Source organism: Loxodonta africana, chromosome 1 (genome assembly GCF_030014295.1).
Source record: "Loxodonta africana isolate mLoxAfr1 chromosome 1, mLoxAfr1.hap2, whole genome shotgun sequence".
NCBI classification, from domain to species: domain Eukaryota; kingdom Metazoa; phylum Chordata; class Mammalia; order Proboscidea; family Elephantidae; genus Loxodonta; species Loxodonta africana.
The window spans coordinates 208,646,987-208,719,075 of record NC_087342.1 but is presented as its reverse complement, the minus strand read 5'-3'; positions in this window follow the sequence as shown (position 1 = coordinate 208,719,075).

Genomic DNA, 72,089 nt, shown 5'->3' with positions numbered 1-72,089 from the left:
CCTTGTGGGCAGACTCTAACTGTTTCAGCTGTGTGGTGGAGAGGTCAGTGTTTGCTGTTTGACATTGCTTTGCCTATTAAACAAGGTCCTCACCTTCCCACATCAGGGACCTAAGAACTGGTAGCTCCACTCAGGTCACCCAGCCACCTGCAATAGGGGCCCAAAGATACCTGGTACCTCCCAGTCCTTACAACCAAAAGCTTTGGGTGCCCATGGTCGGTCTGCACACTCTAGGGAACAGGGATGTACTTTCCTCAGAGACACTCAGGCATTGGTTCTCAGCCCCCTACCTTGTTCAGAGTGTGACCCCCTGTTACAACCAGATACCAGTACCTACACCAGTCACCCCTGCCCCTCTAAGACTATAAGACAGAGCCTGTACCACATACTTGACGATCAGCTACCTGGAAACCTGAGCTGAATTCATACAAGAAAACTGAATGGACTCCTAGACTGATATACATGATAACAGCTCTAGCCACCTTGGGACAGGAAGTCAGAGCTCCAAAGGTGAAAATAATCAAGCTAGCTCACTCAAGCAACCCATAGGGGTATATCAAAACAAAATAAACCGAGTAGCTAAGGCACAGTAAGCAAGCATAAACTGATACAATAACTTATAGATGGCTCAAAGACGAGAGTCAATATCAAGTCACATAAAGAAACAGACCATGATCTCCTCAAAAAGCTCTCAAAACAAAGAATCCAGGGATCTTCTAGATGAAAGTGCCTTCCTGGAATTACCAGAGCCAGAATACAAAAGTTTAATATACGGAGCCCTTCAAGACATCAGGAAGGAAATGAGACAATATGCAGAACAAGCAAAGGAACACACGGATAAAGCAACAGATAAAACACAGATAAAGAAATTAGAAAGATTATTCAGGAACATAACGAAAAGTTTAATAAGCTGGAAAAATCCATAGACAGACAGCAATCAGAAATTCAGAAGATCAACAATAAAATTACAGAAGTAGACAACTCAATAGAAAGCCAGAGCAGCAGAACTGAGCAAGTAGAAGCTAGAATTTCTGAACACAAAGAAATCACTTGGCACTAATATATATGAAGAAAAATCAGATAAAAGAATTAAAAAAAAATGAAGAAACCTAAAGAATCATGTTGGACTCTATCAAGAGAAAGAACCTACGAGTGATTGGAGTACCAAAACAGGGAGGGATAACAGAAAATACAGAGAGAATTGTTGAGGATTTGTTGGCAGAAAACTTCCCTGATATCGTGAAAGATCAGAAGATACTTATCCAGGATGCTCACTGAACTCCACATAGGGTAGATCTTAAAAGAAAGTCAGCAAGACATATTATAATCAAACTTGCCAAAACCAAAGATAAAGAGGGAATTATAAGACAGTCAGGGATAAATGAAAAGTCACCTACAAAGGAGAGCCAATAAGAATAAGCTCAGACCACTTGGCAGAAACCATGCAGGCAAGAAGGCAATGGGATGACATATTTAAAAAATTGAAGGAAAAGAATTGCCAGCCAAGAAACATATATCCAGCAAAACTGTCTCTTAAATGTGAAATTGAGATATTTCCAGATAAACGCAAGTTTACGGAACTCATAAAAACCAAGCCAAAACTACAAGAAATACTAAAGGGAGTTCTTTGGTTAGAAAATCAATAATATCAGGTATCAACCCAAGACTAGAATACTGGGCAGAGCAACCAGAACTCAACCCAGACCGGGAAATAAAAAAAAAAAAAGCAAGATTATAAGGGGGGAAAAAAAAGGCTCAAAACAGGGTCCCAGCAATGTTACTGTAAAAAAGAAGACAATATTAGAATAATAAACAGGGACTAAGAAATGTAATCATACACCTTCCATATGGAGAGGAAGATACAGCAATACAAAGAAATAAAAGTTGGGTTAAAATTTAAAATAATAGGGGTAAATAATAAAGTAACCACAAAGGAGACAAACTGTCCTATTCATCAAAATAAAATACAAGAAAAAAATAGAGACTCAGCAGAAACAAAATCAACAACAACAAATATGATGAAAGGACAATATATAATCTACTCAGCACATAAAATTAAGTAGAAAAAAGAAACTTTCAGCAACACACACAAAAACGGCATCAAAATGATAGCACTAAATCCATAAAAAAAAAATTTACCCTGAATGTAAATGGACTAAATACACCAATAAAGACAGAGTGGCAGAATGGATTAAAAAATAAGGTCGATCTATATGCTGCCTACAAAAGACACACCTTAGACTTAGAGATACAAACAAACTAAAACTCAAAGGATGGAAAAAATATATCAAGCAAACAACAATCAAAAAAGACCAGAAGTGGCAATATTAATGTCTGACAAAATAGACTGTAAAGTTAAATCCACTATGAAGGATAAGGAAGGACATTATATAATGATTAAAGGGACAATACACCAAGAAGATATAACCATATTAAATATTTATGCACCCAATGACAGGGCTGCAAGATACATAAAACAAACTCTATCAGCATTGAAAAGTGAGATTGACAGCTCCACAATAACAGTAGGAGTCTTCAACACACCACTTCGGGTGAAGGACAGGACATCCAGAAAGAAGCTCAATAAAGACAAGGAAGATCTAAATGCCACAATCAACCAACTTGACCTCGTAGACATATACAGAACACCCCACCCAACAGCAACCAAGTATATTTTCTTTTCTAGTGCACATGGAACATTCTCTAAAATAGACCACATATTAGGTCATAAAGCAAGCCTTCGCAGAATCCAAAACATTGAAATATTACAAAGCATCTTCTCTGACCATAAGGCCATAAAAGTGGAAATCAATAACAGGAAAATAAATCATACATTTGGAAACGGAACAATACCCCACTCAAAAAAGACTATATCATAGAAGACATTAAGGATGGCATAAAGAAATTCATAGAATCCAATGAGAATAAAAACACTTCCTATGAGAACCTTTGAGACACAGCAAAAGCAGTGCTCAGCGGCCAATTTATATCAATAAATGCACACGTACAAAAAGAAGAAAGGGCCAAAATCAAAGAATTATCCCTACAACTTGAACAAATAGAAAAACCACAACAAAAGAAACCCACAGACACCAGAAGAAAACAAATAATAAAAATCAGAGCTGAACTAAATGAAATAGAAAACAGAAAAACAATTAACAAAGCCAAAAGCTGGTTTTTTGAAAACATCAACAAAGTTGATAAACCACTGGCCAAAATGACAAAAGAAAAACAGGAGAGAAAGCAAATTACCCACATAAGAAATGAAGTGGGTGATATTACAACAGACTCAACTGAAATTAAAAGAATCATATCAGGTTACTATGAAAAATTGTACTGTAACAAATTTGAAAACCCAGAAGAAACGGATGAATCCCTAGAAACACACTACCTACCTAAACTAACACAAACAGAGGTAGAGCAACTAAATAGACCCATAACAAAAGAAGAGATTGAAAAGGTAAACAAAATATTCCAACAAAAAAATGCCCTGGCCTGGACGGCTTCACTGTAGAGTTCTACAAAACTTTTAGAGAAGAGTTAACACTACTACTACTAAAGGTATTTCAGAGCATAGAAAAGGATGGAATACTACCAAACTCATTCTATGAAGCCATCATATCCCTGATACCAAAACCAGGAAAAGACACCACAAGAGAAGAAAATTATAGACCTATATCCCTCATGAACGTAGATGCAAAAATCCTCAACAAAATTCTAGCCAATAGAATTCAACAACACATCAAAAAAATAATTCACCAGGACCAAGTGGGATTCATACCAGGTATGCAAGGATGATTCAACATTATGAAAACAATTAATGTAATCCATCATATAAATAAAACAAAAGACAAACCCACATGATCTTATCAATTGATGCAGAAAAGGCATTTGACAAAGTTCAACACCCATTCATGATAAAAACTTTCAGCAAAATAAGAATACAAGGAAAATTCCTCAACACAATAGAGGGCATTTGTACAAAGCCAACAGCCAACATCATCCTAAATGGAGAGAGCCTGAAAGCATTCTCCTTGAGATTGGGAATCAGACAAGGATGCCCTTTATCACCACTCTTATTCAAAATTGTGTTGGAGGTCCTAGCCCAAGCCATTAGGCTAGATAAGGAAATAAAGTGCATCCAGATTGACAAGGAAGAAGTCAAAGTATCTTTGTTTGCAGATGACGTGATCTTATACACAGAAAAAACTAAGGAATCCTCAAGAAAACTACTGAAACTAATAGAAGAGTTCAGCAGAGTATTGGGATACAAGATAAACATACAAAAATCAATTGGATTCCTCTACACCAACAAAAAGAACGTTGAAAAGGAAATCACCAAATCAATGCCATTTTCAGTGGCCCCCAAGAAGATAAAATACTTTGGAATAAATCTTACCAGAGTTATAAAAGACTTATACAATGAAAACTACAGTACACTTCTGCAAGAAACCAAAAGAGACTTACATAAGTGGAAAAACATACCTTGCTCATGGATAGGAAGACTTAACATTATAAAAATGTCTATTCTACCAAAAGTGATCTACACATTTAATGCAATTCCGATCCAAATCCCAATGACATTTTTTAATGAGATGGAGAAACAAATCACCAACTTCATATGGAAGGGAAAGAGGCCCAGGATAAATAAGGCATTACTGAAAAAGAAGAACAAAGTGGGAGGCCTTTCTTTACGTGATTTTAGAACCTATTATCCCGCCACAGTAGTCAAAACAGCCTGGTACTGGAACAGAATTGAGAATCCAGACATAATTTCATCCACATATTAGCAGTTGATATTTGACAAAGGCCCCAAAACAGTTAAAATGGGAAAAGACAGTATTTTTACAAATGGTGCTGGCATAACTGGATATCCATTTGCAAAAAAATGAAACAAGACCCATACCTCAATCCATGCACAAAAATGAGGTCAAAAATGGATCAAAGACCTAAATATAAAATCTAAAAGGATAAAGATCATAGAAGAAAAAATAGGGACAACCTTAGGAGCCCTAATACGTGGTATAATCAGTATACAATACATCATTAACAATGCAGAAGAAAAACTAGATAACTGGGAGCTCCTAAAAATCAAACACCTATGGTCATCCAAAGACTTCACCAAAAGAATGAAAAGACTACCTACAGACTGGGAAAAAGTTTTTAGCTATGACGTTTCCAATCAGCGCCTGATCTCTAAAATCTATATGATACTGCAAAAACTCAACTGCAAAAGACAAATAATCCAATCAAAAAGTAGGCAAATGATATGAATACACACTTCACTAAAGAAGACAACCAGGTAGCTAACAGATATATGAGGAAATGTTCACGATCACTAGCCATTAGAGAAATGCAGATCAAAACTACAATGAGATTTCATCTCACTCCAGCAAGGCTGGCATTAATCCAAAAAACACAAAATAATAAATGTTGGAGAGGCTGTGGAGAGATTGGAACACTTATACACTGCTGGTGGGAATGTCAAATGGTACAACCACTTTGGAAATCGATTTGGCAGTTCCTTAAAAAGCCGGAAATAGAACTAGCATACGATCCAGCAATCCCACTCCTCAGAATATATCCTAGAGAAATAAGAGCCTTTACACAAACAGATATATGCACACCCATGTTTATTGAAGCACTGTTTACAATAGCAAAATGTTAGAGGCAACCAAGGTGCCCGTTAACGAATGAATGGATAAATAAATTATGGTATATTCACACAATGGAATACTACACATCGATAAAGAACAGTGAGGAATCTGTGAAACATTTCATAATATGAAGGAACCTGGAAGACATTATGCTGAGTGAAATCAGTCAGTTGCAAAAGGTCAAATATTGTATAAGACCACTATTATAAGAACTTGAGAAATAGTTTAACCTGGGAAGAAAATATTCTTTTGTGGTTAAGAGAGCGGGGAGGGGGGGTGGGCGGGAGAGGGGTATTCACTAATTAGATAGTAGGTAAGAACAACTTTAGGTGAAGGGAAAGACAACACACAATACAGGGGAGGTCAGCACAACAGGACTAAACCAAAAGCCAAGAAGTTTCCTGAATAAACTGAATGTTTCAAAGGCAGTGTAGCAGGGACTGGGGTTTGGGGACCATGGTTTCAGGGGACATCTAAGTCAATTGGCATAATGAAACCTATTAAGAAAACATTCTGCATTCCGCTTTGAAGGGTGGCATCTTGGGTCTTAAATGGTAGCAAGCAGCCATCTACGGTGCATCAATTGGTCTCAACCCACCTGGTTCAATGGAGAATGAAGAACACCAAGGACATAAGGTAATTACGAGCCCAAGAGAAAGAAAGGGCCACATGAACCAGAGACTACATCATCCCATGACCAGGATAACTACATGGTGCCCGTCTAAAACCGATGACTGCCCTGACAGGGAACACAACAGAGAACCCCTGAGGAAGCAGGAGAGCAGTCGGATGCAGACCCCAAATTCTCATAAAAAGACCAGACTTAATGGTCTGACTGAGACTAGAAGTACCACGGTGGTCATGGCCCCCAGACCTTCTATTGGCCCAGGACAGGAACCATTCCCGAAGCCAACTCTTCAGACATGGTTTGGACTGGACAATGGGTTGGAGAAGGATGCTGGTGAGGAGTGAGCTTCTTGGATCAGGTGGACACTTGAGACTATGTTGGCATCTCCTGCATGTAGGGGAGATGAGAGGGTAGAGTGGGTTAGAAGCTGGCGAAATGGACACGAAAAGAAAGAGTGGAGGGAGAGAGCGGGCTGTCTCATTAGGGGGAGAGTAATTGGGAGTGTGTAGCAAGGTGTACTTGCTACATAGATGGCACTGGGCTGCTTGGACTAGCAAGGTGTACATAAGTTCTTGTGTGAGAGACTGACTTGATTTGTAAACTGCCACTTAAAGGACAATAAAAATTATTTAAAAAATTTATAATGCTTCCGTCCCTGTGATCCGGAAAAAAAAAGAGAAGGCTCAAATTATTAATGACAAACGTGAGAGAGGTTTTACCACTTTAGATTTTGTATGCATTGAAAAGCTAATAAAGGAATATTTTGAACAATTTAAGCAAATAATATGACAACTTAGATGAAATGGATGAATTCCTTAAAAGAAACAAACCACCAAAACACACTCAAGAAGAAATAATAATAATAAAATAAAAACCCAGTGCAGATATTCTAAATTACCCTGTATCTATTAAGTAATCAATTTTGTAGTTAAAGTGCTTCCAAAAAGAAAGATGGAGGCCCAAGTCATTTTACTGGTGAATTTAACCAAGCATCAAAGGATAAATAATACCTATTCTCAACAAACTCTTCCAGAAGTTTGAAGAGTAGTAAATACTACCTAACTCATTCTATGAGGGTCTCAATATCCTATTAGTAAAAGTAGGCAAATATATTGAAAGAAAAGAAAACTACAGACCAATATCACTCATGAGCATAGATGCAAAAATTCTACACTTAATATTAGCAAATCAAATCCAATGATAATCAAAATGAAAAAATGCAGGGCTGGTCTAATTTCAAAAAGCAATAAAAAATTCTTCATATTGACAACCTATAAAAGAAAAAATGGGATGTAATTATTTTGATGGAAGCAGAAAACGAATTTTACAAAATCCTACATCTGCTCCTGATAAAACTCTAAGGATATTAGGGACGGTATAGAAATTCCTCATCCTGATAAAGAGCACTCAGGAGAGACATAATTGTAGAGAAGACTGAGTGCTTCCTCGGTAATATCAGAAGCAAGAAAATCATGTCTGATTTTCACTTTTTCTTTTTAATGTTGTACTGGAAGTTGTGACCAGTCCAATCGGCAGGACAGAGAAATAAAATTCATCCAGATTTTAAAGAAAGAAGCAAATTATCTTTAGTCGCAGACTACATGATCATATATGTAAAAAATGCAGTAGAATCGATACATAATTAAAAGTAGATTGTTATTTACTGACAATGAAAATCATAAACTGAAATTTTAAAATAATACTCTTTATAATAGTATAAAATATGAAATATTTAGGTATAAAAAAGACGTGTGAGACCTGTATACTAAAAACTACAAATCATTGCTGAGAGAATTTAAAGAAGACCTAAATCAATAGAAATATGCCATAGATCTTGGTCAGAAAATTCAGTACTGTTAAGATGTCAATTCTCTCAAAGTTGACCTATATAAAAAAAAAAAAAAAAAGAAGGTAATACTAATCAAAATCTATCAAAATCTCAGCAGACAAAGAATGAACTATTAACTATTGATATAACATGGCAGAGCTCAAATGAATTATCCAAAAATTTAGAATCTGGATAAAAATGAATCTACTTGTATGATTTCATTTTTACAAATTTCTAGAAAATATGAACTAATCTGTAGTGACAGAAAGCATATCAGCGATAAATTTGGAATGGGAGTAGTTGGAAAGAAACCAGAGGGAGGGACTATAAAGAGGTAGGAAGAATCTTTTCGCGGTGATATTTTTATTATCTTGCTTTTGGTGATGGTTTGGTGGGTGTATACATATCTCAAAACTTTTCAAAATGTACAGCTTAAATATGTTCAGTATATTGTATCTCAATTACATGACAAGTTGTTTTAAAAAGGATAAAAGCACTTGTTCCCTTTTACTGTTTCGTCAGTCATACAAAATCTCTCTCCCTTCCCAGAGACAACTATGGTTAATTGTTTCAGTCATATTCTTTCACATATTTAAATGAATTTATATACATATTTTCACCACTAGTTTGTCAGATTGGAGTACTGTAGTGGCTTGTGTATTGTTGTGATACTGGAAGCTATGCCACTGGTATTTCAAATATCAGCAGGGTCACCCACGGTGGACAGGTTACAGCAGAGCTTCTAGACTAAGGCAGACTAGGAAGAAATGCCCGATAATCCACTTCCAAAAATTAGCCAATAAAAACCATACAGATCATAAGAAAACATAGTCTGACCAGCTAGCTTGGGACAAGTCATCAGGAGTGATCAACTACTGGTGGAGGACATCATGTTTGGTGAAGTAGAGGGCCAGTGAGGGCAAGAGAGACACTGGGTAAGACAGATTGGAACAGTAGCTGTACTAATGGATTTCTACATGCGGGTGATCACGTGGATGATGCAGGATGAGGCAATGTTTCATTCTGTTGCAAATATACAAGGTCTGAGTCTGAGCAGCAGCTATCACTATACATGTTTGTTGTGTATGTACATATATAAAACTTTACATAAATTATACCACACTGCATATTATTTCACAACTCTAAAAAGAAATGATTAGTAGAAAATAGAAATAAATTTCCAAGATCCAGAGATTCTTATAAATAATTGTAAGAACTTATCAAGTGCAAAGTAGAGGTATATATCTAACCCACTGAGATCATCCTCCCTGAATTTCAGAACTGCAAACATGTAACATATACATATATAGAAGAGTTTAAATCTTGAGAGAGATTTTTGAGTGAGCAGGAAACAGGTTACTTACCAAGCAATGTGTTATCAGGTGGCTGTCTGACGCATTAGAAGTACTGGATGCTAAATGACGCAGAAGCAATACCTCTGAAACCCTGTGGGACAGGTATTTTGAATGTAAAATTACAAATTCAACCCAACAAGTTTTCAAGTGTATCCTCTCTCTTAACACCTATCAAAGATTCTCTGATCCTGATGAGAGCAGTCTCAGTGCTTAGTGAAAATACCAATAAGTTTTCAGTCAGGGCCACATTTATGGTGAAGCCACCAAAGCTTAAACTTTATTCGCAGCCCCTCTCTTGCATATAGGTTTCAAGCCCTGAAAAACCGGATTCAAGCCTTCAGCATGAAGTTAGCCTTCAGCAAGTTAATCAGAAGGTATCAAAACAAACAAACAAAAAACATTGCCATCAAGTTGACTCTGACCCATAGCGACACCGTAAGACAGAGTAGAACTGCCCCATAGGGTTTCCAAGGAGCAGCTGCTGGATTCGAACTGCTGATCTTTAGGTTAACAGCTGTAGCTCTTAACCACTGTGTCACCAGGGTTCCAGAAGGTATCAACTTGGGAAAAAGAAATAATGGAAGATTCAAAAAAAAAACAAGAACAATATATGGAGTGAAGTATTAGAGAAGACAGAAAAGGACTGGTTAAGACTCAAATTGAGAAATCTCTTTTAATTGAACAGGGTTATTCTTATCATTATTTTCCTCTCCTTGTTAGCCTGGAGGGGACATAGAAAAGCTTGCTGATATTCACTGTCTTGAGGGAGCAGAGTTGAGGCTGGGCATGCCTGATGGCTTCATTTTTCCTCATGAAAATAGGAAGAATGCCATCTGCTAATATAGAGGCATTTTTCTGAAGGCAGTTTCCCCTGGTGTATAATTTATTTGAAACATCTTCAGGAAAAAACAATTACGTTGCAGAATCAATATGGCACACATATTGTGATCTGTCCAGAAACACAAAATTCTCTAGACATCCTATTTTAATGTCCGTTGATTTTACAGATAAACCAGATTGAGGTTTTTTAACATGGTCTGTCAATCAGCTCCTCATGTACAACCTTAAGAGGAGCAGCTGCCAGAGTCAGAATACTCAGGCTTTCTTCCTAATGTGTGTTCCTCTGAACCACAGCCTCGTCCTCTATAGTCTCTACATAAAGTCTCTCTTGGTTCTAAAATTTCATTATCTTATTTGTAATTTATTTATTACCTAAACAGAAAAATTGGAAGAAACAATTGTAAACCAAAATAATCAGAACATCTTCAGGAAAAATGAAAAAATTTAAACATAATCTTAAAGCATGAGCAGAATCGACATAATAAAATCTAACACTATTTGTATGGTTTTATAGGTTACAATGCTTTTTCATTTATGTAATAGTTTATTTATTCCTATTATAGCTATATAATGCATTATAATTGTTATTTCCACTCTACAGAAAGGCAATGAGGCTCAGAAAAAAAACCAAGTTATACTTATTGTCTATCTGCTGTGTTCCAGGCACTGTAACAGATGCTGGAAAGGCATGTGTTGTGTCCCATGTTTTAGAGGAGCTCACTAATTAACGGAGTGTGATAGAGAGATGGAAAAATAAAGATTGAACAATAGGGTACCTTGAAAACATATCAGAAACCTGCAGGTACTTTCTCTTTTAATACCCAAGTATTTTATTACAACCAAGGTAATGAAAAAAAAAATCTCTAATATGTCCTTCACATCACTATTCTGCTACAGTATCTCAGTAGGGTTCCTATGAGTCAGAATCCACTTGATGGCAGTGGGTTTGGTTTTTGGTTTTATCTCAGCAGGAAAAAAAGAAAAAAAAAAAAAAAACTACAATCCCAAGAAAGAGATAACCCAAAAAAAGGAAATTGAATATGTTTCTATCCCTGGCCAATTTGTATTATACATCTTTAATTAACTAGATATGTATAATATATCTTAAGTTATTAAGTGCATTTCATGAATAGTCAATGAAAGCTAGCCACATGCACTAACATGAAAGAAAAACTGAAAGAAAATCATTCTTCTCATTATGAGGAATAATATCACAATAAGAAACCTAACGGTGACCTATTTCTTGAATAATTAAACTGAATTTCCTGTAACAAAGAAGTCATTTTGTAATTTAAATGACCGCCTCCGAGTAACTCAAATTCTCATTCCTATTTCTTCTCTGGAGTCTACTTCTGCATTTAAGTATATATAATGTGTTGCCTTTCATTAATTATGAATACTTATCAGTGTGTCTGCATTTGTTCACACCTTATATGTCAATGTTAGAAAATAAGTTATTTTGTTACACAAATATGATATACATGAAATAATTATTTTAAAATGACTTTAAATTCTGAATGATGGAAATACAATCTATTAAAATATTTATAAATGTATGCAAGAAATGCATGTACCATTTTGCCTTAATGCCAGTGTGTTCTGCAGGAAAAGAGATATATTGGTAACAGTGCATAGATAAAATTCAACTTATTCTCAGATGTAAAAGAGCTTATTCAACAGTAAGTCACCTATACGTCAAGCTCATTATTCCCAAGTGTGCAGTTTTATAGTATGTGACTCTAAGTACATCTTTTGAGAGACATCGTTATGAAAAACAGCAGTGTCTCCAAATAATCTCGGTCTAAAAAAAAAAAAAAATCAAGTGCATATTAAACATAACTTTAATATTCTATAACCCAACTTAATTATTTTATGCACTTCATTCCTCTGAGGGTTGGAAACTTTTCATCAGTCAATTAAGAGTTTCTCTATCTTTACTGAGGATTTTCTAAGGGTGGAAAGGGAGATACCTGATACAAGGTCATCATCTGTCAACATTGACATCGGCTGTGGTACACACTCTATCACCGGATCCCTGGTGGCCAGTTTATGGAGCAATCTTATTTTTTGTTGCAAAATACCTTTCCAATGTGTTTAAATCTTTACTCCTCTTGGGTGTTTAGAAAACATTTACTACTCCCACAAATTGCTGATCAATGGGAAACACTGTTTAGATCTTTAAACCAGCACGCTTTTTTGAGCAGTCCAGAGGGGAGTAACGCTCGTCAGCATCTGCCATGTCCTCACCCTCCAGCTTTCTCCTGCCTGAATAAGCAAAGCAAAAGGAATGTATTAGAAAAGACAGAAGTAAAAGTGGGCCAAATGTTTTAAACTATTACTCTTAAAAGCTCAATTATTGTTGTGATTGAACCAAATACATATAGTCTGAGCTATGATCTTATAATATCTATAAAATTTTGAGTTGTACGTGTTTTCCAGGCTCCTTTGGAGCCCCATTGGAAGCTTTGCAGAAGTTTGAGGTTGAACATTTAAGCTCACAAGGCATTTAGGAGGACATGAAATGATGTGCCAAGTCCCCTCCACTCTGTGAGACTAGGAGTGCATCAGGAAGTAAGGGGCAGAGAGGCCTTCTCTGGAGCCTAATTCCACCAGCATCAAAGCTTTCTCTGCTCCAGATCTGATCAGAGCAGACGGAGGAGCTCATTGATGTTTCTGCTACTCTTAGCACTGCTCCTGCTCGGGATAACCGATGAGCAAATAAAGCAAAATTATCACACATCTAAGGGGGTCAGCAACAAGGCTCACTTGATATCAGAGAGAAAATCAAAACTGAAATTACAAACAAGTGGACAAGTGCCCAAGGAAGTGGACCTAGACACCAGAGCAGAGGAGATTTGTCAAAGACTCTACATGACCAAAAAACTCTTTGCTCTCAAGTCAATTCTGAGTCATAGCGACCCTATGGGACAGAGCAGAACTGCCCCATAGGGTTTCCAAGGAGAGGCTGGTGGATTCAAACTGCTGACCTTTCGGTTGGGGGCCAAGAGCTTCATGACTGCACCACCAGGGCTTCAAAGACTCTATAAACCCTGACGACACTTGAGGCTGTAGCTATAGCCAGTTGGAGACAACGGGCCAGAGTAGAACTCCAACCTTTCCTCTCACATGGAAGCAACAGACAAAAAAAAAAAGTAGAACAAGGAAGGGGTGAGGTGGAGAACCAAACTCCCCACTATAAACACCTTTCAAAAAGCAGTGTATGACTGACAGAGGTTGTTAGGAATTAGCTATGAAAGGAATGTGGGGTCTGGAGAGAGAAAGTTAGGCTCAAAAATTTCCAGAGTTCAGGGCCTTTCATCCTCGTTGAAAAATCTGTCCAGAAATGCCCCTGAAAGGCCCCTCCTTACCTATGTCTGAAACATATGCAGAAGAACTCCCTATGGTGGCCAGCACTGCCCTGTGGGACTTACACCTGTCTGGGGTGCTAGAGGGAAGCCTGAGTAGGATGTGAATTAGAGGTCTTGTGCTCCTGTTACGCTTCTGGTGAGATCAGGCCTGCATAAGTGACACCGGCATTTGCCAATTTTGTAGCATATCAGTTCCCCACATTGATGTTTGTTCTCAATCACAGCATGCATCCAAATCACTTGGGAGGTTTTTATAACATACATGGCTGCCACATCAATGACATGGTCTGGAAATTCTCATCCTTGAATTTTGAGAAAAATCCCTAGGAAGTTCTGATATGATGCCCCTAACCCTCACTGCAAAACACACTCCGATTGAGAACAGCCTTGCAAGTCAGCATAATGGCAGATTCTGAATTCAGGCAGGTCTGCAACTGACTCCCTTCCAGTTACAAGCGTGTGTCTTCCGGAGTTTTATTTAATCTTTAGGACTCAGTTTACTTCTCTTTAAAAGAAAAAAAAATAAGAATAATAGTATCTGCCTCAGAATATTGTAATGTTTAATGAGATAATTGAAGGCAATTGGCCTACCACTTGAAGTAGCAAATGCTGAATAAATTCTGATTGCTATTATTGGATACCATCAATTGACCAGCCTTTCCTTGAAGAAGTTCCAACATAACTTGTGTAACTCCCACAAATATTTCTCCAAACCTGCAATTGTATCTCCACATGGCAAAACTGAAATAGCCCTGTACTAATTTCTCATGTGAACTGGCAGAAGGGGTTGAGGGGAAACGGAACAAGGCATACTGGTTGAGTGGGTAAAAGAATAAGCCCAAGGAAACCAGACAAAGCATGAGAGCCCTAGTTATTTAGAAGAGAAGGGTTTGAACAAAGAAGGAAGACATAAGGCATTATCAAAGCTGTATTTGTGACTATATAGTTCAGACTAGAATTAACCCTTAGACGAGCTGGAGGCTTAGACAATTAACAGCATTATCAAGCTTCAAAAAGTAGCCCTGGCGGCACAGTGGTTAAGTACTCTGCTGCTAACTGAAAAGCGGGTGGTTCAAATCCTCCAGCTGCTCCACAGGAGAAAGATGTGGCAGTCTGCTTCTGTGAAGATACAGCCATAGAAACTCTATGGGCAGTTCTACTCTGTCCTATAGGGTCACTATGAGTCAAAGTCAACTCCAAGGCAAAGGGTTTATCAAACTTCAACTCTTTCCTCTTATTCAAACTTTGAACTTCCCTAAATAAGTAGAGTTTTGTGACAAGATGAGTTCACAGGAAAATGTGACTCAGAAAAGTGGTTAAGGTTGACTTTCTCGTTGCTGTTTCCTGTTTTTCTTCCAACTGATGTATTTTTGGCAGGGAGTCTTGTTATAAACCGTCTGGGGCAGTTGTTTCATGATATGTATTAAGTTGCTAAAAAGGGAGAATTCTGAGTTAGTGAATGACTAAACTGTGTTTTTATCCTGAATAATGATAGACCTACTAGACAATTGTAACTGGATTTTCCATTTCTTTCCTGACAACAGCATAGTGCTATGGGGATGGATGTCCTTTAAATAGATAAATGTATAAACTATAAATGCTTGAGTCTTACTTATTTTCTTCCCACTACTAATCTCTAGACAATGGTACCATCTTTGGTCAGCCAGTTGTTTGCGTAGGAAACCTCAACTACAGAATTTTTTAGCCTGGGAGTTAAGTTTAAGTTTCCTTTCCTTTTATTCCTTTTTCAAAAATTAAAGTTTTTTTGTGATGAAAAATAAGGGATAAATGTACCTTACTGTTTTAAAACTTTGTTCTATTTAAGATGTGGAAATATGTGTGTGTGTGCACGCGTGGCACCCTCAAAAGGAAAATACGTTCTGTCTTAGTTTGAAACAAAATGATTATACTGCTGACAAGACAGAGACTTCAAAATGAGTTCATATGACATCACAAAATGAATTTTAAGACAATAGAGAATCTCTCTGCTTCTTTCTATGCTAAATAGTTCTTTCTGTTTACTGATCTGATATCTAAAGTGCTTACTGTCATCTTGCCAAAAACCAAGATACTGCATTTCCAGTAAATCTAAGGAATTGATACTAATATCCAATTATTGCAGTGAACAATTACTTTGATATGTATTTCTACATAGCTTATGTGGATATATCTGATTATCAATTCATATTTGCTAATAAAACGAAATCCCCCATGTGTCTGTCAGTTTGTCGTACTATGGGGGCTTGCGTGTTGCTGTGATGCTGGAAGCTATGCCACCGGTATTCAGATACCACCAGGGTCACCCACGGAGGACAGGTTTCAGCTGAGCTTCCAGACTAAGACAGACTAGGAAGAAGGACCTGACAGTCTACTTCTGAAAAGCATTAGCCAGTGAAAACTTTATGAATAGCAGCAGAACATTGTCTGATATAGTGCTGGAAGATGAGTCCCCCAGGTTGGAAAGCACTCAAAAGATGACTGGGGAATAGCTGCCTCCTCAAAGTTGAGTCGACCTTAATGATGTGGATGGCGTAAAGCTTTCGGGACCTTCATTTGCTGATGTGGCATGACTCAAAATAAGAAGAAACAGCTGCAAACATCCATTGATAATCGGAACCTGGAATGTATGAAGTATGAATCTAGGAAAACTGGAAATAGTCAAAAATGAAATGGAACACATAAACATCTATATCCTAGGCATTAGTGAGCTGAAATGGACTGGTATTGGCCATTTTGAATCCGACAGTCATATAGTCTACTATCCTGGAAATCACAACTTGAAGGGGAATCGTGTTGCATTCATTGTCAAAAAGAACGTTTCAAGATCTATCCTGAAGTACAATGCTGTCAGTGATAGGAAAATATCCCTATGCCTACAAGGAAGACCAGTTAATACGACTATGATTCAAATTTACGCACCAAACACTAAGGCCAAAGATGAAGAAATAGAAGATTTTTATCAGCTGCTGCAGTCTGAAATTGATTGAACATGCAATCAAGATGCATCGATAATTACTGGTGATTGGAATGAGAAAGTTGGAAATAAGAAGGATCAGTAGTTGGAAAGTATGGCCTCAGTAATAGAAAAAATGCCAGAGATTGAATGGTAGAATTTTACAAGACCAATGACTTCTTCATTGCAAATACCTTCTTTCACCAACATAAACGGTGACTACACATGGACCTTGCCAGATGGAACACACAGAAATCAAATTGACTACATCTGTGGCAAGAGACGATGGAAAAGCTCAATATCATCAGTCAGAAAAAGGCCAGGGGCTGACTGTGGAACAGACCATCAATTGCTCACACGCAAGTTCAAGCTGAAACTGAAGAAAACCAGAGCAAGTCCATGAGGGCCAAAATATGACCTCGAGTATATCTCACCTGAATTTAGAGGCAATCTGAAGAATAAATTTGAGGCATTGAACACTAGTGACCGAAGACCAGACGAGTTGTGGAATGACATCAAGGACATCATCCATGAAGAAAGCAAGAGGTCATTGAAAAGACAGGAAAGAAAGAAAAGACCAATATGGATATTAGAGAAGACTCTGAAACTTCCTCTCAAACGTCGAGCAGCTAAAGCAAAAGGAAGAATTGATGAAGGAAAAGAACTGAACAGAAGATTCCAAAGGGCCTCTTGAGAAGACAGAGTAAAGTATTATAGTGACATGTGCAAAGAGCTGGAGATGGAAAACTAAAAGGGAAGAACACGCTCGGCATTTCTCAAGCTGAAAGAACTGAAGAAAAAATTGAAGCCTCGAGTTGCAATAGCGAAGGTTTCTATGGGGAAAATATTAAACGACGAAGGGAGCATCAAAAGAAGATGGAAGGAAAACACAGAGTCATTATACTAAAAAAGAATTAGTCAATGTTCAACCATTTCAAGAGCTGGCATATGATCAGGAACCAATGGTACCGGAGAAGGTAGTCCAAGCTGCTCTGAAGGCATCAGCGAAAAACAAGGCTTCAGGAATTGATGGAATATCAATTGAGTTGTTCCAACAAATGGATGCAGCACTGGAGTTGCCCATTTGTCTATGCCAAGAAATATGGAAGACAGCTTCCTGGCCAACTGACTGGAAGGGATCAATATTTATGCTTATTCCCAAGAAAGGTGATCCATCTGAATGTGGAAATTATAGAACAATATCATTAATATCACACACAAGCAAAATTTTGCTGAAGATCATTCAAAAACGGCTGCAGCAGTATATCCACAGGGAAATTCAGGCCAGTTTCAGATGAGGATGTGGAACCAGGGACATCATTGCTGATGTCAGACGGATCCTGGCTGAAAGCAGAGAATGCCAGAAGGATGTTTACCTGTGTTTTACTGAATATGCAAAGGCATTCAACTGTGTGGATCATAACAAATTATGGATAATATTGCAAAGAATGGGAATTCCAGGACACTTAATTGTGCTCATGAGGATCAAGAGGCAGTTGTTCGGACAGAACAAGGGGATACTGATTGGTTTAAAGTCAGGAAAGGTGTGTGTCAGGGTTGAATTCTTTCACCATACCTATTTAATCTGTATGCTGAACAAATAACACGAGAAGCTGGACTATATGAAGAAGAACGGGGCATCAGATAGGAGGAAGACTCATTAACAACCTGTGTTATCCAGATGACACAACCTTGCTTGCTGAAAGTGAAGAGGACTTGAAGCACTTACTAATGAAGATCAAAGACCACAGCCTTCAGTAAGGATTGCACCTCAACATAAAGGGGACAAAAATCCTCACAACTGGACCAATGACCAACATCATGATAGAAGGAGAAAAGATTGAAGTTGTCAAAGATTTCATTTTACTTGGATCCATGATCAACAGCCATAGAAGCAGCAATCAGGAAATCAAAAGACACATTACATTGGGTAAATCTGCTGCAAAGGACCTCTTGAAAATGTTGAAGAGCAAAGATATCAGCTTGAAGACTAAGGTGCGCCTGACCCAAGCCATGGTCCTTTCAATTGCATCATATGCATGTGAAAGCTGGACAATGAATAAGGAAGACCGCAGAAGAATTGATGCCTTTGAATTGTGGTGTTGGCGAAGAATATTGAATGTACCATGGACTGCCAAAGAATGAACAAATCTGTCTTAGAAGAAGTACAGCCAGAATGCTCCTTAGAGACAAGGACTGCGAGACTGCGTCTTACATACTTTGTACATGTCAGGAGGGATCAGTCCCTGGAGAAGGACATCATGCTTGGCAGAGTACAGGGTAGGCGGAAAAGAGGAAGACCCTCAACAAGGTGGATTGACACAGTGGCTGCAATGATGAGCTCAAGCATAACAACGATTGTAAGGATGGCTCAGGATCGGGCAGTGTTTTATTCTGTTGTGCATAGGGTCGCTATGAGTCGGAATCGACTCTACAGCACCTAGCAACAACAACAACAATAAAACTAAATAGATAAATAAAATAGGTCTGTCCACAATATTCTTAAACATTTCTATATAATGCTTCAAGAGTCTTAAAGCTATTTCTTCAAGTTCTGCATACTTAAGGAAAGTATTTGAGGAATTTGTCACAAAGGACTGAATGACAACACAAAGACAAATGGAGTTTTACCATTAGGCTTTAATCTAATTAGTGGATTTCAGATGGATATGGACTTTGGGTCATTTGAAATACGAGCTTAAAAATCTGTAATTATTTAACCTGCTTTTCAACCTATATTTTATTAGTTTCTAAAGATAAAAGAATGAGATTTCAATTACCTCTTTGAACCATAATAAAATATTTATTCTGTATTCCTCTTCAAGTTTTATGACCTCAACTGTAGGGGCATTATTTTATGTCTTATTTGTATATATTTAGAAAATATGATGTCATACTTAGAAAAATATTTTTATATAGAGTTTATCTCTGAGATTTTATAAAAAATATTTTCTATGATCTATATAAAATTCCCAAATTAGGAAATAAAGAGTAGGGCACATTTTCTTATGTGATTTGGCCTTAGGTACCTGGTAATATAGTTAATTCTGATGGTTGGGGATTTTGTTTTCTTGGGAAGAAAATTGATTGAAACCATTTAAGTTATCTTTTCCTAAAAAAAAAAATAAAAGCAAAAACAACAGAAGAAAAGCTCTATATATCAATTTTCATCTAATAAAATCATCACCTAGTTTCATACCCCAGCTCTGACAGAAACTAAGAATGTTAAGTTTCGTAAGTCATTTCATCTTTCTGAGCTTCAGTTTCATCATCTGTAAAATAGATGCAATAATTTTATCTGTATATAGAATTGTGAGCATTGAGTAATTAAATATGTGGCATAGATGACAGTTTCAACAAAACTCATTTAACTTTCCTCTGAGCACATAGGTGGGCTGCCTTACCAGCTTCGTTGCAGTTGGATCAGCAGAATGTGAGTGGAGATGAAATGTACCTCTTCTAAAACTGGACCTTATAATCATCTTTCATGATCCATCAGTGTTTTTCCATCTGCTGAATGGAAAGGACTCCTAAGCCTAGACTATGGCAGAGTCCTGAGTTGAGTATCACCTGGCTTTCTGAAGGACCTCTGCTGAAGAGGAACACCCACATTAAAATTTGTGTGAGTAAGATGTGAACTTTTCTTTGAAAGCCAATGAGTTTTGGAGGCTTGTTTGACCTTGCTGCTAGTGTACAGAATATAAGCTTCTCAAGTAGACTGAAAGCACTGTGAAAGCTGTGATCGCTCTTTTCATGCTCTTCATTGTGTGAAGGAGCAGAGGGCCAAGCATTTAGTAAGATGCTCAAAAAGTATGAATGAAAGTATAAACAACTGAATACATATTTACAAAGTGGCCTGCACATGTGTATGCCATAAATCATAGATTATTTTCATGATTTTGTTGAATAGGCATTGTTTGTAAGTACAGAACTTCTTTTCCTTCTGTGCTCATCATTTTTCTTATTAAAGCCTTTAGTCTTCTTGGAAAGGATTACAGCTTCTTGTTTTGTGGATCTGGGCACTAGCTAGCTTCTACACATAGCAAAATCAGTTTTATTCTTTTGTAGGCTGTGGCTATTTCTATCAAAGTATGATTATATCCCAAGACTATTCATTTTAAATAGTTACTTTTTCAAATGAGTTATTATTCAAAGCATTTAGTAATTTTGCAGTTCTTAGAACCATGCCTGGCACACAGCAATGTCTGTTAAAAAGCAAACACACACACACATAAAACTCCGTCATCTTAACAGTTAAGCTTGCTTTTCTCCTTTCAGTCCCAAACAAATTCTTTTTACATTTACTTTTAATTTCCATCTGAGATAGTTTTAACTTATATCTGATGTCATTGCTTTTCCTGTTAATGGTATATTTCACTTCTGGCACAAAGACACTTCTGTTCTTATTCAAGTCTTATCATGAACATAAAAATTGCTCTCTTTTCAAACTGCCAAATTGCATCACTCACAAGCTTTACACTCAGTGGTGTACTGGAGCCATCTTATACTGGCTAATGAGAGCCAATTGTTAGCATTTCTTCCCAACACTGTGTTCAGTGACCTCATGTTGGATGCTTGATAGCAGCCACAGTGGGAATATTTACACCATGGAAACTGGCAGATGCTACAAATCAGAACACTTGCACTCTCTCTCTCTCCCTTTCTTATAGGAGAGCCAGTTACTAAAAACTTAGGAAACCACTGTTAACTGTCATTTGTAAATCCAAAAAAAAAGTTATTCTGTAAGAAAGTTAAGATAAACACATAATGGGGAACTAGTTGATAAGCGACAACTAATGCCAAAGATGGCTCCAGGTCTCTTCTGTTCATCCAGAAACTTGCTTGGTACCTGACAAATAATATGCACAAAATACTTGTTGAATACATGATACAATTCGAAAACAATAAATGCTTTAGTTAGAATAAAAACTCCTTACTCTTACTGAGCACTTTTACGTGGCAGACATTATTTCAGCCAATTTATTAAAAAAAAAAAAAAAAACTTAAAAAAAAAAAAATTTATGGAGTCCTCAGAAAAACTCCATGAGCTAAACATCATCTTCATTTTCCATATGAAAAAAAATCATTAACAAAACCTTCAATTAAGCCTATGAATGAGCTGTCATTTACATTGCTTACTAAATGCTTAATTCATATTTCAGTATACTTCAGGTACAATTTAAGCATTTGACCTTGAAAAATTGCAATATCTGGCTATAGCCCACATTCTAGCCTGGGAAATCAGCTGAAGCTTGGATGATTTACAATGTGTGCCCCTATTTGGTTAGAGTATCAAACCTCTAGTTTACCATTCTTCTCCACCTCTGATTCTAATTTTACGCCTGGTTAAGCTACCTCGTTTTTTGTACTTTCTGGACTCTAGAAACAGTTGTAGTTGTGATTCCTGAGGTACAAATTGCATCAGTAGTATTTGAACCCAGCACCAAAGTTTGTGCTCTGAACCAGTATGATATAATGACAAAAAAAAGGTATAATACAAATTTGGGGATATTTCAATTTGTCTTCATTGCCAATATTATTTTTAAAGCTAGGATATCATTAGATATGATTATGTGAGATAAAAAAGATATATACTTGTCCCTGTTTATGTCTGTTGATCTTTATTGGTACACACACACACACACATACAAAACTCACAATTCTATAACTAATACAAAACGTAAGCAATAGTGCTTTCAAAATAATTCGGAAGGCATTGATTTGGTTGAACATATTTCCACCCTAGAACCTGCCTTCTGATTCTATCCTGTTTCATTAGGATTCAGATTCCCAATCCATTCACTTGGTCCAGATTTCTTATATATGCTTTTACATTTCCAGAATGTACCTAATGGCTCTGGCATGAAGCAAACCCAATCCAGATAGCAATTAAACACATGCGTATCAGAGAGTAAATTCTGCTATAACGATATTACTGTAGACGAAGTTTTCTGACTATTTGATTGTTATGAAGGGAATAGGGAGAGAGCAGTCTTCATCCTCATTCCTAGTCAATGCAGAAGGGAAAGTAGAATGACATTCAGGATGGAAATCTTTACAAGTATTTCCACAGGGTGGGGGTAGTGTCCCAAAAGCAAGATAGGACTCCTACACAATAGACATCACATCTCTGAGCTGAAACGCCTTATATAGCTTACTGTTAGAATTTTGGTTTCCTATCACCCACAAGGATATATTGTGGGCTGGATATTTTGGAGAAGAAAAACCTTATCATGCTTTCCACCCATGATTATTTTCCAAGGCTGACTCATCAACTTCATTTCATTGTGGGAGGAAAGTAGAATCAGAAAATGAGTGAAAACAAGGAGTTTTGTGTATTTTAAGTTCACATCCCAAAACTCTGCTGTGTAGCCAGGCATAGGGAAGTCTTCTGTATATTTAACCTTATGCCTAAAATAACCAAAGATGAAAGAATTTGGTTTTTTTTTTTTTTACTTTCGGGTATATCAGTTTAAAATATAGCACCTAGACTTATCAATGCCAACTATCACTAAACTAGAGTGCTTTCACTACCAAGGCCAGTCAATTGTGTGTCCTGAAGAGCTGTTACTTACACTACAACAGTGCTGACACAAACAGGGCCAGGAGGCAAAGGTAGAATTTGCTGTCATGTATGAATGCCTTGAATAGCTCAGGTTTGCTGTGAGTTAAGGGACAAAAGACCTCATCCTTAAAGACACAGTGACTCATGATCATTAAAGTTAAATCCTAAACTTGGTTAATAGGATTTTCTAAACCTAGACTCCTCTCTTAGTTCAAAATCTCGACTTGGATTCCGTGTGAGGTTTATTTATACGCATGAGTCAACAGTGCCCTGAAATGGTTAACATGCAAGCAAGTAATTTACCTAAAAGTGAGGAAGGCACCAGGGAGAATCTGGCTTTCTGAGAAGCATGACTCACTCTAATACTCCCTTTGATAAATATATTAGCAAATAACGTGTTATAACAAACGTTCTCTTCTCTTTTCCCTCCCCTCCCCACACGTGCACATCAGCTAGTGATAAAAAAATAGGAAGGTCATTTTTATCCTCTTATTGCCTTAACATTTGCCAGAACATCCCAATGTCATAAATTTCCAGAGCACATGCGTATCTATTTACTTATGAGGCTACATTAAAGGCGACTGTGAGAAATACAAGCGAGGTCATAGAATTCAGCAATATTAGCTTTCAGCAGAAGAGAAGTAGATGATTGAAGGACATGGTCTGTTTTGCTTATAAAGTAATATGATACACTGTACTCCCACCTGCTTCTCTACGCTCTGAATTATGGGCTCCCTTTATGCCTTTTTTTTTTTTTTATGCCTACCACATGACTCCCTAGTTAATCACTGTTCTTAAACGAACCTCCCTTTATTCTATAAAATGACATTTGATAACATTTAGGGTAATTGTTTTGATCCTATGCGGTAAACTGATTAGTTACTTAAAGCCACTGGAAAATAAAAGTATAAACATTAAGATAATATTAATTATTAAAAAGGATCAGTCCTAACGAAATTCATGTTTGAATCAGATTCTTATTTGACCGTAGAATTACAAAATGGAGTATGAACAATTATTTTAAACCCACTAAAGTATGTACATTATTGAGTAGTGCTTACTGTTATTTCTTGTGCATTTAAAGGAGCAGAAGAGGCGAGTGCCTTGTTTTGTAGCACTTCACTACTATTAATGACAGACTTATACGGCACAGAAAGCTTGTTCTTTCCTCATTTCCAACACTAACAGGACAGATGATAAAAAAAGAAGCTGATATCCTAGAGGAGTGTTTCCAAGAAGGTCAAGAACAAAATGTAATTGAAAAGATGGCTCAATATATTTTTTGTGAAGCCACAAGAGATAAGTACTTACAGAAAACAATGTAATTCAGTGAGTTTCACTCTATGCATTTGCTGTCAGGTAGCTCAGAACTAAAAAGGGGTTTTAATTACAATCTCATTACATTTGCCCTCTGAGCCTCATTCAAAGTGCTCTTTGCTCTTTTTTTAGCTTTATAATTTCTTCTCTTGCATGTCATTTTAATCCTTATGCTAACATAACAATTTTTAAAAGTAGGATACAAATTTAAAAAATGCTTTATTCACTAATATGAACATCAATAAATGTACTATTATATATTAAATGTATTAATGCCAAAAAAATAGCAAACATTAATTGAGTACATATTATATACCAGGCATTGTCTGATAAAATTTATATACATTAAATAATTAAATTCTTATGAAAACCATATACAATATACACTGTTGCAACCCCTGTTTTACAAGTGCAGTAAGAAAGCGATTCACACAGCTAGTAGGTATTGAGACCGGGATATATACATAGACAGTCTGACTCCAGAGTCTGCTCTCTTAGCCACTCTACTATGCTGCCCTTACTAGCAAAGGGAGTTTGTAAACTTATTGTATAACTATATAAAAAAAAAAGGGTGCAATAAATTAGCTAAGTAAATAAATGTTAAATCTATTTTCCTTGAGCTGGATAGTTTTAAATTTGGTAAATATTTTAAACAGTCCCATATAAAACCCTATTTGGTTTTAAACGAGTGACCATGAAGATAAATAACCTGGAAATAAATTGTTCTGACTTGTGGGAAAATTGACAAATGACTTTCATTTTTGTAAATTTCTTGAGTACTAATATAGTGTTTGGTCATAATGGATACTCATCTTTTTTTTTTTTTTAATTCAAAAATTAACAAAAGAATGACCAAATTACCAACTAAATAATGAGATTACAGATGCCACCTTTAAATACTTGGGTCAACCACAGAATATGTCTACTCATCCACTTCTTAGAACAGAAAATTTTCATGCCCTCTAGAACTTTCCAAAATTGTCCTTGAAATTGTCATAACCTAGAGTCCTTATTGCATTATCAGTGAATCAGGTAACAGCCACTAAGACCAGTAGAATTAGTTAGATGATAGAATTAAGGATGATAATTAAAGGACATACAAAATCAATACTGTATGTACAGTGTTATATGGAACAGGTCAGCACTAAACTACAGCTAAGAACCAATGGAACAGATCATTGAAAACGAACAGGGAGGGTGGGAAACCAACAAAGGAAAGAACCTAGGAGGGGAGGAGGAAGGGGAAAAGATTGTAATATAAACATTCTATTTCTGATTATAAAAAATATACTTCAAAATGTCATAGTTTTCCAATAGCAAAAAAAAAAAAAAAAATCATTTCAGAGAGCAAAAAGCAAAAATAAAACATTGCAAAATATTGCTTAACCTTATTGTGACATTCATCCTTTAACTATGAGGTCATAATACTTTTTTTTCATTTGTTTTATATTATTGTTGTTATTTATTTGGATTTGCAGTTCTCATTGGGACATTCAGATAAGTGAGCCATGCATATTCTGCCATATAGATTTCCAGCAGTTCTTTATTTTTTCTCCATCTAGAAGGCAAACATTAGTATCTAAAGAGACCATGCGGAACAATATGACAATTAAAAAGTTCTTGTTACAGGTTATTAATAATTCCCCTTTTAACTCTAGCTAAGGGCATAAATACGATATCAATGACAAGAAAACCATAATGTGATATGATCTATCACTAATAAGATGGAAAATTATATTGTAAGATTTTTATATATCACTAATAGGATTTATTATAATGGGATTTTCATGCAAGATCAAGCATTATCTGTAAAGCCTCTGGATAAGAAAGCAGACTTATATTTCATGCTCATAAATAGCACTGTGTACACATTACATTTAATCCCTGCACATGAACATCTATAGCCTAAAAAGAAAGTTTGCTACTGTTCATTACCATGATCAGAATACGTTATCCTGTCATGAGAGAGTTTTTATAGTTTTCCATCAGGAACTTTATTGATTAAAATGGTCTTCATATTTAAAATGTCTTAGAGTTTGGAAACCCTGGTGGCGTAGTGGTTAAGTGCTACGGCTGCTAACCAAAGGGTCTGCAGTTTGAATTTACCAGGCGCTCCTTGGAAACCCTGTGGGGCAGTTCTACTCTGTCCTATAGGGTCGCTACGAGTTGGAATTGACTCCACGGCACTGGGTTTGGGTTTTATAATTAGCTTAGGAGTAGAAGCTCATGTTTATTATTACCCCATATTTACCTATGTACGGTTTATTAATACCTTTGTGTGTGTTTTATTAGTGAAGCTTTTTTAAGATTTTGGATATTTAAGACACAACAAAAAGTGAATTTCAAACATGATAATGAACAGTTTTGACATTAAAAGTAAAGTTGGAATTTTTAATTAATGTTACAAAAGTGACTTAAAAAGGCACTAGAGATTTTATACAAAGAAACAATTAAGGCATTAACTTATTTCTGAGATCAACTGGCAGAATTTTTGAATGGAGATTGATAATGTTACTCTGTCAAAGATTACTTTATTTCTCTTAAGTCTAATGATAGTTCTTTATTTTTCTCTCTGTCAAAGCACAGAATTTTCTGAGTTACAGATTTGTCTTATTTTCAGGCTTTCAGTGTCTTTGAAGAGAGCAATGCACACAATGAGAGCAAAATTCATTAATTCCCAGGGCAGGCAAGTGCCCTCTGCTCTCTTCTGCCCACCTAGCAGCTCCGGATACTAAAAAGCTCACAGGGGTCCACTCCAAACCTATGATTTGCAAAGCAGTAGTTTATGCAAATCTGATGTTTATGGACCCTGAGAGACCTCTGAAAACTTTTTGCAATCATCCAGGGCTAATTATCGCACCCAACTAGACATCCATAGGAGCACAAATAAATAACTTGTTGGGCTCTTGAGGTTCCTTCTGTTTTGTGCATACCGTACGGATTGCTAGGTTTAGCCGGTTAAGAGTGCATGTGGTTTTATATGGAAAAATAGCATAGGTTTTATGGAGTCAATGAGGCTTCATAGGAAACCCTGGTGGTGTAGTGGTTAAGTGCTACAGCTGCTAACCAAAAGGTCAGCAGTTCAGATCCACCAGGCACTCCTTGGAAACCATATGGGGCAGTTCTACTCTGTCCTATAGGGTCACTATGAGTCAGAATCAACTCAATGACAAGTTTTTTTTTTTTTTTTTAATGAGCCTTCATACTACTTTCTGTCATTAGCACAAATATTGACTAACAGAAGAATCAATGTCATATCTTATCTGGACTGCTCTGAATGTACAGTTCAACTCTTTCAGAGGTTGTTCCATACCAGTTGTATACGATTAGTGTTGAAGTTGTCACTATGCACTTCACAAGATTTCATATCCTTATGCAGGAAATATGACTGGAATGGTGAGGGTGGGAAGAAAAGTGAAAGATATGAACATGTTATTCTATTTGGCAAGTAAATGCAGAAGCTTCCAGTATTTAAAATACAGCAGATCCTTTTATCAACCTTCCTCTGCATTCTCCCCCACTCCTACACTGTATGATGTCCACAGACCACTGAGGTTGGTGAGCTTTAAGAAAGAAGGTGTGTATACTCAGAGATTGAGATTATATCTTACTGTTTTTCAACCATCATGAGAATTAGGGATCCCTGCTCCAGACCCACTTCCTGCCTTCAGAGGTCACGTGGTGTGCCTACAAAACATTGTATTTAAATACGCCTTAACTCTAACCTCGAAACACCCAGGTGGAGCAAACAGTTAAGCACTTGGCTGCTAACCAAAAAGCTGGTTATTCGAGCCTGCCCAGAGGTGCCTCTGGAGAGAGGCTTAACAATCTACTTCAAAAAAATCAACCAGTGAAAATCATGTGGAGCACAGTTTTACTCTGACACACATGGGGTCACCATGAGTTGGAATTGAATATATAGGAATTATTTTTTAACTCTAATCTTGAGATGCTAAACAGTAAGTGTTCTCAAAAGAAGGAACATGTTACAGGGCAATAGTTGTACAGTAAATGATATAGATACATGCCAGGGATCAATATAGTAAGTAACCACTTCAACTCAATTCACATTGAAATACAAAAGGTATTTCAATTTCTGTTTCTGCATCAGCTAATAATAATATGAATAATAGGTTTTTTTTTAATGATGATGATAAATACTAACACTTATTGAACAATTACTATATGGCAGGCACAGTACTAAGCACTTCACATGTATTGTCACATCCTATTCTCATTACAACTGTTATATACCATTTCCGTCTCAGAGGTGAGAAGATCTATGCTTAGAACTACATGTGGGTGGTGACTAAGGTGGAATTTGAAGGCAGGTGATCTGATTGCAAATCCTCAACTCTTAACCATTATATTACACTGTTCTCAGCTCTGTTTTCTTATACGTATAATTGATTCAGTTGTATACATTTAAGCTTTCTTTTTTCATTTCACTCCTTTCCTTCCTTTCTCCCTCCCTCCTTCCTCTCCTTCCTTCCTGATTTCCTCGCTTTCTCCCTCCCTCCCTTCTTCCTTTCCTTTCTTTCATCTTTTCTTACTAACAAGACTGAATGGCAACTCTTCAGTGGTTTATCAATCCCTCTATACAACAGAACTGTTTACAGTCTCAAAATGGATGGCTTCTCCAGAATTTCTTCCTAGACAAGGGAGTAATTGACAAAGCTCTTATAAATCTTTCATCCACTGTAACTCATGACCGTTTCTCTTCTTTGATATCTGTAACTTCCTTCAAAAGTTATGAGACCTCAGAAGCCTGCTTGCTTCTATCTATAATGTTGCAAACATTCATTTGAAATTTCCCTTAAGATTTAGTATTTTAAAAAATATTTGAGTTTAAAATAATAAAATTGTTTTACTCACTATTCAATGCCAAGGCAAAGGGCAGATTATCCTTCTATTTTTCTGTTGGAAGATTGTTTTTAAACGTATATTTTGTTTCTCCAAAGCTTTCGGCTTTATAAATTGACTCAGTGATTTTAGTACATAACAGACCTCATTTTTATTGTGTTTCTCAGGTTCTAAATATCAACAGTATTTATGAGAAAAGAGATAAGATTCTAGGGAAACAAGGTTCAAAAAAATCAACCAGTGAAAATCATGTGGAGCACAGTTTTACTGTGACACACATGGGGTCACCATGAGTTGACCATTTTAGTACATAACAGATCTCATTTTTATTGTAGATTGTTAAGCCTCTCTCCAGAGGCACCTCTGGGCAGGCTCGAATAACCAGTGGAAAATATTTGAATTTTCCTTCTCTGATAGGTTTATGCTTTACTCAGGTTCCAGATTGTGCAAGATTATCTATAGGAATTCTCCAGATGGCAAGATATATCACATTCCATTACACTTTAATATGTATCCATTTATGCTGGTTCCTAAGAAAATAAAGCAATGCTTTTGATAATCTGAAAATAATAAAAAATAGTTTACTCTTTATATTTGTCTACTATGGGCTTACCAGGTAGTAGCAGAATCTAAGAAGTCAATGTCCTTTTCTAGTTCTACATATTTCATACTTTGTCCTTGAAACTGAGTTTGGCACTGGCCTCTTCCGTCTCTCGTAACATTCACTTTTTTCTTTTTTTTTGAGCTATTGCTTTCTCCATGGTTCTTAAATTCACAATAATCAGATTCCTAGTAACTAACACATATTCAATTCTTTTTGTTGTTGTTTTTGTGTGCCTTCTAGCTGATTTCGACTTGTAGCAGATCTATAGGACAGAGTAGAAATGCCCCATAAAGTTATCTAGGTTGTTATATTTATGAGAGCAAACCTCCAAGTCTTTTCTGTCATGGAGCCACTGGTGAGTGTGAACCAAACAACCTTTTGGTTAGCAACCAAGTGCTTAATCATTGTGCAACCAGGGTTTTTTCTCACTTCTTTACTTCTGCAAAACTTACTCTTTCATATAATTTTTAGTCAGTTTTATTTTTCTCCATTCTATTTTTTAGTTTTAAATCATTTTTGCGAAAGAATCGCTTCACTTATCTAAAGAATACTCAGATGTCATAAGTTGTTAATGAGCATTCCATATACATAGATGTCAGTATTGCTTTCTGGTAAATCAAGTCACAAAAAACCACATATTAAAAATATCAATTGACCTGAATTAAAATGAAAAAGTGCAGGTTGTGGCACTAAAAAGATCACCTCAAGACTTAGTAATCTATTTAGAGGTATTGAAGAATGGATTTTGAAACTTGAATCTGCAGTTTATACAAAGGAATGGCTTAGTTTTTGCTTTTTTCATAAAATCAAGAAAGCAACACCTAATTCTGTTATGATATGAATTTAATATAACATCATCAGTAAAATTATGACTTTTATACCATAAAACATTATACACAGTGTTATATCTACCTGTATTATATATATGTTGTCAGTGGTGGTGGTTGCCTTTGAGTGGATTTCAACCTATGGCAACCCCCCGTGTGCACAGCAGACCCATTCCATAGGGTTTTCAAGTGTGTCACCTTTCAGAAGCAGTTAACCAGGTCTGTCTTTTGAGTCACCTCTTGGTGGGCTCAGACCACCGACCTTTCAGCCTATAGTGGAGAGCTTAATGATTTGTGCCAACTAGTGGTGTATGCACACATATTCCTTTTTTAGATAAAGAAAATGGTTTTTTATAAAGACCTACAGATTCAATATCTACACACTGAGGGTTTTTTTTTTCCCCCAGTGATTTTCTATGTTTATTATGAAAATTCTAAGTATACACAAACTTAAAAAAAATACTATGATAAAATTCTGTGTGGTCGTTATTCTCTATCTGCAATACAAGCTCATGGTCAATTTTCTGCATCTATAACTCCCTACCTAAGGCTATTATGAAGCAAATTCCAGCCATTATACCATACCTTCTGTAAATATTCCAATATGTATTTCTAAGAGATACTTTTTAAAAAAAATAACCTTGGCCTTTATCATATCTAGAACAAACTCACAATATTTACTTTAATATTACTAAATATTTAATTAATATTCAAATTTACTCAATTGTATCATAATTTTCTTTACAGTTTGATCAGGATTCAACAGAAATAGTTTGATAAATCTCTTTGTCTCATTTAATAGATACGTTCTCACTCCATCTCTATTTTTTTTTCAAGATTTTTGTTTTTATTGTTCTTGGGGAAAAAAAAAAAAAAAGGTCATTTGCCCTGTTTCTATACTTTTGATTTTATTTATTTCAGATATATTTATAATATTCTACAGAAGTTAATTTATTTTTGCAACTGTTAGGTAGATAAAGAATAATTCTTGATGCGAGCTAAGTACATTGTCTGCCCTGTTATAATCACTTTGTGATTGTTAATTACTATACATCTCCGAAGATCATGACAAATTAATCCAGCTACTCCCAGTCCAATCCAAAGGCAGATTCATAGTTGACCAACCGTTTCTGGCATAGTAACCGCAGAGAGAATGAAAACAGTGACATGCCTGCACACAGGGAAAAGACAGGAGACTATGCTAGGTGATGGCATAAGTCTCATGGTCCTGACAGTGGTGGCAAGGTGAGTGGCAAGTAGGAAGGCACACACACACACACACACACAGAGCAGTTATCAAACATGCTACAGTTTCATTTTTCACTGGCAGTTTGAATTGTGAGAGTTAGGTCAAATATTTAAGGAAATAAAAGGAAGGCCAATTTTAGAAGGCAGCATGTGTAATGACTAAGACAAGAGTAGGAGGGAAGAAGGATGGCAGGAACAAACAGACAACAATAAAAAGATAAGTGCCAAGGGAAGATTTTGTATCAATGCTCTGGGTAGAGTAAAAGGTTTATTAAATATTAAATTTGGGGAAAGGAGAAATCTTAAGACTCCTGTCTCTTCATTGTTACTGCTGTATCAAGGTGTTGACTCAGCCACTTAAATGAAATGGATTCTGAACTTTCTATAAATCAATAAAGTTGAAAATTAGTTGGAAAGATTTTCTTCTGGCTCAGGAAAGAAAAAAGAATAATAGTTTGATGAAGTTTTAGAAAATTCCTTTATTTTACTAGCCTGAGTAATGAGTTAAGAACATGAGTGTCCTAAAAAAAAATTTGAAAACTTTCTGGTTTTATCATGGAAAAGAAGTCTGAAGAAAAGTAGATCAGGACTGGTAAGGGGAATCCACAGTCATCAGATAGCCAGGTGCTTCTTTCTTTCTTGTTCACTTTTCTAGATATGGTTACATCTTCAAATCACCCCCCACAGACCATGAAGGATGGCACATCTGTCATACTTTACCAATCCATGCGAAAAGGAGAAGGGGAAGTGGAAAGGTCAAAAAGAAGAGCTTATCATTTTAGTTACCAATTGTAAGCAGTTTTCCCAGAAAGCTTCCACTTTCAATTACATCTTATTTACCAGAAATAGTGATTTGGTTACATCTAGCTAAATACCTGCGAGTCCTGGGGGTGTAGTGGTTAAGAGCTCGGCTGCTAACAAAAAGGTCAGCACTTCAGATTCACCAGCCACTCCTTAGAAATCCTATCTGGCAGTTATACTCTGTTCTGTAGGGTTGCTGTGAGTTGGAACCAACTCGACAGCACCTAACAATGACAGCCAAGCACCTATAAAACTCATAGAAAATCACCTAGTACTTTTTTTGCTGATTTAGTATCTATCAGACAGAACAAATGTACTTATGAAGAAGAATGTGCATAACTAAATTTAATTACTCCAACCACTGCTTATAACCCAGCAATTAAGAGAATGTTTGAGGCTCCCCTATGAACAACTGGATGAATTTGTACTACGTCAATTTGTTTTTCAACTATCCGAAGTGTCCTCAACTGTCTTTTGTGTTACCTTGAATATGACTCATTTAGCACTTTTACAAATCTCTCTCTCTCATTCTCTTGATAGGGAGTGCTTTGAAGATTTATTATCTTTTACCTAGCATATCCTGATTTATGATGGAAATTCAGTAAATAATTCTTTGTCTGATAAATCAATCACTTTTAAGGAAATCTAAATACTGTCACATTCAAACAGGCTCATATATTATAATTTTTGCTTTCAAAATGTTTGATTTTATAAATACAATAATAACTCTTTATGATGACATACTTAATTGATGTATTTAGTATCAAATTTTCTCAAATGAAGCCTTCTTTTCTCATTTGACTATGAAACAAAAATGGACGTGATTGCTCCACTCTCAGTGTAGCACTATAAATCTTACCTAGGTTGTCCCTGAAGGAATATACACCATTTTTTCCTGACAATAAAAATGTCTTAAAATTAAGTGGAAATATTCTTCATTATGGCTTAAGGTAATTGTAAAAATGAGTGTAAAATATAAAAGTGAATAGTACTTTATGAAACTCAGATATGAAGTGAAAATGGGGACAGAGTTCTCTTTACTTTCTCATAAACCTTGTCTTAGAAGCATGAGCTCCTGTATTTTTATGCAAATAATGTGTGCCTTCTATGTTTGTTTGCCAGCTGTGCCCTCCACCCAGAGGCATTTTGTAAGTCTGCAATGGTAGTTTTTTTTTTTTTTAAATAACAACATGTGGAAGAGGATTGGCATGGTGGCACTTGTGAGGGCTCCTCACTGGGGGAGGGCATGGGCAGCAAATAAACACAGGAGGTGGGTGTTATTCATGCAAAAAAACAATAACTAATTCAATAAATCAACAAGTATTCATCAATCCATTATGCTATTTTTTTCATGGGACTAGAAAGTGTGAATGGAAACCCTGGTGGTGTAGTGGTTAAAAGCTATGGCTGCTAACCAAAAGGCTGGCAGTTTGAATCCAGCAGACAGTCCTTGGGAACCATATGGGGTGGTTCTACTCTGTCCTGTAGGGTCACTATGAGTTGGAATCCACTCAAAGGCAATGAGTTTGGTTTTCATTTTAGAAAGTGTGAATCGGTCAGAAAAAGAATACCATTCTTGACTTTTACAATAGCTATAATATTTCTAAAAATGACTTATTACAGGCAACATAATATTATACATATACCAAGTAGCTTAGTCTTTAAGTCTAATCATAGTCAGTTTCCCAAAGAGAGATTCAATACTCAAGCATGGACAACTAATACTGTAGCAGAAACAGGTTTTATTGATAGACTATTGGGTCCATTAACTAAATTATGAATTCTAGAAATGAGTTCTCACCCAAAATTAAAGATACTTAAGATACATGGATTGGAGAACATTTTCTCAAGGCATTACTCAAATTGACATTAATAACGTGCAAATTAACAATTCATTCAGCCTAGATTTTTTTTACTTTAGGGATGGTGGCCAAAGCTTTATCGTTGAATTGTCTAAACATGTTGCTGGAGGATTTGGGGTTGCTTTACGTTAAGGGAGGGGTCCCTGGGTGACACAAATGGGTAAACACTTGGCTGCTAAAGAATAGGTTGGCGGCTTTGAGTCCTCCCAGAGATACCTCAGAAGAAGAGCTTGGTGATCTACTTCCAAGAAATCAGCCATTGAAAACCCTACAGAGTATAGTTCTATTCTGACACACATGGAGTCACCATGAATTGGAACTGACTCAATGGCAACTGCTAAGTATAAGGGTAATTTAATCCTCCCTCTAGGAGATTCCCACATCCGACTAACCCGAACCTTTTAGCCAACGTGTTGTCTGAGCACATAAGATATGAAGTACTGACTTCATCAAGATTAAAGAACAGGTTGTATAGATTCTTTGTAATTTTGTTTTAAATATATGATTAGCAAATGAGGATATGTGATAGAATTGAGTCTGAAATTTGCTTTTAGTGGTTATGAGATGGGTCCTCACCCCACCTGAGTGACTATTATAGCCTGCTTAAAAAAAAAAAGCTAAGAGAATTGTGCATTACCAAACTGCCTTCAGTCTGTTTGCAGCATTTTCTCTAAAATATTTTTCCTCTAAAATGTATCTTTTATATTTTTTGACATGCGATTCCAGGAACCTTGGCTTTAACTTATCACAAATTCATAAGTGCTTCAAGAACAAACTTACACTTGTTTATAGTTAGTATCATAAAAAACTTTTTTTTGTAACACACACGATTTTCACTGAAGTGCAGTGTTCTCATTCGAAAAATGTATCAGCCAATATTTTATTTGAACATGATAAACCAAACCACAGATTAGACTTCATTCCTAACTGGTGTACCCTATGGCTGAAGAATAACTTTGGACAGAATGACTGAACAACATTGAAAGTTGTGGTGTAAGGACACGTGCACATACACATGAGCATATGAGCAAAGAAACAGTGACTAAGCCATTAGAAACGAGGTTCTCACTGTGTTCAAGTGTTTTCAATATAAAGCACAACTTGTTCATTTTTATTTCTATAGCACAATCTGATGGAAATGAGTCACTCCATTCACTCTGTTATGATGCAAATTTAAAAGAGGCTCAGCAGTTTTGATGTTGCCTTTCATTTATGTCCTAGTTTTCATTTATGTGCTTCCTGCTCACTAACATTGCTCCCCAAAGCTTAGAGTATGAGAATGAGTTAATTTTCAGAGAAAAGCTAGTAGTGGATTTTGGAAGAGAAGGATTCCATCTGAAAAGTAACAGGTGAATTTACCCAGTATTGCATAGTTTCTTTTCTTTTCTTTTCTTTTTTTTAAGGACAGTGATTATGCCAGCATGTAAGAAGAATGTTCATGCACCCACATTCAACAAGTACTTACTGTGTGCCTGGGAATGTGCTTAGAGGCTGGAAAAGTGAAGAGTACCCTGGATAGAAACAGTCCCTGATCTTCTACTGCTTAAGATAGTGCGAGGAATTTGGACAAGCAAATACCCAGTAATGACAACAACAAATAGGTGTTATGATTGGTGGAATGCTGTCTGCTCTGGAACCAAATGGTGAGAAGACATAATCCATCCAGTAGGGGTCAAGGAAGGCTATTTAGAAAAGTAATTGTAAATTGAGTCTTAATGGTAGCTAAGGTGGTGTGACGGCTGGGCAAAGGATTAATCTAGACACAGAGTAAAGCATTTGTGAAAGCTCAGGGGAAAGAGAGATCAGAGTGCATTTTAGGAACTAAAATAAATTCAGTATGAAAGGAATTTAAAATGTAATGAGAGGAATGGAAAAAGATAATACTGAATGAGGTCCAGATTGTACAGGGCCTAAAAAACCATGATAAGAGATGTGCCTCTGTTCTAAGAGAAATGAGGAACTATTTAAAGATTAGAAGCAAGTAGATGACAAAATCATATTTTTATTTCAGAAATATCAACATACCAACACATAATAAATGGAATAGTAGCTGATAGCAATATTCAAGAGTAGAGTACACACATAAATTTAAACATTATAATAAATTTTAATTTTCTCTAAGATTTGTAATTTATTTTTATTGCTTTTTTTCCTTTTCTGTTGAAGTGTTCTCTAGTTTGAATATCCTTACCTTATAAATAAAATTATTTTCCAATGCCAATTAAATGGCTTTTTAATTGGTTGATTAGTATTTGAAGTCAGTTTTTATTGTTTGTCCTTGAATGTATAGTAAATATCAAGTAATTTGCTTGTGTTTGGACTTTTCCTTTCACTTAGGATGTAGAACGACACTGAGAATGTCATGATCATCTAACAGTGGGGGAAAAGAAAAAAAAAAAAAAACCCTCTACCACAACATAAATTCTTTTGAACACATCAGGGAACTGAAGTCACAAAACTACCTAGATAAATGAGTTCCAAAGAAAGATATGTCACCTTAAAGTGGAATGGGTCATATTAACTGTTTCATTTTTGCAGACACGGAAAAAGAGATGACCATCATAGAAATGGGCAAAATGAAAATCAACTAAAATTTTAACTAAATCTTAAAGGCTGAGTGTGTGCTAACATATCAGTTTAGAATAACTTGGAGCCCCAAACAAAAGGATAATCTGCTTGCATGTGCAAATTCCTCTCAACAGGATTCTTCTGGGTGTTCATGAGAAAAGATTTGAGTGAAGATAGGAGACTAGGGGGAGCTTCCCACAGAGGCATAGGTACACAGAAGGTGATTGGCTATCACTGAGGTACAGGAAGAACTCTGCTTCTTGGACCCATTTGACATACAAAACAAAATCCTCAAACTGCTGGGTGAAGGACAGCACAACTTCCTTGTTCTAGTGTCCAAACAAAAGTTTACTGCTTCCGGGGATAGGTGGAAGTAAAATCCATCTGCCAGAAGAATTCTTGGGCCTATTTTCCTGCTCCAGTGCAAAACAGGAGTCTGTTATCACTGGAAAAGATTCAAGAAACTCTCTTTTTCACCAGTTACAGATTCTAGCAGTGTATGTATGACAAAGTGGAAAGGAGCAGACAAGGCTCAGACTAAGGCTGGGATAGGAAAAGCTGCCTGTCTGCCGCCATGAGCCTGTTGATGAGTAACAACAGCAGGTTACTGATAAGGAGGGCAAGAGTGTTGAGAGACACCCTGTCTGTGGCACGAATGGGCAGGGATGGCTGACAGCTGAGGTTGAATATGAACACTAAGAAAAACTCTTTGGTACAGTGGTTCCTACAGTCAGCACAAATTAAGAACAGCCAACCACAGGTGGAATTTACAGCCTGTAGTATATCAAAGAAAACAAAATCCTCACAACTGGACCAATAAGCAAGTATATCAAAGAAAACAAAATCCTCACAACTGGACCAATAAGCAACATCGTGATAGAGAAAAGATTGAGGTTGTTGAGGATTTCATTTTACTTGAATCAACAATCAACACTCATGAAGACAAGCAGTCAAGAAACCAAAAGATGCATTGCATTGGGCAAATCGGCTGCAAGAGATCTCTTTAAAGTGTTAAAAAACAAAGATGTTACCTTGAGGACTAAGATGTGCCTGACCCAAGCCATGGTGTTTTCAATCACCTCATATGCATGTGAAAGCTGGACAATGAATAAAGAAGACTGAAGAAGAATTGACAACTTTGAATTGTGGTGTTGCTGAAGAATATTTAATTCACCATGAACTGCCAAATGAACAAACAAATCTATCCTAGAAGAAGTACAACCAGAATGCTCCTTAGAAGCAAGGATGGTGAGATTTCATCTCACACAGTTTGGATATGTTATCAGGAGGGATCAGGCCCTGGAGAAGTACATCATGCTGGGTAAAGTAGAGGGTCAGTAAAAAAGAGGAAGACCCTCAATGAGATGGATTGACACAGTGGCTGCAATAATGGGCTCAAGCATAGCAACATTGTGAGGATAGCTCAGGACCGGGTAGTGTTTCATTCTGTTGTGCATAGTGTCACTATGAGTTGGAACCTAACAACAATGCAATAACAGTATACTAAAGATAAGAATTGCTACCAAAATCCCTAAACCTATCTGAACTACTTACTAGATTGAAAACATCATACAGTAATGGCCTGGTGTCTCTAATTCTGCCCCATTAACATTATGTTGTTGTAGTTGTTATGTGCTGTCGAGTTGATTTCAACTCATAGTGACCCTATAGGACAGAGTAGAATTGCTCCATAGGATTTCCAAGGAAGGGCTGGTGGATTCGAACTGCCAACTTTTGGTTAGCAGCCCAGCTCTTAACCACTGCACCACCAGGGCTCCATTAACATCATAGAGGTCAGGATTAACAACATATAGGTAATTACATTGGATCACAAAATGAAGAACAACCACACAATACTTGGAATCATGGTCTAGCCAAGTTGACACATTTTGGGGGCGGGGGGGACACATTCAATCCATAACAGACATATCACCAGGAGGCATTAATCACCAGAAGAAGATAGCATGTTGGTAAGTAGAGGACCAGCCAGGGTGTGGGAGATCCTCAGTGAGACGCATTGACACAAAAGCAGCAATGATGGGCTCAAACGTGCTGGTAATTGAGAGGATGATGCAGGAACAGACAATGTTTGGTTCTGTTGTACATAAGGCTTCCAAGAGTTGGAGACAACTCAATGACACCTAACAACAACAACGGCATGACAAAGGATTTACTGGAAAAGTAGGAAAACATGCATAAACAAGAGTAGAATTATGAAGAGAGTGATATAAACCACAAACAATAATGAAATGGAAAAGTTAGAATAACAAATACAGGATATAAGAAATTAAGATTTGTTTTGATAGATTATAAGCAGACTAGGTACAGATAGGAAAAGAATCAATGAATAAACTTGAGAATACATCAGTAAAAACTGTAAAATTTGAAACACAAAGCAAAAAATAAAAACTATTAAATAAAGAGAAAATAGAACACTCAGGGTCTGTGGGATAATATCAAACTGTTGAACATATGTGTAATTAGACTCCTGAAAAGAAAAGAGAATGAGATAGAAGAAATATTTGAAGAAATAATGGCTGAGAATTTTCCAAAATTAATAAATGGTCACATGTTACAGACTTAAGTTCAGAGAACAACACGGAGGATAAATGAAGAAAGAAAGGAAAGAAGGGTGGAAAGAAGCAAAAGAGAAAAGAAAAGAGGTAGGAGGGATGAAGGAAGGAAAAAAGCAAGGGAAAGGGAGAAAGAAGGAAGGGAGAAAAAAGAAAGCCATTTGGATATATCAACATCAAAGTGATGAACAACAACAACAATAAAAAAATCTTGAAGGTAACACAAAAATATACCACCAGGAAAACTAAAAAAAAAAAAAAAAAGAAAGTAGTCTTCCCATCAGGAATGAGGTCATCCAGAAGATAATAGGCAAAGCTTTTAAAATGTTGAAAAAAAAAAAAGAAAGAAAACTCAACCAAAAATTTCATGCCCTGTATTTTTCACCTAGCAATAACAATCTTCCAAAAATACATGAAAAAAAGTTTTCAAAAAAAAAAAAAAAAGGCTTTTTTAGATATAAAGTAAAAAGCTGAGGGTGTGTATGGCCAGCAGACCCAAAGTACAAGAACTATTAAAGGAAGTTGTTCAGGGATAAGAACTATGGTATCAAATGGAAATTTGTATCTACATAAATGAATACAAATCACTGGAAATGGAGAAGAGAGGGTAAACATAAAATACTTTTTTCCCTTGTTTTTAATCCCTTTAAAATAATTAACTGTTTAAAGAAGAAATAATAGCACTATATTTGGGGTTTTAACATACAGAGAAATAAAATGCATGACATATAAATTGCAAAGGAAAGGAAATAAAAAAGACTAACTAATTAGCCAACATAGGGAAAAAATAAAGTCTTAAAATTTACTCAATGAATCTAAGAGAAGACAGGAAAAGATAAGACAAAGAAAGAGGAACAGATGTTACTGATAAATAGCAAGTCGACAGAAGTAAAGCCATCCGTATTGATAACCACACTGAATAAAATGGTCTAAATACTCCAATTAAAAAGCAAAGATTGTCAGTCTGGATAAAAAAGCAAAACCTAATTTTATGCTGTCCATAAGAAACCCACTTTAAACATAAAAGGTCAGATAAGTTCAATGAAGAAAGAACTTAAAACAATACTCTAGTCTTCCATCTTAAGAAACTACAAAAAAGAAAAGCAAACTAAACCCAAAGGGAGTAGAAGGAAAACTATAATAAAGATTAGAGTAGAAATAATGTGCTCTAGTTGTGCAATGGTTAAGTACTCAGCTGCTAACTGAAAGTCAGCTCTGCAGGAGAAAGACTTGGTCATCTGCTTCTGTAAAGATTACATCCAAAAAAACCCTATGGGGGAAGTTTAATCACCACGTACGATGGCCAATGACCAACTTAAAAAGGTAGCGAGCCATCTTCTGATTTAAAGTTCATATGCAAAGTAGGTTTGAGGAGACCCTCTTTTTTTCTAGGAATCTTTCAGAAAGAATTTTAATTTCCTTGACAAGTTGAAATGTATGTTGCACAAATATACAAGTCAAATTAAGGATAATTTAAAAATTACTAAATTGTGTCCTACTCTTGACCTGGCTATATAATTATCAAAGATATTTAGCATACAGTCAGGAAAAAACAAAAAAGTTTTTTATTCTCAAAATTGACCAGGTCAAACACATGAATCATTAATCTCCATCTTGGAATCAGGCCCAGGGGAGGAGATTGGTAATTAGCTTAGTATAATTACCCCTTAACATATCAGTCTTTAAATGAATTTCTACGGACATGTTAAAGAAGTTTTTGCATATTCACTGCTTATAAACCTTATACTTGCACTAAAGGGATCTTTTTCTTTTAAACTAATATGTTGTTGTCATTAGGCGCCATTGAGTCAGTTCCAACTCATAGTGACAACCCTGTCTGGTCCTGCGCCATTCTCACAATTGTTGTTATACCTGAACTCGTTTTTAAACAAATATAGCCTTCTTTAATAAAATCCTTTACATTGCTGCTACCCTTTGTAATCTGTTTAATGAACAGATATTTAATTATATGTCTCCTTTATCAATTTTATATTGAGTACATCTGGAGGGGTCATATGCTAAGACATTTAATATTTAATTTCATTTTTGAAACTATACTAAAATAAATATTTCAATGATACTACTCTTCATATATTGTAATACACTTTCATAAATAATTACATACAGAAGCTTGGACACCTTAGCCGATTAGTAATGCAATATAGAGTTTTCTATGTTTAGTTAACAAGTTCAAAACCAACCTCACATTATAAACCCAGGAAAAGAAATTAACAGCTGTAGAAATTAAGCTCCATATTGTGAACTGGTAGTTTTGTTTGTATGCGTCTACTAAAATGCCAATCTTCTAGTCTTAGAAAAATCTCCCAAAAGGAGTACCGTAATGGAAAGCCCTGAACACAGAGAGAGAGAAGTGTAAAACAGGTTTTTACGTATGCTTGCAACCCACAAGGAAACCCTGGTGGCAGCAGTTCTACTATGACCTACAGGGTCACTATGAGTCGGAAACGACATTGGGTTTTACCAACCCACAATCACCTCCATATGAGAATCTTCATGCCTTAGTAAAGTTGTACACAGTTTCCCCTGTGAATAATATGAAGATAAAAACAAGAAAAAAAAAGCAATCTCATATCTGCACAGTGATTTTTGTCTAAGCTCCTCCCAAACTTACGTAATATCCCTCATGTTGGATCTTTTTTGAACACACCAAATATTCTCCCCTACAATTCTTTGGAACCCCCAGACTCACCCCTAGTTTTGGGTATGTTGGTGATCAGAGGATTTTTTTCTTCTCCAGTCATTTTTTTTAATTAAATTAAAATATCAATCAGAATGGTGTTACTAAATATTCTCCTTTGTTTTATTTTCAGGAAAATCTGCTGCTGCATTTCTTTTGACTAATTATGTCCTGGGCATAAAGATTCATGCTGTTGCTAAGTGTAGTCTTCCCTTTATAGAGTTTCTAATCTAGCCAAATTCAGAATGTGTTTAACTGAAAGTAGTTGAGGGAGACAATGTCAACATTCTAGAAGCCTGAAGAGAAGTCCTCAGATGTAGTTTTGATTATGTGATGGGCACCAAAAACTGGTGAGTGCTAAAATAGTTTCTACGTGGCAAAGTGAAATAGGGTAAAGGATTCTATCAAAGGTGGGAAGATGGAATGCTTCAAGCAGACAATGAAGTGAGCTTGAATCAATATTAATACCTGGGAAATGACAGCAGCAGACGAGCTACTGTATTGTCAGACAATTAAGGTTGACAGGGCTCAGTTTGAACATGTTGCACTAGTCATAAAGCTAAGAGACAGAACTGCAAACAATGACAATTCCTGTATATGGCAACTGCTATCATCACTGACTGAGTGGTCAGGATGTTTAACTGGTGGCCTAGAAATCACTAATTGGGCATTATTCTTTCAATCAATCATGTGTGCTCATAGAAATACCTCTTTGGTAAGTTTCTTTTTTTTTCCACAAAGCCGGGACAGCTTTCGCTTTGACATTAGAAAACAAGTCTACTTAAGTAGCTGATCTGGCTTTCTAGAGAATAAAGCCCCTGATTCCACGATCAGTGTATTCTATTACTCCATAGAAAGATGACTTAAAATGTCAAGAACCCTGGGTAAGATAATACCTTTTCTTAAATTGACAGTGAGGTATGGACAAGTGAGAATGAACCCTTTGCTGAGAGCAAATTTAATTGGCAGGAGCCAGGGAATTTCATAAAGATATGGAGTTTCATAAGGATGAGAAGAAAATTTCTCTGGAGAATAAGAAAAAAACTGCCTAAAGTAGGTCTGGTGATGTCAGTGCCAATCTCCTCCTTCACAGTCTTGCCTGGGGCTGGTTCTTCCAAGACTAAAGGGATGATGACATGTGTATGGCATATTCCTAGCACTGTAGCATTTTATTTTATACCTTAGAAAACATGAAGAAATTTTAGGAATTTTTAGAAAAAGAAAAGGGAGGGAACTAAATTATTAGTTTGTTGGTCTTCTAAAATAACATAGTACTCTACATTCACTAAGTGCAGAATAAATGCTTATTAACTGAAAACCATTCTGAATGTTGTTACTAATTTTCATGTGTGGGAAAATGAATTTGTTTCAAACCCTGTAGTTAGAGTTCTATAACAGCATAAGGTAACTTTTCTCTTAATAAGAGATAGCTCTAGGATAATAATAAACATATTTACTTGATAGGACAAAAAAAATCTTTCAATACCTGGGTTTTTGGGGTAGGGTGTGTTGGTCATAGATATATGTTCAGATTTCTCTCATTAATAAACATTTCCAAACTACGGCTCTGTATTGTGAACAGCATCATGTGTGAACTGTTTCCAGATTATTTGCAAATGCATTAAAATAAAATGTTCTACTCTGGGCAAAATGAATGCCTTGAAACTAGCTCCAGTTCTAAAATATACTTGTGGCTGGTAAACACAATTACTAATATCATCATATTTTCCACATTGATCTGAATCAGCTGCAATGATCTCAATAGACTCAAGCTTGGAAAACTGGGCAGATTCCAATTTGAAGTGCTTTGTTATTTATCAAAGACACTCAATTCTTTCAGTCTATCCATGTCAAAAATTCCATAGTGTTCTATCATCAAATATTATTTTAAAATTATCTATTTCAACTGATAATTCAAGTAGGTCTTTTCTCATTTGTATTAAAAAGAAAAGACAGAAATGGAAACAAACGGACGTGTGCACAGATTTGTTTTTCAGGCTTTTGTGTCTTGGGTGATCCAGTCTTTTGAGTCATTCACTTTCTCAATGCCTGTGAAGGAGTTCAAAAATATTTCACTAAGAGTTTTTTGTTGCTAGGATTTATCCATGTTATGGCATATTGTTATAGCTCATTTATTTTGACTACTGTACTATATGCCAATGTATGACTAACACATGGTTTATTCATCCACTCTACCATGGTGGGCGTTTGGATTGCTTCCAGGGTTTTGATATTCATTATGCAGATCTCTAGTTGTAAATGTGAAAAATATTTCTTCGTGCCTTTGTAGGAGTAGAATTATTAGAGGTAGGGTATATGAGTGTTCAACTTTAGGAAGCAATAGGCAACTGTCTTCTTAGGTGGTGTCACCAACATGAATCCCCACTTTTCCAAGACTTAATAAATCACATTAATTAAACCTATTATTCTTTTCACTTACAGGCACTATATTTAAACTAATAATCTCATATATTTGGTGACTGGGAACATTAGACCTTTGACAACACATTTTTTCTGATGAAATATTTTTCCTTTTTTATGTGGCTAAAGCTTTTCTGCTTTTTTTTTTTTTTTTTTTTTTTTGCCAAACTTCAGAGCTTTCTGACTTAGCTCATTTTTGGGAATTGTCTAACATCATAACTTCAGAAGAAATACCTGTTCTCACTGGTATACCAATCAGACAAATCAGATATTTTGTGTGAGAAATAGCTTTACTTGTTTTTTTTTTAATTGTAATGCACCTGTTAATATGCAGTTAAGGACTATTAAAAAAGGAGAAACAAATTCCAGGCAGTATATTGTAAAATACATTATTAAAAATAGTGAGAAAAATTAAAACTATGTGAGTAGAATACAATTAATTTGAGCAAATGTTATGTCTTATTACTTAATTTCTAAAGATTTAATGTAACGAAAATAAAAAAATACAGATTATTTAATTAAACAGAATATGATAATGAACGACATCCTTTAAGAAATTGTTTATTTGTTCAACTCCAACATTCAGTATCTAGAAAAACAAGAAAAGTTCCATTATTTTAACTACATTTCATGATCACAATTTTTCTGTGCATTCAGTGAAAGATATTGGAATGGGGCAAAGGCAGGCCAAGATGGTGGGGTAGTCAGACGCTTCCTGTGATCCCTCTTACAAAAAAGTCTGTCCAAAAAAAAAAAAAAAAAATGAAGTGATTATATATATGACAATCTAGGAGCCCTGAACATCAAAGGCTAAATTAAGAAATTGGACTGAGCAACAGGGGGAGGGAGAGATGGTTCAGAAGCAGCAAAGAGTTTCTGGACCTGGCTTGGTGGGAACCAGTGCCCCTCAGGCATGATTTCCTGGCACAACTGTGGCACAACTGGTGGTACCATTTGGGATGTGGTTTTCTCAGGGAGAGACAGCAAGACTCACAGTCTACTCACGCCTCCAGAATCAAAGAAGAACGGAGTTCTTTGCAAAAGATGAGTACTCGTGTCTAATTTACCCTCTGGCCTCAAGCCAGCTTCAATGGCTGTCTATTTCTCTGGGCCTGAGATAGGTCCTGCTGCATGCCCTGAACCATTCTCTTGGTCTTGGAGAAGGAATAAATTAACAATTGGTGGAAAAGATAATCTGTTGGCTACCCTAAACTGGGAACTCAGGGCAGAAGTGGCTCCTGTCCAGGCACAAATAGTCCACAGATTTTGAATGCCTTTTATCCCTGCAAGGACATGTGTGGGCCCATTTCAGGAGCTTAGGCCCTTGTTGGCAGACTACAGTGGTGTATGTCCCTGAGATCTGACTTCAACTTTTTCAACTGTGGAGAGGCTGGTTTGTGACATTTGAAACTATTCTGCCTATTAAAAAGGATCCTCACCTACCCACATCAGAGGCATGAGGACTGGTGGCTCCACCTGTGCCACCTAGCCAGCTGCAACAGGGGTGGTGCCTCACACTACTTATAACCAAAAGCATTGGGTTCCCATGGTCCAGCTATACAACCCACCTACCTGTGTGCTCTAGGGGACAGGGGCTTGCTTTCTTCACAAACAGAGGATGGTTGTCAGCCTCTTGCCTTACTCAGAGCATGACCTCTACTGCAACCAGGTACCTCTGCCTACACCAATAACCCCCACCCCTCTAAGGCTGTAAAGACAAAGCCTTTACCACACACTTGGTGACCAACTACCTGGATACCTGAGCTGAATTCATACAAGAAAAGTGAATGGACTCCTAGGCTCATATACGTGGTAAGAGCTCTAGCCATCTTGTGACAAGACACTAGAGCTTCAAAGGTGCAAATAATCAAGCTAGCTCATTCAAGCAGCCTATTTGGGCATATCAAAACAAAACAAAGCAAAAGGTAGGATACAGTAAGCAAACATAAAATAAATTAATACAATAACTTATAGATGGCTTGGAGACAACAGTCAATATCAAAACACATAAAGAAGCAGACCATGATTGCTTCAACAAGCTCGAAAAGAATCAAGGAATCTTCTGGATGAAGGTATAATACTGGAATTACCAGAGGTAGAATACAAAAGATTAATATACAGAATTCTTCAAAAGATCAGGAAGGAGACCAGGCCAAATGCAGAAAAAGCCAAGGAACACACAGATAAAGCAGTTGAGGAAATTAAGATGGTTATTCCAGAGCACAATGAAAAATTTATTAGGCTGCAAGAATCCAAAAAGAGACAGCAATCAGGAATTCAGAAGATTAACAATAAAATTTCAGAATAAGACAACTCAGTAGAAAGTCAGAGGAGCAGAACTGAGGAAATGGAAGTCAGAATTAGTGAAATTGAAGATAAAACACCCGGCACCAATATATTTGAAGAAAAATCAGATAAAATAATTAAAAAAAAATGAAGAAACACTAGGAATCATGTGGGACACTAGCAAGAGAAATAACCTATGAGTAATTAGAATACCAGAACAGGGAGGGAAAACAGAAAACACATAGAAAAGTGTTGAAGGTTTGTTGGCAGAAAACTTCCCTGATATTGTGGAGGATGAGAAGACATCTATCCAAGATGCTCATTGAACCACACATAAGGTAGATCCCAGAAAGAAAGTAACCAAGATGTATAGTAATCAAACGTGCTAAAACCAAGCATAAAGAGAGAATTTTAAGAGCAGCTACGGATACGAGAAAAGTCACTTACAACAGAGAGTCAATAAGAATAAGCTCGGACTACTCAGCAGAAACCCTGGCAGCAAGAAGGCAGTGGGATGACATATATAAAGCATTGAGGGAAAAAAATTGCCAGTCAAGAATCATATATCCAGCAAAACTGTCTCTCAAATATGAAGGCAGGATGAAGACATTTCCAGACAAACAGGAGATTAGGGAATTTGCAAAAAGCAAACCAAAACTACAAGAAATACTAAAGGCAGTTCTTTGGTTTGAAAATGAACAATATCAGATATCAATCCAAGACTAGAATACAGGACAGGGCAACCAGATATCAACCTAGATAGGGAGATCACTATACATATATAAAACACTCAAAACAGGGAAACAGAGATGTCATTATGTAAAAGATGACAACATTAAGTCAATAAACAGGGACTAAAAAATGTAAGATATTTCATATGGAGAGGACATCAAGGCAATATAAAGAAATAAAAGTTAGGTTTAAACTTAGAAAAATAGGGGTAAATATTAAGATAGCCACAAAGGAGACTAACAAACCTACACATCAAAATAAAATGCAAGAAAAAAATACAGACTCAGCACAAACAAAATCAACAACAATAAAAAAGTGGAAAAGAAAAACTACTCAGCACAAAAAGGAATAAGTGGAAAAAACACACTGTCAACAACACACACACAAAAAAACACATCAAAATGACAGTATTAAACTTATACCCACAAAAACCCACAGCTGTTGAGTCGATTCCGACTCATATCTATCCATAATTGCAATGACTGTAAATGGACTAAATGCACCAATAAAGAGACAGAGAGTGTCAGAATGGATTAAAAAAAAAAAATGACCCGTCCATATGCTGCCTACAAAAGACACACCTTAGACTCAAAGACACAGACAAACTAAAACTCAAAGGATGGAAAAAATACATCAAGCAAACAACAGTCAAAAAAGAACAGGAGTGGCAATATTAATTTCTGACAAAAATGACTAAAGTTAAATCCACCACAAAGGATAAGGAAGGACACTATATGATGATTAAAGGGGCAATTTAGTGGGAGGATATAACCATATTAAATATTTATGCACACAATGACAGGGCTGCAGGATACATAAAACAAACTCTAACAGCATTGAAAAGTGAGAAAGACAGCTAAACAACAATAGTAGGAGACTTCAACAAACCACTTTTGGTGAAGGATGGAACATCCAGAAAGAAGTTCAATAAAGACATGAACGATCTAAATGTCACAATCAACCAACGGGACCTCACAGACATAAACAGAATACTCCACCCAACAGCAACCAAGCATACTTTCCTTTCTAGTGCACATGGAACATTCTCTAGAATAGACCACATATTAGGTCATAAAGCAAGACTTAACAGAACCCAAAACATTGAAATATTACAAAGCATGTCCTCTGACCATAAAGCCATAAAACTAGAAATCAATAACAGAAAAAGCAGGTAAAAGAAATCAAACACATGGAAACTGAACAAAACCATGGACTGAGTTATATAAATTCATAGAATCCAATGAGAATGAAAGCACTTCCTATCAGAACATTTGGGACACAGCTAAAGCAGTGCTCAGAGGTCAATTTATAGCAATAAATGCACACATTCAAAAAGAAGAAAAGGCTAAATTCAAAGATTTATCCGTACAACTTGACTAAATAGAAAGCAACAAAAGAAACCCTCAGGGACCAGAAGAAAGCAAATAATAAAAATTAGTGCAGAACTAAATGAACTAGAGAAGAGAAAAACAATTGAAAGAGTTAACAAGACCAAAACCTGATTCTTTGAAAAGATTAACAAAATTGATAAACCATGGCCAAAAACTGACAAAAGAAAAACAGGAGAGGAAGCAAATAACCCAAATAAGAAATGAGATAGGCGATATCACAAGAGATGCAACTGAAATTAAAAGAATCAAGTTAGATTACCGTGAAAAATTATACTCTAACAAATTTGAAAACCTAGAAGAAATGGATGAATTTCTAGAAACACACTACCTACCTAAACTAACACAAACAGAAGTAGAATAACTAAATAAACCCATAACAAAAGAAGAATTCTAGAGAATTCTACCAGACTTTCAGAGACAAGTTACCACCACTACTACTAAAGGTATTTCAGAGCATAGAAAAGGATGGAATACTCCCAAACTCATTCTATGAAGCCAGCATAATCCTGACACCAAAACCAGGTAAAGACACCACAAAAAAGAACATTACACACCAATATCCCACATGAACTTAGATGAAAAATCCTCAACAAAATTCTAGCCAATAGATTCAACAACATATCAAAAAAATAATTCACCATGACCAAGTGGGATTCATACCATGTATGCAGGGTTGATTCAACATTAGAAAAACAGTTAATGTAATCTATCATATAAATAAAGGACGAGAACCACATGATTCTATCAATTGATGAAGAAAAGGCATTTGACAAAGTACAACACACATTCATGATAAAAACTCTCAGCAAAATAGGAGTAGAAGGAAAATTCCTCAACATTATAAAGGGCATTTATACAAAGCCAACAGCCAACATCATGCTAAATGGAGAGGGTCTGAAAATATTCCTCTTGAGAACAGGAACCAGACAAGGATGCTCTTTATCACCACCCTTATTCAACATTATGCTGGTTGTCCTAGCCAGAGCAATTAGGCTAGATGAAGAAATAAAGAGCATCCAGATTGGTAAAGAAGAAGCAAAAGTATTTCTATTTGCAGATGACATGATCTTATACACAGAAAACCCTAAAGAATCCTCCAGAAAATTACTGAAAGAGTTCAGCAGATTATCAGGATACAAGGTAAACATACAAAAATCAATTGGATTCCTCTACACCAACAAAGAGAATATTGAAGAGGAAATCACCAAATTGATAAATACTATTTACAGTAGCCCCCAAGATAAAATACTTAGAAATAAGTCTAACCAGAGACATAAAAGGCCTATACAAAGAAAACTACAGGACAATACTGCAAGAAATCAAGAGACCTACATAAGTGGAAAAACATACCTAGCTCATGGACAGGAAGACTCAACATTATAAAAATATCTATTCCACTCAAAGCCGTCTACTCGTACAATGCAATGCCGACCCAAATTCCAATGACTTTTTTTAAAATGAGTTGGTGTCATAGAACGAACTATGCCCCCAAAAAGTTTGTGTATCAATTGCGCTGGGCCATGATTCCGGGTATTGTGTGATATTCCTGTATGTTGTAACTCCTGTCTCTATGATGTTAATGAGGGAGGATGGGCAGCAGTTGTGTTAGTGAGGCAAGACTCAACCTACAGGTTTGGACTGTGTCTTGAGGCAGTCTCCTGACATATAAAACATCGAAGCAATCAGAAATACAGGGGGACCTCATATCACCAAGAAAGCAGCACCAGGAGCAGAGCCTGTCCTTTGGATCCAGGATGCCTGTGCCTGAAAAGCTCCTCTACCATGGGAGAATTGAGGACAAGGACCGTCTTCCAGAGCCGACAGAGAGAGAAAGCCTTCCACTGGAGGTGACACCTTGAATTTGGAATTTTAACCTACTTTACTTTGAGGAAATAAATTTCTCTTTGTTAAAGCCGTCCATTTGTGGTATTTGTTATATCCGTACTAGATGATTAAGGCAGAATTTGGTATGGAGAGAGTGGGGTGCTACTCTAACAGATACCTAAAATGTGGAAGCAGTTTTGAAACTGTGAATGGATAGAGCTGCAATAGTGGCAGAGGACCAAGACAGCAGAGGACCTGCAGCAGCAGAGAAGTGGCAAAAGCAGAGAACCAGCAGCAGCAGAATCAGGAGACCAGCACCAAACAGCACTGGAGCCAACCCACGGAGTGAGAGAGCTAAGTACCTGTGTGCAGGAGGCTTCCTGGCGGAGTGGGGTGCCTCTGGGCACTCATTGGCAGAGCTAGGCTTGCCAACCCAAGGAGCCAGAGAGTTGAGTGTCTGTGTGCAGGAGGCTTCCTGGCAGAGTGGGATGTCTCCAGGCACTTATCGGTGGAGCTACAGAGCTTTAGAACACTTGCCCCAGCAGGGCAGATGCAGCCCTGAGGCCTGAGGAGCCTAGAGGCCAAGAAACCAGGAAGCAGAACCTGAGAAATTGTGCCTGAGAAGCTCCTCAGCCATGAGAGGATTGAGGACAAGGACCTTCCTCCAGAGCCAACAGAGAGAGAAAGCCTTCCCCTGGAGCTGACGCGTTGAATTTGAACTCTTAGCCTACTTTACTCTGAGGAAATAAATTTCTCTTTGTTAAAGCCATACACTTGTGGTATTTGTTATAGAAGTACTAGATAACTATGACTAAGACAGTTGGAAAAAAAAATCACCAAGTTTATATGGAAGAGAAAGAGGTCCCAGATAAGTAAAGCATTACTGAAAAAGCAGAACACAGTGGGAGGCCTCACACTACCTGATTTTAGAATATATTTTACCACCACAGTAGTCAAAACAGCCTGGTACTGGTATAACAACAAATACCTAGGCCAATGGAACAGAATTGAGAATCCCAATGTAAATCCATCCTCATATGAGCAACTGATATTTGACAAAGGCCCAAAGTCAATTAAATGGGGAAAGACAGTCTCTTCCGCAAATGGTGCTGGCGTAACTGGATATACATCTTCAAAAAAATGAAACTAGATCCATACCTTACACCATGCACAAATCAAACTCAAAACAGATCAAAGATGAATATAAAATCTAAAACAATAAAGATCATGGAAAAAAAAATAGGGACAATGCTAGGAGCCCTAATACATGGCACAAACAGCACACAAGCCATTACTAACAATGCACAGACACCAGAAGAGAAACTAGATAACTGGGAGCTCTTAAAAATCAAACACTTATGCTCATCCAAAGACAAATCCGATCAGTATCTGATCTCTAAAATCTACATGATACTGCAAAAACTTGACAACAAAAAGACAAATAACCCAATTAAAAATTGGGCAAAGGATGTGAACAGGCACTTCACCAAAGAAGATATTCAGGTAAAAAAAAAAGAAAACTTTTCTTAGCTAACAGATATATGAGGAAATGCTCATGATCATTATCCATTAGAGAAATGCAAATCGAAACTGCAGTGAGATACCATCTCACCCCAACAAAGCTGGTGTTAATCCAAAAAACCCAAAATAATAAATGTTGAAGAGGTTGTGGAGAGACTGGAACACTTATACATTGCTGGTGGGAATGTAAAATGGTACAATCATTTTGGAAATCAATTTGGCACTTCCTTAAAAAGCTAGAAATAGAACTACCATACGATCCAGCAATCCCACTCCTTGGAATATATCCTAGAGAAATAACAGCCTTCACAGGAACGGATATATGCACAGCTGTGTTCATTGCAGCATTGTTTACAATAGCAAAAAGATGGAAGCAACCAAGATGCCCCTCAGTGGATGAATGGATAAATAAATTATGGTATATTCACACAATGGAATCCTACGCAGTGATAAAGAACAACAATGAATCTACGAAACATCTCATAACATGTAGAAATCTGGAAGGCATTATGCTGAGTGAAATTAGTCAGTTGCACAAGGACAAATATTGTATGAGACCACTATTATAAGAACTCAAGAAGTAGTTTAAACACAGAAGAAAATATTCTTTGATGATTATGAGGGTAGGGAGGGAGGGAGAGGGGTATTCACTAATTAGGTAGCAGATTAAGAACTATTTTAAGTGAAGGGAAAGACAACATACGATACAGGTGAGGTCAGCACAACTGGACTAAACCAAAAGCAAAGATGTTTCCTGAATACATCCAAATGCTTTGAAGGCCAGAGTAGCAGGGGCAGGGGTCTAGGGATCATGGTTTCAGGGGACATCTTGGTCATTTAGCATAATAAAATCTATAAAGAAAACATTCTGCTTCCCATTTTGGTGAGTGGTGTCTGGGATCTCAAACACTAGCAAGTGGCCATCTAAGTTGCATCAATTGGTCTCAACCCACCTGGAGCAAAGGAGAATGAAGAACACCAAAGACGCAAGTTAATTATGACCCCAGGAGAAAGAAAGGGCCACATAAACCAGAGACTACATCAGCCTTAGACCAGAAGAACTAGATGGTGCCCAGCTACAACTGATTATTGTCCTGACGGGGAACACAACAGAGAATCCTTGGTGGAGCAGGAGAACAGTGGGATGCAGACCTCAAATTCTTGTAAAAGGACCAGACTTAATAGTCTGGCTGAGACTAGAAGGAGGTCATGGTCCCCAGACCTTCTATTAGCCAAAGACTGGAACCATTCCCAAAACCAACTCTTCAGACGGGATTGGACTGGACTATAAGAGAGAAGATGATACTGGTGAGGAGTGAACTTCTTGGCTGAAGTAGACACATGAGACTATGTGGGCATCTCCTGTCTGGAGGCAAGCTGAGAAGCAGAGGGGGACAGGAGCTTTCTGAGTGGACACGGGGAATACAGGGTGGAGAGGAGGAGTGTGCTGTCTCAGAGGGAGAGCAACTAGGAGTACACAGCAAGGTGCATATAAGTTTTTGTATGACAGACTGATTAATTTGTAAACTTTCACTTAAAGCACAATAAAAAAAAGAAAGATAATGGGATATACTACTGAGAAATAATCAGTCCATTTAGCATTACAATTTTATATCTTTAATGAGGAGGTAGAATGTATTTTAATAAGTACAATTAAAATGAAGTAAGATGGTTTTCTATAATTAATATTTCAAGATATGATTTGATAAAATAAATCAAGTATATCATGTCTGAAATAAGTAGAATTTTATCTGCAAGTTTTATTCATTATGATTTGAAAAATACGATGCCCTGAATAACATTCTAGTTATCTTTCGAAGTGTTGGAGTAACTAATATGTACTGCATCAGTCATCTGAGAATTTTTTTCTTTCTACCTAAATATGCATCTTAGGGTTAAGTATTGAAATAACCATTTTAAAAATCACTTACAAGAAATAAGTGAATAATAGCTTTTTTAAAGTGTTTGTAATTTCTTATGAAACTCTCTTGCTTAACTTTGACCATGTATTTTCTCAAGAGCAGCGGATTATTTGAAAATAGTAGATATTTGACAGAAATGAGGCCATTCAATTAAAAATTGTCATCAGTCCAACCACCAATAATCTAGGAAACATCTTGTCTGAGATGTCTAGTGTTGCTATAACAAATACTGCAAGTGGATGGCTTTAAGAAACAGAAGTTTATTTTTTAACAGTTTAAGAGCCAGAAGTTTAAAATTCGGAGCACTGGCTCTGTACTAAGTGTTTCTCTCTAGAGAAAAGTCCTTGTATCTTTAGCTTCTGCTTCCTGGTTGCTTGGAGATCTCCATGTGTCTTGGCATCCGTCTTATCCCATCTCTCTTCTTTCTAGCTTGATTTTGATCTCTTTTATATCTCAAAAGAGATTGAATCAAGGTACACCCTATACTAACGCTGTCTCATTAACGTAACATTAACATAACAAAGACAACCTATTCCCAAATGGGACTATTACCACGGGCATAGAGATTAGGATTTACAACACATATTTTTAGGGGACACAGATCACTCCATAACATTCCACCCTTTGGCTCCTAAAATTCACATCTTTCCCACATGCAAAACACATTCATCCCATCACACTATCTCAGAATTCTTAAATCAACTTCAAATCCAAAATCTCACCTTCTGAATCACCTACAAATTGAATATGGGTGAGACTTTAGGTGTATTCTACCCTGGGATAAAATTCCTTATCTGTGAACCTATGAAATTTAGAAGATAAGTTATCTGTTTCCAAAGCACAATGGTAGAACAGGCACAAGGTATACATTTCCATTGTAAATGACAGAAATCGGAGGGAAAGAAGGGATAACAGGCACCAAGCAAGTCCAAAACCCAACAGAACAAATTACATTATTTCTCAAGGCAGTGACATCACCAAGGTTGATGTCACCCAGTGCAGAAACTCATGGTGTCACCCCCGGTACTAATTACCACAATATCGTAACTAAAATACCAGAAAATTTGACAAAATCAGTGAATATAAAAAAAACAACAGCAGCAAAAAAAAAAGAGTGGGTGTTTGTAGCATGTGCAGAGGAAAACAAATGATTCAAAGCACCACTGTAATTGGATAATAATAACAGATCTGACTGGAGCTCATTAGAAGTTTCAAAAAGTAAATTATCATAGAGTTTTAGCCTTATAGGAATATTGATACATGTAAACTGGGCTTACAAATTTTTGTTGTTGTTATTACAACTAAATATAGGGATATTTTTACAAAAAAAATAATAAATCTCTGTTGAAACACTGCACAAAAATTTTGTAAACAGTTATTTTGGTGTCACCCTCTCTGACAGTGTCTCATCTGGCAGTTCACATTCCCTGCAACCCTTCTAATGATGCCACTGCCTCAAGGCTTGAAGATAATCTTTTGTTCTCTGAAACCATCTGGGCAATGGCCCTGCTTTCCAGACTCTGAGTGTTGGCTATGCTCTCTGGACTCTAGGTAAAGACCCCTCAGCCCTAGGCTTCAGCTTTACCTTCCAGGTCCTCTAGGATGGCAACTCTGCTCCCTTAGCTTTGGGTGATCCCATTCTCCTAGTTTATCTGAGTGGTGACCCCACCCCTCCACCTTCTGCCCCTTAGGCATGGCAGCCCTGCACCCACAGCTTTGTGTGGTGGTTCCATCCCCCGGCACACCTTAACAGCAGCCTCACACTCTGGAACCTAGCTGAACAAGATCTAGCTCTTTTAAATCTAGGAGGCTGTGGTTCCACCCTTTGAGATCCAGGAGACCATGGTCCCACCCTTTGAAACCAAGAAGGCTCTGCTTCCCATGCTCCTTCCAACAATTCTGCTAAACTCCAAGCTGCTTCAGTTATGGTCATTTTCTTTTCTTGGAGGAAAATAGGTGTAGCTGCTTTGGCCTTTTTCCTGCCTGTAGAATTCCAAGAAGCAGTGTTCATTCCTTTCATTCTTTCTCTGTCCTTTTCAGTCTAAGCTGACAGGTTTTCTGCTGTAGTAGTTGGTCAGATCCATCAGTCACAGGGTTAATCTCTTTAACAAAATATTGTGTAGCCATGTCCTTGGTGAACATTCTAGGACACATTTCCTTAGTTTGTACAACAGAATATTCCAAATCTTTAAGTTCTACTTTCATTTTGCAAAGTTCATTTTTAAGTCTATCTCTTCCTTCTCACATTTTACTATAGCAGAAAGGAGAAACCAAGTGGCCCCTTTAAGGTCTTGCTTAGAAACCACCTCAGCTAAATATCCAAGTACATTACTTACAAGTCCTACCTTCCACCAAACATTTAAACATAATTCAGACAAGTTCTTTCCCACTGCATGCAAAGCATTGCCCTTCCTCCATCGTCCAATCACAGGTTCACCATTTCCTTTTAAAGCCTCACCAGGAGCACATTGATATCCACATTTCTATGAACCTTCTATTGCTGGTGCCATATGTATTCTCTGAGACTTTCCTTATAGCTTTCCTCAGTTCCTTCTGAGCCCTCACCAGAAATTCCTTTGACATCCTAATTACAATTCCAAAGCCATTTTCATATTTTAGGTATTCGTTAGAGCAGCACCCCACTCTTGGTATCAAATTTTGTCTTAGTTATCTGGTGCCGCTATAACAGAAATATCACAAGTGGGTGGCTTTCCAAAAAAAAAAAAAGAACTTTATTTTCTCACAGTTTAGGTGGCTAGAAATTTGAATTCAGAGCGCCAGCTCAAGGGAAGGCTTTTTGTCTCACACAACTCTGGAGGTAGGTCCTTGTCTATTCAGCTTCTGCTTCCTGGTTTCTTGGAGGTCTCCATGTGTCTTGGCATCTATCTTACCCTACCTTTCTTCTCAGCTAGTTTGCTTTTAACTTCTTTTGTATCTCAAAAAAGACTGATTCAAGATACACCCTATACTAATCTTGCCTCATTAACATAACAAAGACAGCCCATTCTCAAATGAAATTACAACCATAGGCATAGAGGTTAGGATTTACATCATGTATTTATGACACAGCTTAATTCATAATTTATCTTATTTAAAAACATTCTTCAAGGACAGAAGCATACCATTTTGTATTTCCTGCTCCTTCCTTAGCAGAAATACATATAAGACTAAATACACAGTTATGTAGAAATGCCCAGAGCCATAGACCTCTAATGGAAGGAGAAAATGTCCTCAGCCCTAACATCGATAACTCAGAGACTGAGGTGGTATGTGGTTTTGTTGTAATTGTAGTTTCTTCCCTGGTCCAAAGCAGTGAATTACAAGAATGACCAACCAGAGACTGTTTTTCAATGCAGAAATGGGAGAGGAAACCTGATAGAAACTGGATAGTGAACTTTCAAAATTAAAGCTAGTCATTAGCTTTACAGAAAGATGAGCTGCCCTTAGAATTCTTATACTGATGGTCCTGAGGGAATAAGAGAGTAAAAATGTGTGAGCTTTCTGTCTTAGTATAAAGTAGGATATATAAACGGATTACATTCATTTTCATTCAAATTCACTCCATATTTTATTCAATGTTTATGAGTACCAACCACAATATGTGTCCTCAAGGAGGTGAAAGTTAAGGAGGGGAGGCAGACAAGCAAAGAAATGCAATATAAGGTGATAGGTGCTGCAAAGACGTAAAGGGGGAAAAGAAACAATGCCCAGCATGTCAAAATATATTAAGAAACCCTGCTGCTTCCTGACTTTAGAGGAATAAACAGAGCTCTGTATTTTTGCTTCATTAATTGACTTCCTTAATTGTAATGAAAAGAAACATGAGTACCCTCAAAATTTTGAATTTTAAGACCGGATGTAATTGGAACCTATTTTCAAGCTATTACAAAGTATCTGTGAAAAAAAAAAAACGTTTTACTTCTTGATGCAAAGCCATAGGCAACTTCAATTCACCCCAAATGTTTTTCCTACTGCCTGAATTCTTTGAATAAGGCATTGTGTGAAATTCCGACCCCATTAAATCTGTGTTTAGCTGCCACAGTGAATCTGCTCTGGGTCAACCCTTCTGCTTGTGAAACCATTTAAGGCAAACAAGATGCCTGAGCCATGAGGTGTAACATAATACCAAAGTCAGACTAGCCACATTCTTTACTACTTAAGTAAATTTCTACATTCTTTGCTGATCAAACTAAATTCTTCTTCTGTTTTTATTTGGTAGAATCATTCAGCTAACATGTTGCTTCCTCCAAATATAAAATAGCAATGAAAGGTCATATGTTAAAAGAGCAAAGAAACTCAGTTCACTCGACTATAATCTATATAAGGATAAACATAAGAACTTAGAATTCCCCTAGTGAAGTTGAACGCATGAATTATAGAGCAGAAATTGCATGATGACACTGTTTAGACTAATTAAGCAAAATATTTTCTATTCTGTACTACAATATCAGGCCAGAAGAATCACACAAGAAATATTTTACTCTGCTATTAACCAAACAAAGAAGAGAGGGAGAAAAAAAAAAAAAAAGGTAGATGATAGATAGGTGGATAGGTATTGTCTTAGGCTGGGTTCTATGGAGAAGAAAATCCAGTGAAGTGATTTATATTTGTATCAAGGAAAAGGCTCACACAGTGGTAGAGGCTGGACAGTCCCAAGATGGTGGGACAGGCTTGAGGTTTCTCCTGACTCACATAGCTGTAGAGGCTGGCGAACTCAAGGTCAGCAGGTGAGAAAGCAGGCCTCTGGCTCACAGACTGGAGAGGCTGATGAATCCCAACGTTGGCAGGTAAGCTGCTAGCTCAAGTTCCAAGAACAGGTCAAATGAACAGGAGCCAGCTACAGGATCCAGAGTGAGCAAAACCCAGCAAGTTTTGTCAAAAAATCCACGTACATTGGATGCAGACCACACCCCTAGAGAAACTCCTTTTCAGCTGATTGGCTACTCATAGCAGATTTCATCATAAAGGTGATTACATCATTACATAGCTGCCAAACTACATCATAACTGCCTAACCACTGCGAAGTATGGCCCAGCCAAGTTGACATACAACTTTGACCATTATAGATAGAAGGAACACATGTGTTAGGTAGATGGGAAACATGTCCACTAGAATTGAGACCATGTATTTATTTCACATGATTTAACAGTTCTTATATGGCAGCAATCACTGCTTTTTTTATATGGCAGCAATCACTGCTTTTGTACCTACCTTGGTGATAGTCTCAAATCAATAAGTGACCTAGATGGGAAAGATGTTATAGCCCATTACCCAAGCCTTTAGTTATCCATCTTGTGTTGGGATCGAGCTGGTTTTTAAATCCAAAACTAGACTCTATTATAGAAGAAATGAGCTTTTTCTGATGCAGACAATATGGTTAGATCAAAGCTGACCAGTAGATTTTTCACAAGTATTTATGATTTATTTTTATAACTTCAGTTATTCATAATGTTTTAAACATATACACTTTAAAAAGTTTTATACTCACCATGAAAGCAAATCATAAATTCTTAGAAGATATTTTTTTAAGCTCCTTTTAAAGAATGTGGGTTTATAAAAAAGTTTCAGAAATTTCATCCACAAAAAACAACCTTTAAATTAAAATGATGCTATCAATATTTGAGATTTTTTAGTAATATAACTGGGATAGAAGCTCTGTATTTTTTTTTTTTTTGCTTATTTATATTATTACATAAAACCAGTGGCAAATTATAATGTGTTAAATGGAGAAAGGGAAAATAAATTTAATATATCAACATACAATCCAAACTTATGACATTATAAAGTAGAATCAAGATGTTTCAGTATGCAAAAACTAAACTATTAACTATTAATACCTAATAAATAAAAATCTAAAAAAATTATATTTAATTTTACATTGATTCAGAATGGGGAAAATATATCACGTTTATCTTTCACAAGCTATTAATTATTTCATATTCTTTTAGTTTATACTGGTAAGATCTGAACTTTAGAAGGATGACAAGTTTGAAGTAACAATCAATTGAACACTAAATAAATGTTACATAAAGAAAATTCTAAAAATTTAATGAATTTAAAATGGGTTTCTTGAAAAATGATGATATCTCAGTCTAACATAGAATGCATGTCTCCAGCTAGGTGTTTATTAACAGGAGGTAAACACAGAAAAAGTGGAACATAAAACTTCAATGCCTTTATTGTTGTTGTTGGGTGCGATCGAGTTACTTCTGACTCATAGCAACCCTAAATGTACAACAGAACAGAACACTGCACAATCCTGTGCCATCCTCAGCATTGTTGATATGCTTGAGCCAATTGTCGCAGCCACTGTGTCAATCCATCTCGTTGAGGGTCTTCCTCTTTTTCACTGACTCTCTAATTTACCAAATGTAATGTCCTTCTCCAGGGACAGAGCTCTCCTGATAACGTATCCAAAATACATAAGAAGAAATCTCAGCATCCTCACTTACTATACTTCTTCCGAGAAAGATTTGTTCATTCTTCTGGAAGTCCATGGTATATTCAACATTCTTCACCAGCACCATAATTCAAAGTCATCAATTCTTCTTTGGTCTTCCATGTTCACTGTCTAGCTTTCCCATGCATATGAGGTGGTTAAAAATATGATTGCACACCTTGTCCATCAAGGTCACATATTTGCATTTTAATACTTTAAAGAAATCCTTTGTAGCAGATTCGTTCAATGCAATATTTTGTTTGATTTCTTAATTGCTGCTTCCATGGGCATTGATTGTGTATACAAATAAAATGAAATCCTTGACAACTTCAATATTTTCTTCACCTTTCATAATGTCATTTATTGGTTCAGTTGTGTGGATTTTTGTTTTCTTTATGTTGAGGTGTAATCCATACTGAATGCTAGAGTCTTTGATCTTCATTAGTAAGTGCTTCAAGTCCTCCTCACTTTCAGCAAGCAATGTTGTGTCATCTGCATACTGAAAGTTGTTAATGAGCCTTCCTCCAACTCTGATGGTACCTTCTTCTTCATATAGTTCAGTTTATCAGATTATTTGCTCAGCATACAGATTGAATAAGTATGGTGAAAGGGCACAATCCTAATGCACACTTTTCCTGATTTTAAACTGCTCAGTATCCCTTTGTTCTATTCAAATGACTGTCTCTTGGTCTATGTACATGTTTCTCATGAAAGCAACTAAGCGTTTTGGAATTCCCATTCTTTACAGTATTATAAATAAGTTGTTATGATCCACACAGTTGAATGCCTTTGTATAGTTGATAAAACACTGGTTAACATCTTTCTGGTATTCCCTGGTTTCAGCCAACATCCATCTGACATCAGCAATGATATCCCTTCTTCCTCATCCTCGTCTGAATCCAGCTTGAATTTCTGGCAGTTCCCTATCTAGGTACTTTGGAAACTGCTTTTGAATGATCTTCAGCAAAATTTCACTTTTGTGTGATATTAATGATATTGCTCAATAATTTCCACATTCTGTCGGATCACCTTTCTTGGAATATGCATAAATATGGATCTGTAGGTTGGCCAGGTAGCTATCTTTCAAATTTCTTGGCATAGACAAGTGAGCACCTCTAACTCTGCATCCTCTGTTAAAACATCTCAGTTGGTATTCTGTCAATTACTGGAGCCTTGTTTTTCACCAACACCTTCAGTATGGCTTGGACTTGATCTTTCAATACTATCTTGATCATATCCTACCACTTGAAATGGTTGAATGTTAACCAAATCTTTTTGGTACAATGACTGTGTAGCACATATGATTGTCTAATTCAAAATAGAAAATACCAGTCCATTTCAGCTCACTAATGCCTAGGATGTTAATATTTTTGTATTCCATTTTATTTTGAATAACTTCTCATTCTCCTAGATTCATACTTCATACATTCCATGTTCCAATTATTAATGGATTTTTGGAGAGGTTTCTTCTCATTTTCAGTCCTGCCACATCTATAAACGAAGGTCCCAAAAGCTGTACCCCATCATTTCATTATGGTCAACTCTACTTTGAGGAGGCAGCTCATCCCCAGTTATCTTTTGAGTGTCTTTCAACTTGATGGGCTCATCTGCCAGTACTATAGCAGAGAATGTTCTGCTGCTATTCATAAACTTTTCACTGGCCAGTTTTTTCAGAAGTAGATCACCAGGTCCCTCTTCCTAGTCTGTCTTAGTCTGGTAGTTCTGCTAAAATCTGCTGGTATTTGGAATAGTTTCCAGCATCATAACAAAACACAAGCCACCACATTAGGACAAATTGACAGACGAGTGGTGGAATATCTTTATTATTCACCAGAAAATAATATTTTGCACACTGTTTTCCAATAATTTATTTCTATTACTAATATCTTTATTAACAGTTATAAATTATTAAAATACATTGTACAGAATATTATTTTATAGTGAATACTGAATGATATCTAGATAGCTTTCTTTTAATTATATAATGAATTTTTCTACCTTCAAAATATATCTACATATTAAGAAGTTTTAAGAATTTGCGTTATTTTATTCTTCTCATTTCATGAATATCTAAAGGCTAGCCAGCCAATGTTTCATTTTAAAAAACAAAGAGAAAAGACTCAGATGTTTTTAATTAGTTTTCTCATAGTTTAAGCCATGTAGACTAATCATACACATAAAAAACATTATTCAACAGATATTCATTTATTTTCCATTCTAGATGGGTTACTATCTCGGGTACTGGAGATAATTTAAACTTTGTCAGTATCAGAGAAGAATGGCAAATGGTGACAGGAGTTCCATGTTCCCATCTTCTTACAAAAACACTATGAACTAAACAGAAATGATCAGAATCAACGTCTTGGAAACTGTGGAAACCATTAAAGGGTTATGCCACCAAGGGACCTCTGAATCAAGAAAAAGGTGAATTAATGGGACATTGCACTTAATTGGCCTGAGAACACGTTTACCATATATATATATATATAAATGAAAATAAAATGTGCCTACTGTGTTTGTTTGCCAGCCATGCTCTTCCCCCTCAAGGCATCCTTTCAAGCACCAGCATGCCAATCCTCTTCCACATGCTGCTGTAAAAACAATTAGCATAGAATGCCTTCAAAAATTCCTCAAAGGCTGAAGACATGGCAGGTAAACAAATGCAGAAGGTGTGTGTTATTTGCATAAAAATATAGCAGTACTTTTGTTCCATATGCTAGTTTGTTGTGCAGTGCCTGGGGCCTTAAAAGCTTGCAAGTAGCCATTAAAATAAAAAAAAAAAATACCCAAAACCATTGCCATCAAGTCTCTATGCAGACATTCCAGTCACATGGGGCAAAAGAGTACAATTAAGATATATCTGCTATTGTTTGATATTCTAGTAGATTCTGATTCATGGCAACCTCACGTGTGCAGAGTAGAACTGTTCCATAGGGTTTTCAAGCCTGTGACCTTACAGAAACAGATTGCCACACCTGAGTTCTGAGGCACCTCTGGGTAGGGTCGAACCGCCAGCCTTTTGGATAACAGTACACCTCTTAAGTGTTTGCAACATCAGGGGCTCCAGAGACATACAATTAATGCTTAAAGACCGGGGGTGGGGGGGGGGGGTTGGGGGGTTAAGGCATGATCTCTTTAGGAAATTAAAAAAAAAAAAAAAAAACGGTTGCCTTCTAAGTCTTTTTGACTCAGGGTTACCATATGTGTCAAAATAGAACTGAGCATCATATGGTTTTCAGTGGCTGATTTTTCAGAAGTAAATCACCAGGATTTTCCTCCTAGATGATGCTGGATAAACTCAAACCTCCAATCTTTTCGTTAGCACCTGAGGGCTTAACTTTTGCACCACTCAGGGACTCCTTTAAGAAATTAGAGCATTCAAAAGCATTCTATATATGGGAAATTTAGATAACCATTTTTTATACATGTGCTTAGGATAAGACATATGCTCAGAAAATACATAATAAAAACCTTCTTTTTCACCTCAAGTTGATCTCTAAGTTCTCAACTCAGGCTGGTGCCTAAGCTCAGTGCAAGCCTGGCTAAGGGTTGAAGGAAAGTTCCAGCACAGAGCCAATCTGCAAAGAATGGGAGAGGTGCTTTCTTGTATGTTAGTTTTGTTTTGTTTTGTTTGCTGTCAAAAATACTAGCTGAATCAAGCTTAAAAGAGACTTTAGTGACTATACACATTAAGGAAAGCAGTCACTGTAAAAACAGACATAAAAAGTCACTAAAATAATGGACTAGCACTTTGTTGTTGCTATTTACTAGCTGTTAGTGCCACTTAGGTAGGGACTTCTGGATCCTTCAGCAACAAGTTTTGGGAAACTTACAGTAGTGATAGTTGTATAATATTGTGAATGCCATTGTTGTTGTTATGTCATTAGTTGCCATCATATCATTTCCAACTCATAGCAACTGTATCTGTTTATAACACAATGAAACACTACACAGTCGTGAGCCATCCTCACAATCATTACTATGTTTGAGCCCATTGTTGCAGCCACTGTGTCAATCAGTCTCATTGAGGGTCTTCCTCTTTCTCGCTGATCCTCTATTTTACCAAGCATAAGGCCCTTCTCCAGGGATTGGTCACTTCTGTTAACATGTACAAGGTACATGAGACGAAGTCTCACCATCCTTGCTTCTAAGGATCATTTTGGTTGTACTTACTCTAAGACAGACTGTTCTTTCTTCTGGCAGTTTCTGGTATATTCAATACTCTTCACCAACACTATAATTCTAAGGCATCAATTCTTCTGTTTTCCTTATTCAATGCCCAATCCTTGCATGCATATGAGGCAATTGAAAATACCATGGCTTGGATCAGGCACACCTTATGCCACAAAGTGACATCTTTGCTTTTTAACATTTAAAGAGGTCTTTTGCAGCAGATTTGCCCAGTGCAATATGTTGTTTGATTTCTTGACTGTTGTTTCCATGGACATTGATTGGAGATCCAAGTAAAATGAAATCCTTGACAACTTCAGCCTTTTTTTTTTTTATCATGATGTTACTTATTGGTCCAGTTATGAGGTTTTGTTTTCTTTATGTTGAGGTGTAATTCATACTGAAGGCTATAGTCTTTGATCCTCATCAGTAAATACTTCAAGTTCTCTTTGTTTCCAGCAAGTAAAGTTGTGTGGTCTGCATATCGAAGATTGTTAATGAGTCTTTCTCCAATCCTGATGCTGCATTCTTCTTCATATAGTCTAGCTTCTAGGGTTATTTGCTGAGCATACAGATTGAATAAGCATGATAAAAGGATACAACCCTGAAACACCTTTCCTGATTTTAGGCCACACAATATCACCTTGTTCTGTTCAAATGACTGCTTCTTGGTCTACGCACAGGTTTTGTATGAGCACAATTAAGTGTTCTGGAATACCCATTCATTGTAGTACTATCCATAATTTCTTACGATCCACACAGTTGAATGCATTTGCACAGTCAATAAAACACAGGTCAATGTCATTAATGTCACTGAATTGTACACTTAAAAATAGTTAAGTGACACATCTGTATTTTATATATATTTTACCGCAATAAAAAAAAATAAAGAAGAAACAAACAAACAAATAGGCACGGCCACTGTCTGCCGGAGCTTATGATCTAAGTTGAGATTCTTAAAAACAAATCAATAGTCACCTTATAAAGAATAAGAGAACAACTCTGTCGCCCCAGATACAATGCCTTCCACTGTAGCTCTCAGTTCCTAAGTTTTAAGCAGCGTCTACAGGGTTCACATAAAAGCCACTGTGACCACATTCTATAAACAAAGAGAACTAATAATGGGTTTGGCTTTAGCTTGAAAGTTCTCCTGCCATTCAGTAATTTTCCAATGCAATATACTTAGCTCTTGTTACAACTTAATTATGCATAATTCTTTTAGAATTGGATCATTACAACTATACTTATAACAAGCTCAGCAACCATTCCAAATATTCTCCAAAGACATGCATGTGGCTACTCAGGGACGTGGAGTCTGCATTTGATTTGAGAACCACAACAGAAAACTCAGAATGAACATATCTTTCTTTTGAAAACACTATTTTGGTTTATCCTAGACTGAACCAAGATTGACACAAACACTGCATTTTTCAGGTTTTTAAAGAAAAACGAAGAGTTGATTTTTAAATCATGATGCCCAGAAATTGTATGATCTAATAAATACAGTGCAAGGAGTATTTCAAAAGGGAACCACATTTTTTTTTGGATTTTTAGCCCCATCAAATATACTTTTGGAGATGAAAGAACTTACAGGAGTCAAATAGTCTCCCCAGGTGGTTCTGGGGGACTGTCTACCAGCTGAAGAGTAACAGAAACCCATTGAGAGTGTTTGCAACACATTCAAAAATAGGCACATGTTGATCTGATTATCACTTGAGTATCGTCTATTCTAGTATCTTAGATAGTTATTTTTCTGGTATCAGTAGGTCAATACATCAGAAAAAAAGCTGGATAAAAAGGAAACTCTTCAACAGCCACAGTGTATGGAAATTTAAGCCCAGTCAGCCATTTTACATGTATAGGTATTTGAACATTATGAAGCATCCCATGAGATAACAAATTTCAATGCCCTTATTCATCACTAGATGTGAATGAATGATGCTTTCATTGTTTCATTTTAATGACAGAGCCCTCATGAAATCAAGTAGATATCTCATCTCCTCCATCAATATTACTTTCTATCAATACAAAGCCACTGGCACTTGTAAAAGTTAAACAGATACGTATTTTATTCATATTATGCTCTGTTATTTTGTGGCTTACCTGTTTCCAGTTATGATTTAATTCTGACAGATGTTGTGATGAACGGTGATGGTTAATTTGACAGCTAAGGATGATGGGCTAAGACTGAAGACATCTTAATATTTGCGAATCAACACACTTGACACCCTTGACTCATACATTTGTGTACATAACAATTTGATAAAAGAAAAAAAAAACAAATGTGGGTTACACACAATAAGAAGAAAAACTGAGCACTAAGATAATTGCCTACAATACTTAAAGTCCAAAAAAGTTTTTGAACAGAAGCCACAGCTTGGAAGAATCATCTTTTCAAATAAAACTCTAATTAACATAAGGATAAAATAAATATTATATGGGATAAATAAGTAGTACATACACATACAACTTAATATTTAAGTGCATATTTTATATGACCAAATGTATAATGTTTTTAATTCCTTAAGTCAATTAATGGAACTTTCAATTAAAAAAAAAAATAGGACATACAAATTTATGTCTTTTCCTTTCACAAACCCACTAAAATCAACAGAAGGCCATTCCTTTTAAAGGTCTCAACTCACAAATTTTAAAAGATTAAGGAAGGAATAATAAGAACAAAATTTGAAAGTAAACAGTATCCAGTGAAAAGACAAATTATAAATGATTTATCAGACCTGTGAAAGCTTAAGGAGCCATGATGGTAGAGTGATTAAAGCAATAGACTTCTAACTAAAACGTCAATGGTTTGAAACCACCATTGGCTCAATGGAGGAAAGACGTGGCAGTCTGCTTTCGCAGGGATTTACATCCTAGGAAACCCAATGAGGTCTCTATAAGTTGGTGTCTACTCTCCGGCAACTAAGTATGGTTAGTTTTGGATGAAAGCTGAAATCTAGGTCAACACTGGGGAAATCAAGAGATAGCTCAGTTTGAACCATAAAATCCTCACAATGCTAAGAAATCGGCAACACCATTTACCTCTGAAAGTAGGAATACAGCTGAGGTTAAAAAATGGCCTGATGAAAGATTGTGTAAGAAGTTGTGAATCTCATATTTCCTTCTCCAATCCATGCAGTGGGGATATTGTATCTCACCACCTTAGCAAAAGACAAAAGGCTTATACTCTGGGTAAAATAAACAACAACAACAAAAAATCAACCTATTAAACTGTTCTGATTAGCCATACTTTGGGGGGGAAGCTATGTATAACAGTTTTACTTCTATAAGCCTTGGTCTCAGCAGGTAACTTATTTAAAGAAAACTTTGAAATGGGATATTACACAATACCCCAAAATTCTGACTTAAACATTTACGTCCTGATAATGTCTTGTGGGGCAACCTTAAAATAGTCCTCAGTGAATAATAACTTAAAAAATTTATTAATCAGTACCACGAGTTAATGTTTTGATTGATGCAAATTTTTAAATTTGGCATGCAACAATCCATGTGTTAATTATGAGCTATTTAAGCTATTAAGATAATTAAAAATAAGTATCCAAAGTGAAATTAGAAGGAGAGCATCTCACTAAAACTACAGGGCTCCACAGGAAAGAATTTGAAAACCTCTAATCTACACAAAATTAGAACCAGTTTTGTTTGTTTGTTGTATTTGACTGCCCTGATTAATGTCTAAGAATTTTTATTTAACAATAGCTCTTGTTGGATCACATACCCATTTGAGAATCTATGAAAGCTATGATCTCTCTCTCCAAGAAAATTCACTTAAACATTTTATGCAGACACCACAAGTTTAGTATACAGTTTTCTTGAAGCCAAGGGACAGAAGAAATTGAATTCCCTAAAGTCTTTGAATGAAGATTGAAACAGGTTTAAATCAATATTCTGCCCTATAAAAGCTGTATGATAGCCTAATCTCTAGGTCTCAATTTTTTTTGCCTATAAAATAGTTGTTGTTTCTGTGAGTTGCTATCTGGTTGATTCTGACTCATAGAGACCCCTTGTGTGCAGAGTAGAACTGCTCCATAGGGTCTTCAACACTGTGACTTTTTGGAAGCAGGTTTCCAGGCCTGTCTCCCAATGTGCCACTGGGTGTGGCTGAACTGCCAATCTTTTGGCTAGAAGTCAAGCTTAACTATTTGTGCCACGCTAGGACTCCATCTGTAAAATGAGAAAGATTGATAATTATATGTACATTATACATTTTTGTGATTACTAAATGATGCTATATATATACACACACACACACATATATACACACATATATATGCATACACATTGTATGTATACAGCACTTGAAAGGTGATAGGCTTTAATATACCATATATTTCTTCTTTAATATACTTCTCATTTGCACTTATTTTATTCTTAATATTGTGATCAACTCACCATTTTTACTTAGGCTCTATTTTCATTATTCACCATTAGATTTTCACCACTCAGATTGAGGATTTTTATAATTATTTCTGGTGACTTTCCATCCTAAACCTGATCCATAGAGATTGGAGGAAGATAAAAATACCAAAATTATTAAAAACAATCTGATTTTACATCTTGGTATCTGTGGTTATCCAGCTTTAGAAAATATAAGTATAATCTACAATGCTTTTGAACTTGGAGAGATTTAGAAATTAAACCATAATGTGTCTGTCAATTTGTCTTACTGTGGTGACTTGTATGTTGCTGTTATACCGGAAGCTTTGCCACTGTTGTTTCAAATACTACTAAGGTTACCTTGGTGGACAGGTTTCAGTGGAGCTTCCAGACTAAGTCAGACTAGGAAGAAGAGCACGGCAGTCTACTCTGGAACCAACTGGCCAGTGAACACCTTATGAGTAGCAGTGGAACATTTTCTGATATAGTCCCAGAAGATGAGCCACTCGGTTTGGAAGGGACTCGAAATATGACTGGGAAAGAGCTGCCTCCTCAAATTAGAGTCAACCTTAAAGGAATGATGGAGTCAAGTTTTAGGGACCTGAATGTGCTGACGTTGCAGGACTCAAAACGAGAAGAAATAGCTGCAAATATCCATTAATCATCAGAATGTGGAATGTAAAAAGTATAAATCTAGGAAAATTGGAAGTCATCAAAAATTAATTGGAACTCAAACATTAGTGAGTGAGCTGAGATGGACTGGTACAAGCCATTTGGAATCAGACAATCATATGGCCTACAATGCCAGGAATGACAAAATGAAGAGGAAAGGCATTGCATTCATTGTCAAAAAGATTTTAAGATCTACCCTGAAGTAAAATGCTGCCAGTGGTAGGATAGTATTCATATGCTTATAAGGAAGACCTGTTAATATGACAATTATTCTAATTTATGCACCAACCACTAAGGCCAATGATGAGGAAATTGAAGATTTTTACTAACTTCTGCAGGCTGAAATGAATCAAACATGCAATCAAGATGCATTGATAATTACTGGTAATTTGAATGAGAAAGTTAGAAACAAAGAAGGATATGTAGCTGAAAAATATGGCCTTGGTGATCGAAATGATGCCAGAGATCACATGATAAAATTTTGTAAGACCATCAACTTCTTCACTGAAAATACCCTTTTTCAGCAACATAAAAATCGGCTACAAATGTGGACCTCACCACATAGAAGACACAGGAATCAAATTGACTACATCTGTGGAAAGAAAAGATATAAAGCTCAATATCATCAGTTGGAACAATGCCAGGGGCCAACTGTGGGACAGACCATCAATTTCCCATGTGCAAGTTCAAGCTGAAACTGAAGAAAATCAGAACAAGTCCACAAGAGCCAATGTATGACCATGAGTATATCCCACCCAAATTTAGAGACCATCACAAGAATAGATTTGATGCCTTGAACACTAATGACCAAAGACCAGAAGAGTAGTAGAATGACATCATACATGAAGAAAGCAAGAGGTCATTAAAAAAGACAGGAAAGAAAGAAAAGACCAAAATGGACATCAGAAGAGACTGAAACTTTCTCTTTAATGTAGAGTAGCTAAAGAGAAAGGATGAAATAATGAAGTAAAAATGCTGAACAGGAAATTTCAAAGGACAGCTCGAGAAGATAAATACTATAAGAAAGCATGCAAAGACCTGGAGAAAGAAAACCAAAAGGGAAGAACACATGCAGCATTTCTCAGGTTGAAGGAAGTGAAGACAAAATACAAGTCTCCAGTTGCAATTTTGGAGGATTCTTCAGGGAAAATATTAAACAACTCAAGGAGCATCAAAGAAGGTGGAAGGAATACAGAGTCACTGTACCAAAAAGAATTGGTCTACGTTCAACCATTTCAGGAGATAGGATATGATCAAGAACTGATGGCACTGAAGGAAGAGGACCTAGCTGCACTGAATGCATTGACCAAAAACAAGGCTTAAGGAATTGATGGAATACCAATTGAGATGTTTCAACAAAGGGATACAGCACTGAAGTGCTCACTCATTTATGACAAGAAATTTGGAAGACAGCTACTTGGCCACCCAACTGGAAGAGATCCATATTTGTACCCTTTCCAAAAAAAGGTGATCCAACAGAATACAGAAATTATCAAACAGTATCATTAATACCACACAGAGGTAAATTTTGCTGAAGATCATTCAAAAGCAATTGCAGCAGTACATTGACGGGAAATTGCCAGAAATTCAAGTTGGATTCAGAAGAAGACATGGAACCAGGGATATCATTGCTGATGTCAGATGGATCTTGGCTGAAAGCAGAGAATACCAAGAAGATGTTTATCTGTGTTTTTTTATTGACTATGCAAAGGTATTCAACTATGTGGATCATAACAAGTTATGGATAACCTTGAGAAGAAT